The sequence below is a fragment of the Aedes aegypti genome, chromosome 3 (genome assembly GCF_002204515.2).
Source record: "Aedes aegypti strain LVP_AGWG chromosome 3, AaegL5.0 Primary Assembly, whole genome shotgun sequence".
Taxonomy (NCBI): Eukaryota; Metazoa; Arthropoda; class Insecta; order Diptera; family Culicidae; genus Aedes; species Aedes aegypti.
The window spans coordinates 103,587,744-103,648,691 of NC_035109.1; the positions used below are offsets into that span (position 1 = coordinate 103,587,744).

The 60,948-nt window shown below is 36.9% G+C and overlaps 1 protein-coding gene and 1 non-coding gene across 2 annotated transcripts; one reads left to right on the plus strand and one right to left on the minus strand.

Moving 5' to 3' along the window:
* The first annotated feature begins 33,486 nt into the window (after positions 1 to 33,486).
* On the plus strand, positions 33,487 to 41,299 carry LOC5563638 (DNA-directed RNA polymerase II subunit RPB1). Its single transcript, XM_001647854.2, has 2 exons — positions 33,487 to 33,799; positions 39,655 to 41,299. Exons 1-2 carry the CDS (start codon positions 33,794 to 33,796, stop codon positions 40,837 to 40,839), a joined length of 1,191 nt encoding a protein of 396 aa, XP_001647904.2. The 5' UTR covers positions 33,487 to 33,793; the 3' UTR covers positions 40,840 to 41,299.
* Trnas-aga lies at positions 37,259 to 37,331 on the minus strand. The gene has a single exon. It is a non-coding gene; the product is annotated as a tRNA-Ser (tRNA).
* Positions 41,300 to 60,948: the final 19,649 nt, after the last annotated feature.

Here is a 60,948-nt window from a genome sequence, read left to right on the forward strand (position 1 = left end):
TTGAGGGACTTGTTCATACTTTCAAAGCAATTTCCACCTGATGGACATTCGTTCTATGTCTACTATTTATTAGAAAACTGATTCCGGAATATAATCCCGGATTTACAAAAAAAAATGTTACCTAATCTCTTAAAAGTTCAGCATTCCTCTAAAAATAATTGATTCCGTCAAATCTTATACTGAGATATTTCGCTGAAAGTTGTATAAGAAATTCTTCTGTTCCTTCAAATAGTTTTCCCAAAAAAATGGTTACTAATTCTTTCACGAAGTTTATCAAAAGCCCTTGAGATATATATCTAAAATACATACAAAAATTGCGTCAAAAAATCTCTTATGTTTTCCTTTTCTAGAAATTTTGCTTCAAGTCCCCGGATTATTCAAGAATTGAAAAGAAAATTGTTTTTGGAATGTCTCTTGCCTGCAAATCTTCGGAGGAAATTAGTTGAACAACTCCAGGAAATTTTTGCTTCCAAAATAAGCATAGCGGTAAACAAATCTGTAGAGAACCATGTAGCGAAATAACAGGGAAGGGAGTGAGGATTTATTAAGATATTCATAAAGACATTTGTATTGATCTTCCTTTAAAAAACTTCTTCAGAAATAATTTTACTAGTTTTTGGCAGAATCCATATTTTTGGTTTGCATTTTTCAGCGAGGGCGGAATTTTAGGAGGCTTTTTGGCAGAATTCCAGAAGACAAGAAGTCAAGGAAGGATAGATTCCAAAGACAATTTCCAAAGAAGATTCTGATGGAACTTCTTGAGAAATTTGTTTTATTTGTAAATTCATTAGAGAGGTTGCAACTATCCTGTAATTTTTCAGGTTATAAATAATAAGGACTGTTCATTTTATAAAGAGGACACTTTGTTTATGCTATATCTTTTAGATTTATTGATAAAATTGAAATCGGTTTTCTGTGCATCGTTCAACTATTATTCTATAATGCTACGAAAATATGAAATCTTTGAAAATGCTTTTGGTTGATGAGCTAAATAGTTTTTTTTCCAAAAACTCATAAGAAAAGCGGTTCGTCAAAGTTTAACATTATTATTCGCAAAAAAAAACCTAATATTAATGAACAAATTGTATGTTTGTATTCTTTACTATCCCACTGAAGGTATAGCTTTAAAAAAATCAATTATATTCCACCATTCTCTGACATTAGGTAACTTAAGTGATTTACCCATTTATGGCCAAATTTGCTGATACACCATTCTTTCACTCCCAGCAAAAGAGAAAAGTAGAAAGCGTGTTCAAAACTAGTTTGGCTTACTAAAGAAACTATATTTGTACAAACGAGAGCTAAATCGTGCGTTAAACCATAGTCCTAAGTACAAATTTTACTGTTTATGGTAGTTTTACTAAAAAATCTTATACTTTTAAAATCGTGTACACATATTTATCGATTTTTTACAGTAGTATTGCCAATTTTGATGATTATCATTGTAATTTGAAAGGTCTTCTAAGAATAAAGCAATTGTGTTTCTAATGTTCTTTAAATGTGACGTGGTGACTAGATAAGTAACTTTATGAAGGCGTAAGTTGTTTTTCATATTAATACTATATCAGGACTTCCATCAGGACATACCTTTAACCAAAAATTTCTACTCATATCAGTTCCCTTCAAATTCTAAATTGTTTTCTCTGAAAAATGTAGGGGAAAAATGATTGTATTCTATCTGTAAAATTGTTGTTCCAAAAGTTGCTTAATTTTCTCCATCAGGCTTCTGATTGATAATGCTTTCGAAGAACAAGCCTTTTTTGAAAATAAAAAATATAAATTGTCGAATTTTCCAAACAATTATTAATTTTGATAACCTCCAAAAATCGACCGTTCTAATCGTTGTGCAATATTCGTGTGAAATTTAATTATTTTGAAGAATTTTCATTATCACAACATTATACAATTCTAGTCGAACGATGTGCAGAAAACCGCTTGAAATTTCATTGATGAATTAAAAAGATACAGCATGCACAAGATGTCCACTTTATAAAATGAACAGTCCTTAACTTAATTTTCATTGAACCATTGCCCATCTATTGTTCTACCTGCTTCAACAATTTGTTGTTTCTCCTTCCTTCCCATGACGCTTTAAGGAACTTCGTACAAAAATCTTTCCATACTACAAAAACCAACATTTCAAAGAATCTATAAAAAGGTAAATTATGATAGTTTAAAAAATGCAAAATTTTTATACGTATGGTTTTGGATTTCTCAAATTTTGATACTATATGTTCAACATAGTATCATGAAACTGTCGAGTTCATACAAAATGTATGTAAGATTTTAGTAACAAATACTTTCAGTTGAAATTCCATCCATTTTAACACCAATCATTTTCTGTTATAGGAACGAAGGAAAATTTTTGTAGTAAATCCTGCATGGTCATTTTTTCTCTGAAATACATTGTCAACAAAAATTAGTAATTTTTCGCGAATTATTTTTAAGCTGCAATTATATATAAAAAAAAAAACAAAAAAGTTCTTTCATATTTTTTTGTGTGTATATTTTTTATGGAGTGATTCGTAGGAGAAGTTTGTAAAGCAATCACTGAAAAAAATTAATATGGATAGCGGATTCATTTTTAAATGTTTTTTATGGAAGAATCCTGAAATTACCATTTAAAAAAAAATGGAGTTATTTCTAGAGCCCGAAGAAATACTTGATGGAACTGTAACTTTGATGAAAACTTTCTTTGAAAATTCCCATTTGGTAAAGAAAATGTAAAGAAAAAAATCTCTGGAAAATACTTGGAAGAATCTCTGATAAATTTTTCGGAAGAATCTTAGGGAAACAATAATATAATTCTTTAAGAAATTCTTGAACTAATTTGAGTATTTTCGCGGAAGAGTGAAAGAACAGTTGAAAATATTCCGCTAGGAACTTGTTAGAGTTGAAATTTTTGAAAAAATAAATAAAAATATTGAGGGGGATTACTAACTAAGTGATCTTGAAGACATTTTTGGTGAGACTCCTAGATTTTTTTGTACTATTTTTTGGAGCACTTATAAGTAATTTCTAACAATCCTAAACAAGTTATAAATGAACTGCTGGAGGATTCTTCGAACTTACAATTGGAATGTATATGTAATAATTACGTAGAGGACTTTCCAGGAGAAATCATTAAAAGAATTTCTAATGCATTCTCTGGTGGAATTCTTCAAGAGATTTTTTTTAATCCAATTTGCTCGAGAAATTTTCTGGTGAGATCAGAAAGCCTGAAAATGATTTTCCGTTGGAATCCCAGCACAAACTCAGTGAAAATGAATAAATAAGTTCTTAAGAAAGCACTGAAAACTACGAAAACAATTCATGAACAAATCTCCGTAGGAATTCTCAAAGAAATCTCTTCAAATCACATGTTTAAGTACATACGAAATTCGTTGAAGAATCACAAAGGACATTCCTTGTAAGTTTTTTTTCTAGAAATCTTGACTGGATTACAAAAAGAATGAAAATTTTCCGTTGTGAAAATTGAAAATAACAAATATCACTGATGTACCATGAAATGAAACAAAATAATAAATAAATAAAAATCCGTTGAAATTACGAAATTTGTGAAAATCCTACTTATTGCTGTTGACAGTACTTTTGAAAAACAAGTATTTGCTAGGCCCCCCCCCCTAGCCCCCCTCCAGAAAAAAATCCTAGCTACGCCAATGGGTGCGATTGGATGTTTTGCAAAACGATCCACAGATTGATTCCGGAAGGTCACCGAGCCCGAAACTGCCGGTAAGCTTGCGGAAGAACGACGTGCGTGGCACCATTTCAAATCGTTGCAATGTGATGCATAAGGGCAAATATTCTTGGGGTGTATTTCATATTGTAGCAGTTGTTTGACAGTTATCTTCCTGTGTATAGTACTCGTCAAAACCTATAGAAATCATTCCAAGAATTAACTATTGTGCCTATTTTGCACCGATTCTCAGGAAAAATTGATTTTTATGTTTTATATATTATTGCTTCATTGTAGTCGATGTTTTCCAAATCCTTATCCGTATATCAAAGTTTTATAGCGAAGTTTATTAAAATTTGGACATTAAGGGGATTTTGAAGCAAAAATTAACAATAGTATGCCTTAGAAGAGAAATTTGAATTTATAAATATTTTCATCGTGTTTTATATTTGAAATAAATTCTACACCGATTGGATATTGTGAATATACGATCAATAAACAAGCTCCAGTGAAATTTGCACAAAATATATGATTTATATTTATTAGACTGGCCCTTAAACAAAAAAGTTGTAAAATTCAACGGGGCACCCCCTAGATATGAGCCTTAGGGTAAGAAAAACACTCTCTCGAAATTTCAACTCAATTGGTTGCTTCACCAGCTGGCGCATTCGATTTGAAGTTTGTATGGGATATTCGTCTCAAATATACACTAGTTGATACCCTAATGAACATAATTGCAGAAGGTTGTATCTGGATTTAATCTCATTTTCATTACTCTTTCAGTTGTTGAAAGTTAGGCTTAGATCAGCACTCCCGTACAGTCTATTAGGGTAAGTGTTCCCTTAGTTGTGGGTGTTCCTATAGTTGCGGTAGTGCCGTTTTCACTGATTTAATTAAATTAGCCACAGAACCGACACTGCCAATCGACGTATTGGCTTGTTGATACACGAAATAGTTGAAAAGAGCGTTCAAATTGATTGAAACTGATGAAATATCACTAGAATTGCTAAAACTGTTATTGCTTGTACCAATAGTTGCGGTAAAGTGTTCCTATAGTGGAGGATCCCATAAGAAAACCACGGATGCCGCAACTATAGGAACACAAATTAAAAATATACCGCAACTAAAGGAACAGTGAACCAATAGTGGAGGTATTATTTTTCACTGACATGCCGTGGATTACTGCGATGAAATATTTTTTCTCATTAAGTCAATGGTTGTTACTTCCCGTTACAATACTAACATGTACATTATTTGCGCTTCTTAAATTTAGGCGGTTAAATGAAGTTCAATAGTACTTAGTACCTCCACTATTGGTACATCTACCCTATATGCATGCGACATGTGCCTCAGCTCGCCCAGCGTCATAGGTGGCTATGATGCGCTTAGTGGCTACCTCCAAGCTATGCTGAAGAAATACAAGCAGTATTGCGTGATATACTTCAGATGGTTAAAACACCAACTTTATTAATTTTGATCATGGTACAATCTTCTACAATATTCTTCGCTATAACATCAAGTAGTGTTTTTGACATTCTGGGTCCAATTGAACGCGATCATCATTTTTCTTGAACCAAACAGTAGATGATGTGCTGTTGCTCATATGTTTGGGCTGAAAATCCTATATTAACTTCAATTCAATTGCGCCAGCTCATGGAACGACCAAATGAGCTAAATTTTTCAGAAAAGATTCGTCTAACCCCAAGAAATAATCCTGGAGGGTGCCCCGTGGAATCATACAACTTTATTTTTCTCCCATACTGAGCTGGGCCAGTCTAATATTTATGCAAAGCATTATGAATAATTTACCTTCTTATATCATCGCTTTCAAACGTTTCCAAACGATATACGATAGTTCGGGTGTACGATATAAGTCTTAACAATCGACTTCGGTTAGCCTCATCAATAGGAGGAAATGCGAGCAAATTGTTATTAGCTATATTTGCCCCAATTCCATTGAAAAACGATTTTTCCTATAATTTATTGTATAGACAAATTAGAATTGAATTTCTTATATACTGAATTGTTGTTTAAGTAGATGGTACAATGTTTAAATTATCAAACTTAAGGAATTTAGGATTTTATGGTGTTCCTTGACACATGAATTAAAATATTTGTTATTTTTTACACTAGGAAACTTTATTAAAAAACAAGTATTGGAAGGGGCAGTAAAACGAACTACTCTTGGCAGTGGTAGAAGCAGAAGATATACATTTAATTCAAGTTTAAATCTAGGCTACTTCGATTGACGTTCGGTCTGAACGCCTACTATGATTATTTTATCTTCCAACACTCCTCCTCGGGCAGATCCGGACGTATTCCTACAGAAATCTCTCATGACGAACCCGTCGATTCCGTCGGACAGTACTCTTGCAGGTCTCGTACAAAGAAAAACTTTGTATCGATACGATCGCTTTCCACCAGTTTGCGCCACGAACTCCGCTTTGGTCGAACTCAAAGCAACGCATATTTGCTTTCGTGAGCACCACGAAATTGGACCTCCTCCGAACATCAAAATCATGCCGGTATTCGATTTCCGGTCGCGAGAGTCGCCGGCCCAGTCTACATCGACGATCATTTGCAACCCAGCACTGGAAGCACCAAGCTGCAGCTTATGATTTCTGGTGATGTATAAATACCGAAGAATTCGCTTCGCTTCTGCACAATCTTGCGAATTCGGGCAGCTGGATTTTTGTGCCAGAATCGACATGCTCACGGATACGTCTGGCCGCGAGGGTACAGGTACATACTGGAGGCTTCATATCAAGCTCATATAGTCGTGGTTGCTCGGCAGCTGATTCATCTTCTTCTTCTGCTGTAGGTAGGTCGGATCGAGTGGTATCTTCGACGGTTTCGCTTGCTGCATGTCGAACCGTTCGGCCAATTTGCAGATGTACATTTCCTGGTTGAGCATGTACCCTGTTGCGCTTCTCTAGACTTGCATGCCAAGAAAATGGCTTATGTCTGATCATAGAATACTGTTCCTGAAGCATCTTCAGAATGGATTGAAACTCCTTCGTCGTTTGAGTGACGATTACCATATCATCGAATTAGGGTTTCGTTCTACTTCGTCGTAAGAGCTGCTATTCGTCGTATCAAACTTAAAATGTTCCACGACGGCGGATATTCCAACTTACCTGCAACATAGATTAATTTTCCAAATGTAATTTTGTGAAAGTTTTTATGATTTGTCCACCTGTACACCAAAAATGCAATGAAATTACTATATTTCGATAAATAACTTCAATTCAATTATCCACTTTACACTTTTTCACCGAAATCGCATGGACGAACACGATTTGAGAGAAATGCTTAGCGATCGACATCAGTCACACAGTTCGAACGAAACGTGTAAATTTCTGAGACATATAATGCACATAATTGGAGCGTGGAATATCATGGATATTTACATGATATGTCATGTAAACTTCAATTATATGTCATGTAATCCAGCAGGATTCTAAGTGATTACATGACATATAACACATTTTTACATTATTTTGGACTTAAATTTACATGATTTCGTGTTTACATGGCATAAATGAAGTTTACATGACGTGTAATCTTCATTATTTTTAACTGTGCACACCACTTTCCAACACAAGTTTCTTCCCACCCCCCTGTGTGACTTACATCGCCGGGCACTTATTTTCACTATGGAAAACCTTCGTAATTCTTCACTGAAGGATTTCATTCCAATCACACGCCGTAAAACTTCAATAAATCCCCAAATTTTACGAAATTTCCTTAACCGCCGCGAGTAATTGAGAATGTAAACAAAGTTCAATCCGTCGTACTGAGGAAAAAAAGTTTGTGCGCATCAATGTGTGCGCGACACTCGACGTAAAAATACGGTTCCTTTGATTGTGTTGTTTTCGCTGTACTGTGAGCAAATGCCAGAATTGTACGGTCAAAAGTAATTGTGTTCATATGTTTGGGCTGAATTTTGATGAGAAACAATTAATTTTAAAAGAAATTAATATATTCCATCATTCTGAAGGAATGCAGGGAGATGCCCGTAGATCTATATTTTCTAGTAAAACATTTTATTATAGCGTTGACGTATTGTGTTTTAGCCACTCAATACATCAAAGTGAACCGTAAGTTGTGAGACGAATCTGGAAACTGATTGCGACGGAGTTGAAAACGATACGGATTGAGAATACGGTAAGATGCATTTTCTTTGCATTATTTCCAAAAAGAGATCAAGATTTGTCAAAATGTTATTGTACAAAGCTAAAGCCGTTTTGAGAAAGAATTGTTTGGCATCGGTTTGTATCAGCATCATTCACTGCAATACTGGGAAAATTGCAGTTCTCACTGATCAATGCTTAATACGATGGATACTAGCACATCACCCTATATCAGAATATACGCAACAAAACCATTCATACGCCGCACGTACAAATCAGGATCCTGTTCGATCGGCTTGAAACCCATGAATTTGAAAACCGCATCCACTTTGCGATTCCATACGAGCGCTTTCTGCTTCAGGCGGTACAGCATTCTTCTCAATCGGCAGACCATCCTTTCGTCCCCGACATGGTATCCCTCTGGTGGACGCATGTAGACGGTTTCTTCAAGTACGCCGTTTTTACGTTGTCGTGCCTTACGATGGAACCTCTCCGGTTGGCAACAGTCAGCAAAGTCCGGAATGTCGTTTGCTTTGCCACCGGCGCGAAGACCTCGTCATAGTCGGACCCGTACCGCTGCAAAAATTCTTGAGCGACGATTCTCGCTTAGTGACTTCTCGCCCTGCTTAGTTTTGAAGTGCCATTTGCAGCCGATGGCCTGCTTGTCGGCCGGAAACTGCACCACTCCCACGTGTAATTGGGTTATTTAGAGATGAAAAATTCACAGTTCTTTGAAGCTAGATCGAAAGAGCACATTTTTCTAAGTGTAACACGATTTTATTGCGCTTCTATTTCTTAATTGTGATATAGTAAATGATTAAAAAAGATTTCATTACGTCGACTCAATGACATTTCAATTTACATAATGACAGCTCGTCGCGAAGGGGCGATTTCTATACTAAATTCAAACGTGTTTTAAAAATAGTTCCAGGGCACGGAAAATTATGAAACTTTGGATTCTGGCTCAGTTTGAAACGTAGGATCAGAATATGTAAAAAACAGGATACTCCTAAACAAGCCAATTGTCGATCAGCGCTTGAAACTCTTCGGCCATGGCGTATTGCCATTACGGCGCGTCGTCGTTTCGCAACGCATCCGTTTGGGGATTACCCGACTTGCTCGCCGGACGTTTGCTTGCCTTCAATCCTTGTTGTCGATTGTTCTGACCGGCTTGGTCGGGTTGCTCTGGGGACAACGGAAAGCCTTTTTTTTTCAGAAATACAAAATCATTGTATTTTCTTGGATTCGCACGCTCCCGATTGGTACGTCTCAACACCTGTGACTCCGGTGGATTTGAAGATTTGCGTAATTGTCACGTCACCTTCAGCACCTTCTGAGTATTCGTTGCCGCTGATTGCAGCTTGCGAATGAAAATCTTCGTCGGATCCAGATGCACCTTCATCGGATGATGACACTCGCCAGATCTTGCAGCACCTGTTCAGCCCACCGTGTCCGCTGCGCTCCTCGCCGTAGTAGCTGGTTTAGCCTCCACCTCGGCCTGAGGCAGCTTGTTCAGGAAAACTACGTCACGACTCCTGATTACTTTTATTTTGTTTTACGGCTATAGCGGTCATGCGACTCAAAGCTAAAGGGAGTCTATAGAATACCTTCTCCTATGTATGAAAAATTTGGCTAATAAGAAATGCAGTTCTAATAGGATCATGTGGTGACTGGCGGGAAGAGCACACATGATAAAGACAAACCATCTTTGACTGCGTGTTAATTCCCAATATCAGTCATCGATCGATAGAACCGTTCGGTTGATTGCCGTCAGTATAAGAGCACATTGAAGCCTCCTGTATTTTGCCTGTGTTGGTAGCAAAGCTCAAAGCTTTGAGCCAACCCTTTTCCAGTAGAGAAGCTAGGCAAAATACAGGACGCTTCGATGCTTACTGACTTTAAAATGGCTTGCTCAATTTTCACCACCTAATTAAAAAATTTCAATCTTGTCGCTCCCTTGCGACGCCTATGCACCTATTCGTTTCCATCGTTTGCTTCTATAGACTCCCTTTAGCTTTGAGTCGCATGACCACTATAGCCGTAAAACAAAATAAAAATAAAACAATCACGGTCGATACCTTCTCCTATGACTCCTGATTACGTCCTTCTTAATCGGGTCATATAGCCGGTAAGCTTTTGTCAGCTCGTCAAACCCGACCAGGATGCACTCTGTCAATTTCGCATCCCACTTCTTCCGCTTTTGCTTGGGAATGTAGACCATTGTCCTCGCACCAAAAATTCGCACTTGGGAAAGATCGGGCTTCCGACTGGTCCATGGCTCCTCTGGTGTTAAATTCTGACCATTGGGGGACCGATTGATCACCTACGTTACAGCTGCTACCGTTTCCGTCCAGAAAGACTTGTATAGTTTCGCTTCGTTGAGCGTGTTCGATTGACACGCTCGGCCAACCCATTTGTGAGCCGATTGATTACAGCACTCCTTACCGTTATTGCTCCTGATGGCTTTCAGTTTGGCTTCTCCGCTAGAGTACGAAACTGATCGAATGTTTTGTGTACCTCATCTTCGGATTTCGTCTCCAGGGAGTAGACAAATATGCGCCGCGTCCAATCGTTCACAAATGACACATAGTACAGGCTTCCACCAAACGTGGTTTCTTCCATTGCTCAGCAAATGTTTAATCCGATGACGAGCTTACCCATGGCGCATACCGAACAGTTGTCGATCGCTGTTTCCTGGAATTCGACACCGGTAGCAAAGCCGTTCTTGAGAAGTTTCAGGCTGCGTAGATTGAGGTGAACCATTCTCCTATGCCAGACGTCCCGTCGGCGTATAGACCAATATGCTTGATTGACACGGTGGGGAAGGTGCTCGAGAAGATCATTCTCAACAGACTGTTGAGGTACACCGAGGGTGTAAATGGCCTCTCAAGCAACCAGTTCGGCTTCCGGAAAGGGAGGTCCACCGTAGACGCTATTCTGACGGTTAAGAAAAGCACTCCAGCGTAAGAGGAGGGGTATTCGCTACTGCGCAGTAGTGACTCTGGATGTAAGGAACGCATTTAATAGTGCCAGTTGGGCGGCTATTGCTGATGCGCTCCTGCGTCTGGGGATACCCGAGTACCTGTACAAGATTCTCGGAAGTTACTTCCAGAATCGGGTATTAGTCTATGACACAGAGGTGGGTCGGAAGTGCTTTCACATAACCTCAGGAGTCCCGCAAGGTTCCATCCTGAATCCGGTGTTATGGAATGTCATGTACGACGAGGTTTTGGGATTAAAATTCCCGGCGGGTGTGGTCATTGTTGGCTTTGCCGACGATATTACGCTGGAGGTCTACGGTGAATCGATCGAAGAAGTGGAATTGACTGCAGCCCACTCGATCGCAATTGTGGAGGAGTGGATGAGCTCCAGGAAACTGGAATTGGCTCACCACAAAACTGAGGCTGTTGTTGTCAACAACCGAAAGTCGGTGCAGCAAGCGGTGATCAGTGTAGGCGACTGCACGATCACTTCAAAGCGCTCCGTCAAACACTTGGGGGTGATGATCGACGATAAGCTTACCTTCGGTAGCCATGTCGATTATGCCTGCAAGAGAGCCTCCACAGCTATTGTGGCACTGTCTCGGATGATGTCCAATAGCTCTGCGATGTACGCCAGCAAGCGAAAGCTTCTGGCCAGTGTCGCCTCGTCCATACTGAGGTATGGTGGCCCGGCTTGGGGCACGGCTTTGAGTACCGATAGCTACCGTAGCAAGCTAGAGAGTACTTATAGGCTAATGTGCCTGAGGGTTGTGAGCGCGTACCGTACCGTGTCACACGATGCACTCTGCGTCATCACCGGTATGGTGCCTATTGGTATCCTTATCATGGAAGACATAGAGTGCTTCGAAAGGCGCGGCACAAGAGGCATACGCAGGACTGCCAGACTGGCCTCCATGGTCAAATGGCAGCGTGCGTGGGACAGTTCCACCAAGGGAGTGTGGACTCACAGGTTGATTCCGAGGTTAGATATCTGGGTCAATAGGCGCCATGGGGAACTAACATTCCACCTGACACAGGTCCTTTCGGGCCATGGTTGCTTTAGACAGTATCTACTCCTTTTCGGTCATGCGGGTTCTCCCGAATGTCCAGTTTTTGCAGGTTTAGAGGAAACAGCGGAACACGTTTTGTTCGTGAGCCCGCGTTTCCGCACAATGCGTGACCGCATGTTTGCCACATGCGGTCGGGACACGACTCCGGACAATTTGGTCCAGAGGATGTGTGAAGACGAGTTTGGCTGGAATGCCGTTTCATCGGCTATCACCCACATCGTCTCGGAACTCCAAAGGAGGTGGCGAGTGGACTCGAGGAGTGACTAGTGCAGACGCTAAACAACAGGTGGTCCAAGGGTTCGCAGTCGGCTACGTAGGTCATGCCGGTGCCCTACGGTCGAAATCGAGCGATTAAGTGGCCGCGGGGAGAACATCCTGGTAGCGTTGCTGTCGTGGCGCCGGCCTACTGGGTTGGATACGAGCCTCTGGTTGTTCGGGGCAGGTGGAGGCCCCTTCGTCAGCAATCCCAGCAGGTGCTAGCTGAGGGCCTGAGCCTTCAGTAGGTCAAATTGCGAAGCCCGCAGTATCAGTTCTTGATACCTGCGGTGCAGCTGGGCGCGGGCGTAGTGGTCGACCCTGCCCGCCTTCAGCGGACAATGGGAGGTGAGGACCACCTGGGAAGCTGGCAAAGCGTCAGCATGCTACCTTGGTGGACCCCCCTAAGCGTATCATCGAAGTTCGTTGCTGCAAGGCTACGCAGCTAACCTGGAGGATGCGATGTGCAATAGCCCCTCTCCGAAACAATGCCTTCTTGATGGTCCCGGAGAGACGAAGGGTTTGGCGGCAATGGAAATGGTTTAGTGGGTCGGGGGTGTAGTCCTGTTTACTGCTTGCATGTAGTAAATGGTCCCCAACCCCACACTCCCGGACCTCGGTCCGGAGTCTGTTGAGCAGATTATCTCTCCATTGCTTGAAAGGAAAAAAAAAAAAAAAGACGTCCAAGTTGACTGGTGATGCTGCGTGTGATAGAGCCTTCGGTTCTTCAGACTCGTCGAAACGGAATTGTCTATTCGACACATCGTTGGTACCGGTTGCAATGACGTCACCATCCGAATCGATTACCTTCACTCCATTATTGCAAAACCACACCTCATGGACTCTTCGCACGATTTAACTCACCGAGAGATAGGAACAATAGAAATATAAGTAGTAGAACGTTAGTGGCGCTGTTATCACAAATCAAAATAATTTTATCAAAACTTACTTTTCGAATTTTTGATTGTTTAGTGCCATGTTGTAGAAAATGCTTTATTTTGTTTATAAAAAATAATTTGACACTTATACACCCGGTACTCAATCTGTCAGAGCGTGGCAAACTAGATGTTGGTCACACGAACAGTCGCAACATTAGCATTCTAAGGCTAATGCTTCTACTGCTTGTACTCCTCCGGAAGACCAGCAAGCAAAAATGATCCGATCCACTCTTCGGAAATTTCGAATCTCACGTAGGGTGACCATCTTCTGAAGACTCAAAATCAGGACATTTTGAAATTTTCACAACCTTGGGTTTTTTGGCATTGGGCTTTTTTCTCGGCAGATTTGTCTGAAACTTTGCAATAAAAAGCTTTTTAATACGATGCATGTTGTGGCCAAATATGAGGTCAGTAGCTTTTGAAAACCCCACTGCCAAAGTGAATCAAAAGTGCCAAGAATAGGATCCGGCCCTACCTGTGCAAGTTCTGTTTTAGCCCAAATTTGAAATATGACTTATATTCGTAATTCTTAATTGCATTTTCAAAGATTTTTTCTCTCAGTATTTAATATTAAGTACTTGTAATGTAAAATCACAAATCAGAACCACTACGCCGCTGTTGTGAACGAAAAACAAGATTTTTTCATCAATGTTGTACAAAATACAACAGCGCGACGACTGAAGTGGTAAATGTAACTGGATAGTCTTTTGCTAAGACAATAAGAATCCTTTTGGAATCTGCCGAGGGTCTCAGAGTGTTAGTTTAGATATCCCACGAAATTCTGCAAATTATTGCAGCAATTTAACGATGATTTTCCAAAACAAAAAAATATTAGTGTCTGTTCAAGATTTTGCTAGGTGATAACTAAGAATGTCAAAAACAGCCAAGTATATTTCATAGAGTCTAATAAAAACTTAAATGAAGTCCACCTAGAACCTTTTGGGAGATTTATAAAACATTACCAGGAAATAACGGTAGCATTCCACGAATCGTGGTTATACAAAGAATATGCTAAGAACCTTTTAAAGAATTTCATAAAAAAGGCTTCCGTTAAGTTTCCATAAAGGTCTCGTAGGAATTCGCTAAGGATCTCGCAAGGGACCGTTCATAAATGACGTAGCATTTTTTCACTGATTTTTTACACCCCCCTCCCCCCTCGTAGCGTTTTGTCACAAATGCTGATACCCCCCCTTCGAAAATACGTAGCATATCAAGCAACCCCCCCTCCAATTATTTGTTTTTTTTAATTTGTTTTACTCAGCAATTTGGTTAAAACAAAAAATTAGAATTCAGAAGTTCAATACAAAGCTTGATATTAATTACTGACTGAAATGACAACAATATTAAAATGAAAATGAAAATGATCAACAATATCTTAATTTGAAATGGATATTCGTCATTATTATACAAATTGAAATCCATTTAACAATCAGGTACCAGATGTAGAAAGATTACACTTGTAATGTTTGGAATGTTCAGAAAATCTTAGCGATAATTAGACATATTATTCATCTTTATTAATATTTCAGCTTAACCTCATTATCGTTCGCCATACTGAATTAATCCTATACAACATATAACGAAACAATTAAATACTAAAAATAATCTTTATTCAAATTACCGTCAAACGGGGTATCTTGCAACAGGGGTGAAACTTGCAACACATCGACATGTAACCGTATTGTCGTTTTGTTTTGCATTGAGTTGAATTATTATAATTTATTTATCCGTTGATTGACCTTAAGTATACAAGAGAAGATTTTGGCGAGGGTTTGAGTATTGTTTGTTTTTTGGTTAGTTTGCTGGATGTGAAAATCATATTACACGTTGGATTGTATGAAATTATTGCTGAAAAACGTCCCTCGTTCCACATAAACGGTTAAATTATGTCATTCGAGGCATTTGCTATCAGTTACAGTACTTAGTAGTGTACAAATTGCTAATATAAGAGTTTTGATAATTTGATGCTTAAACACTATAAAAATTCAAAAACCTTCTTGACTACCCTTGTGGGGTAACTTGCAACAATCAATATGAACTCAATTGTTCAATATTTCTTGCCGTTTGTTACCGAAAATACATGGAAAGGCAAAATTGAACAAGTAACAATAACATTTATGGACCTCAATCAATTCAATACATGTTTGGTACCATATATTAGAAAATTTACATGAATCGCATTATTATTCGATTGAGTTTTATTTTCTTCATGAAAATAATCAAAAATTTAGAACATCTGAATAAAAATTAACTTGCGCATCTGGCATTGGGAGCTTCCTACATGAAATATGATAAAAGTTATGTAGGATCACCAACAGAGGCCATTTTAAGACATAGATATCAATATGCGATATGCCATTTTGATTTAAATATGTATGAAAAAATATGTTATGTGAGGTATAGCTTAAAATATTATTGTATTTGTAGAAAAGTTGAATTAAAACAATCCAATAATTTTCAACACTTTTGATATACCAGAATTTCCCCGTGTGGACACCTTATGCAATACCAATGGAGTTTTTAATCGAATTGATTTAATACTCATAATATAATCAATAATAATTAGTTTTGTAAAAGTGGAGTAGCCTGTTTCTAATTATTGTCATGCTTTTACTGCAGAAAAATATTAAATGATCATAAGAACACGATATAGGTTATGTCTAATTAGTGTACTTCAGGTAGCAGTCTGTGTTGCATGTTACCCCACATCAGGGATAGCCATAAAAATGGATATTTTTCGTCTCTCCTGATCCCAGAAAACCAAATACTGATAAAATAAATACCGTGTGGTATTCTTTAGGTGGCGATTAGGATGCCAGATGGTTTTTGTCTCATCTGAATCCTTAAATTTTTCTTCCATATAGCTTAGAAGTTGAAAAATGTTGCAAGTTACCCCGTTTGACGGTACCGAATTATTCATAAAATTGTGTGATAGAACAATTTCGATAACACTCGAATCTGTTGTCAATCAAGTTGTATTCAGGCTATTCCATCAAGAGCATTGATATATCAAAACAAATCGATGAGTTGATTGGGTGGAAATCTTCAGCAACATTGAGAGCGTAATTCACGGAATAAAATATCTTGTTTCAATAAAATGTTTGCCAAAACGAACATATGTTTTTGAGAAATAAGCTTTAACAGATAACATGAATAGAACTTAAACAATGTTTTCCTAACAATTTGGAAAACATTGTTTAACTTCTATAAGCATTGATTTTTAATTAATTTATTTATCTTTTAAGGTGTTTATTTAAAAATTTATTTATTAATACATGAATATAATATTCACATAATTATTAAAAGCATTAAAAAAATAAGTTTGATTGCACTACATATGAGTGTTTTGAAGCTGAATCTTTATTTTATAACCCTACTTTATAAGTCAAATAAAGAAAAAAGAAATTTTATAAAAAATAATTGTATGTCATTTTTTCAGCACCTCTCATTTTATCGACGTGTTTTGAAATGCTACGTCTACTAGTTAGGACCCCTCCCTCTCCCTCGTCACACATCGTCACAAATTCGTGAAGCCCCCTCTCCCCCCTAAAAAGCTACGTCATTTATGGACGACCCCCAAGGGATTCATGAAGAGTCCTACAAAAAATCAATCAAAGTTTTTGGGAGACATCTGTCAAAATTTTTCTTTGGTAATCGACAGTGTTTTCCACACAATTCTCTGGAACATTTGTAAATGATCTCTCCAGAAACATTCATTAGACATGGTGTGCAGCACGAGATGTTAGATGGAGGAAATCCCTCTTTGCGATGCATCAACATATTGAAAAGAAGATAGGAAATCCCGTGGTTGCTACTATCTATGCTGAAAAAGCAGGAAAAATCTTAAAATATGAAAAATAAATCAGGACGCCTCAAAAGAAATTTAAAATCAGGACATATCCTGCTAAATCAGGACATGTCCTGCTAAATCAGGACGGATGGTACCCCTAATCCCACGTCGCGCAGGTGATGAGTGGTGGAAATGATCACCGTTACGTACGTTTCCACGCTACCGTACGATGAAAGCGATGTAGTGATGAGCTTCCTGAGCAACGCCACCGACGCGTCAAGCCGGTGTCCTCAAATGCTGCTTCAAGCTTCGCCCAAACCTCACGGGCCGTTTTCACATCCTTCACGTGCATGGAGTTGATGGGTTCTGTAGTAGATAAATGTTTGGTGGTGAATTTTCTTATTACAGTTAACTCTCTCTTACTCGATATTGAAGGGACCATCGAGTAAGGGAGGTATCGAGTTAAGGAACATAAAATCAGTGCAATTGCTATCCAAGGGATCATCGAGTTAGCCATGAAAACCAACTTTTACTATGGTTCTCTAACTCGATATCGACATAGCGAACATCGAGTAAGGGAAACTTAACTATAGTTAACTTCTTCTTTCCTTTGCTTCTATCCATATGTATGAACTTTTACCTTTGAGTACCTCGGGTATTTTTCATCTTCAAGTTGTATGCAGTATGATAAAATTTTGATTTTACATATTTCGTAAATTTGGCAACACTGCAACTAAATACGTAGCATGGCACGCTCAAATATATTTTGAAGCTGAATTCGGGGTCGTCCATAATCAACGTAGTCATTTATGAGGGACGGAGAATGGTCTGGCTAAAGAACATTTTCCATGAAAATCTTAAAAGTTTTGTGTGGACAAAAAATCTCGAGTGGTGGTTTGAAAAAAAAAAATGATCATGTGATCAACCTAATGGCTTTTAATTTATTTTGTTGTAACTTAGTTAAAGAGAATCAATACTGTAGATTTAAGTATGAGTGGATCTAAGTAACTGACATTGAAGGAAACTACAAGTCTACATACGTGGGGGCGGAATTATTGAAATTTACCTCCTCATTAAGATATTACTCGGAGGGTGTGATTGCAATGCACACATTAACTGTGCATAAGCCATCAATTTCTTGTGAAAAAAAACTTATATCGTATTAATAACTAGAATTTTTTTTTATTTCAAAACGATATTTCTTGAGTTTGGTTCAACAGCTCGGACAGTCAAAGGTTTTCGACAAGAAAGGTGTCTGATAGACAGAATGGAATTGAAATTTTTGTAATCAAAATATAGGTACTCATCCGACGAAAAATCGATTTCAAGTTTTTGAATTACAAATATGTTAGTATACTTGGCAACACTGTATCCTTAAAGTTATTTTTTCTAAACTTTTTTAGTATTCCATAAACGGAATGTAATTTTTGACTATGGCTAGTTTCGAAGATATGAATTTATGAATCATGGGTTCTAGTCAAATTTGTAATCAGGAGGGAGGAGAGGTGGGAGCTGTGATCCGTTTGGCAGAAACCTAAAAATCAGGATCTACAAATTTTGTTAACAATAAAGTTGAATGTTTCAAAAACCTAATACCACATGAATACTCAATAATATTTTTAGAAAAATAAATAAATATTTTAAAATAATGTGCTCAAAATGTCAAAATTACACAATTTGCAAAAAATGACAAAAAATGGTTTTGTTTCAACAATCTATTTGCAATTTTGTTTCTGAAAGTTAATTTGTTCTTTGAAAATAATATAAATGAGCATATCTTTCAGTGTTTTATTTTCATTTATAAGCAAGTGTGACTTGCTTCGACCAAGTCGAGTCTAGTACACGACACTGAAAACGGTCTTACAGTTGGGGTCAAAATACGCGTATCTATCAAAGGATACAAACTCTAGTGGAATTAAATTATATAGTACTAAATTCGTTTTTTTCATTTACTTATAGGTATTCTACTAAACAGCTCGAAGATTTATTATCATGATAGTGTTGTCTAACACAGAACACCTAGATGTAAGAAATAAATGTAATTATCGAAATGATACTAATTAAGAAATTTTAGAAAGCATATCTTTCATTCTAGGATTCAGCCCCAAGTATTTCGTTTTTTTATTTTTATGGGACATTGATTCATTGATAGTGTTTGCCGACAAAGCTTATGGATATCGTATAATAACTCGTAACGATATACTCTTCTCGCCTGTCATAATATTACGTGATTTATCATAGGCTCATTTCACTCAGACAGTGGACCGAAATTAATCTTTGCTACAACATATCATCGCAAACTACTAAGAAAGATATTGCACCCTAATAATTTCAGCAAAAAAATACCCGCAAAGCTACCGGAGGATCGATAATGGCACTGCCATCAATATGGCAATTAAGCTATAATATACTCATTATACCTCTGGAGTACATCGGAAAGTGACGAAAAGTCGATCCAAACGCAAACAAACCGCCGTGGGGTCTACCTTTGAATGGCACAGACATGTGTAAAATGTCCTGAAGCGTGAACAAAACAGACCAACCATCGCAATAAATGATCGTTAAACTGGTGGTTTTTCAAACGGCACCGCCAGCCGTCGTAATTTGGGGAATTATTGGATCCGATGCTTGGATGAACCATAAAAAAACAGCTAGGAGAGGTGGTGATTAATGAACACATAGTTGAAAACGAAAGAAAAACTAACTTTAAATAAATACAGAGCTCAGGTAGTCAAATGAATTCAAAACATCAATCACAAAAAAATAAAAACAAAACAAAATTTTAGAAAATTACATATACAAATTAGATCTGGTGTAATTTTTAATTCGAAGGACTAAAGGTTTACCAATAAAGTAAATAATGTAAACATTAAAACGAAATTGTGTGTACTCCATCAGAACCCGTCAGAACTCCAAATATTATATATACATCTCTATTCATCGTTTTTCCATTAGATAAAATCTTTAAGGTGTTCGCTTTACCACCACTTCCCCTCTAAATAGACACGGTTTTGATTCGCGAGCTTTCGCTTCAAGTTGTCCGCTTTAATAAGAACTTGTTCTTTATCGTCTGGAGGTAAGGGCTTTTTAACAGGTAGGTTACATAACTCGTCATTGCTCGTGGTCAATTAGCGAACAGGCAACTCAGAGATTCATCTCTGAGTAACGCCCACGCTACTTGCTGGTGATCACATTAACAGGTGCAGGTCGTAGCACTGGAACGAAGGCACATTAAGACGTTAATCGAGTGCTCACAGCATTGCCATGCAGCTAATTAAAGCATTATACTGTGGTCAAATTGAGTCATTATATTGAGTAGAATGAGATTCATTCGGGGCCTTGCTTGTTTGAATTTTGTTCTGATATGTCAATTAGGCCGTTTTATATAACGACAAAGGACTAGTTGATTGCTGATATTGGTTTTGTCTTTTAGGCTATTTCGATCAGAATATTTAGCAATTTATTAATCCTCTGTGCATTTGTGCGTAAAATCGGATCAATGGCCAGAATTTGATTGCTAGTCATAAAAGAGCATCACAAGTAAATAATTTATAGCCCTATAATCTCATGCTACTCGCTTGTAACCTAGACCTTCAACGTAGGGCGTTATACCAGCGATAGCAACCAAGGAGAATAACATTTAGTTGCTATCTGTATTGTAACTCGTTCTTCCAGTCATCCTCTAATAATGGAAGCCAGCTAATATATTGGAATTATGATAAACTTTTATACTGTGCAATGCAGGAGACGACTATAGTCATTTCCATAACAGGTAGAATATCCCACTTTGCTCCATCCAGCAACACACAACTGAGTAACTTTTATTGATTATCATATTTGGAAAAGGTTTATCTCCGGAAATTGTTATAGAATCCAAAATTTGGGCAGCATGTGATATTCACATCAAGTTTTGGTAATAGAATTGAACCATTTTTTTTTTGTAAATAACTTCTAGATCTTTGAGCATCCTTTTCAACTTCTAGACTATAATAGACAGACACAACTTCGGTTCGAAAAAGTTATGCTTCTATTTTAGAAAATTAATCTAGTTTCAGAAACTTTTGCTGGGCCGATAACTGCAATTCCATTGTTTCGAAACAATCCCAGCAAGGCATGCAACGATCCCTATTGATTTCCACTAAACATTTTATTCTATCATCGCAGCATAATATTTCAGTGAAGAAACCATCCACCTGAGCAGCAACGTCTCTAGATAGTGAGTTAATTGAACCGTGTTCATTTAATACGACTTGACCAGAGAGCACTTGCAAGTACCCCCTATCATCCCACGAAAGTAATTTCCCACTCCGGCACACGACACTTGTCTGTCTGGCGAACGATTGTCGTTTGATCTCGCAGAAGAATGGGATAGAGTGAGCGATCCGTAGCACAGTGGTAGCGTCCATAGGCCAAAAAAAGCAAAAAAAAAGTTGTAATAATATTTCATCCCTTATCTTTTCATGAATCGATTATGATCTCAAGAATGTAGTAAAATATTGACTCCTTTATTTATAGCTAGGCCATGAATGTTTTTGTTTTTGAAATGGGCGAAGAAAAATCAAGTGATATCCTGTTCACTGTCTTCGTAAACCATATTCAATCGAATTTTTAAATCATTTGAAGAATAGAGCCATAAAACTAAAGACCTGGTTCCCACAGAGATGTCTGTCTATCATGTCCAGTACATATTAAAGTATTATTTGAAATCTAGAAATTAGAATTAATGTATAAATCATCGAAAAATCATTGAAAAAGGCTCACTTAGTAACTTTATTACTTGAACTCAAGTATTTATTGGAATATGATCTTAAACACATTCAATCAAACGTCAGCCACTAAAAGATCATGTTTGAGTATAAGAATGAACCTATAAAAAGTTTCAACTGTAAATATTTGAATATAACTTTGCATCATGTCTTTTTTACTGTCTAAAATAAAGTTACACATAAATCAGGACTCTTCTGGAACAACACCAATATGTGTTATTTTAACACATCTTATATAATTGATTTTAAAGCTGATTTATTTTTCAATGTTCCAATATTGAAATTGCGAAGAATCTTCACAAAGACAAATAAATTACCTACATGTTCATAGCAGTGGTCAAAAATTTTATGGCACATAAGGTAATAGAGCAAAATCTAGAGTGCCGTGAAAAGTGTACTGCGATCTGTCAAACTTGGGTACCTTTTGCAGTACCAAGGGACCAAATGCAGTACTAGAAGTGGTACCCAATCTAAACCCGAGTGGGACGGATCTGATCTTCAGGTGTCATAAACTTTGTAAAAAACTAAAAGAAATCAACAAAGAGTAGGTTTTTCAGAAGGTTTTGTAATTACGCACATGATTCTGATGTCCAGAAGAGTCCAATTTTGTGCGAATAGTACTCAATTTTTTGTAACTGAGTTTGAGCTTGTAGCTTAAAAATACATACAATACATGCTCCCTGAAAATTTCTTGTCAGTAATTGCGATAATAAATAAGTGTGTTTTTTTATTGTAGGTTCCAACTTCAATTATGTTTTTCGATTCGAACATATTTTGAAATATAATTATGATTCTTCTACCTGTAAAATTTTAGTTCGACTGAATAATATCTGCTTTGATTAATAAATCAATTATCTAGACTTTTAAAGGCCACCATCGAAGAATGCAGAGAAGAATGATTGGTCTTAAGTCATGCAACTTTGCTGCAAAAGATATTTGAAAGGTAACAACATTAAAAGTTTGTATAATTTGTTCTGTACCTTCCTATTGTGAGTGATGAATACCGGTAAGCTTTACATTTCACTCTGAAATAAAGTTATTTGTCCTGATATTCGAGATAATCGACAATGCTGATGTACCCGCGGATACTATCCGGTAAGGAACAATTAGTATAAACGAGATGTGCTTCACTTCACGATTTATTTCTGTCTATTTGATACATTGTAATGCGCCCTACATATTCCTTTATTGACTATTGCATGGAGCATTCTAGTAGCTTATTGTTTCATACAATATTGTGTGAACTGTTATACACGCTTAGAAAATATTACACTAGATGGCTTAAATACCATTCTAAATTGATATTCGGTCTATCCACTCATTGTGATGCATTAAGCTATGGCTATGGCTATGTAATGTATTAAGCTTGGCTGGTATAAATGAATTTTATATTGCTAAATGATTATTTAGGAATTATGAGTTTGATAGTTGATGTCCTGAAATCCTGTGATATTAGTAAAAACAGCCATTTTTTTTATTTTAGTGAACAAAGCCAGAAAAATGCAACAATTTGGATTTTTGCTTTTAACTCATTCATTTTAATATTAATCTTATCATATTCTGTCTGTTTCTGCTGTCTATTCGATCCGATTGAAATCCATTTTTCGCATATTTACTGCAGTTGCTTTCATCTTACTCACGACGAGGATGAGGTTTCCGATCCATAAACATACTTCCCTTCATTCTCGATACCGATTCCATATTTTCTTTCAAGTGCTGAGTTCTTGACCTCCTCCTGTGGCAGCTTTCCTGATGAAAAAGCCCTTTAAAAAAATGCTGTTTCCGTTGCGAGCCGAACACGGCACAATCGCGACAAGACCGGCATCGTGACGGCGGGGGATGATTCACTACAGCCATTTTTTAAATAATATTTCTGTTTTATTTATCAACGACACAGACCATGAAAGTCGAAATGATACAACACTTTGATTAACAAGAGAAATATGCTATAATGTGTTTTATTTACGGAAAATACTAAATAACAAGATGTGACGAAGAGACTGAACTGAATAAAATGGCATTTTTTTTAATAAGTCCAAGTGTAGCGTGATTTGCTACATAAGCACAGCAAAAACTAAATCAAGGATAAGCAAGGTTAAGTTTAAAATATAATAAACCGGCTATTTCAAGAACTCTTCAAACGATTCCTTTGACAAATTCTCAAATGTTTCTAGCGCAGTTTTATTACAATTCTTCATGAATAACATCATGATTTTGAATAGTTTTCTTAGAGTTCAATCCGTTCTGATATTTCTTTTGGATGTTTGTTTTTACTTTCCTTTGATATTTATTCCTAAAGTTTTCTATCCAGCCCTGTATTTATTGTAGGAAATCTAATCTGATGATACTTTTATTTTTTTATGAATTGCAAATTGAAAATCCTTTGGAAGATTTTTAACGGATTTCCTAAAGAGTTTGCTACGAAAAGTATATCATGATTTTTTCCTTAGGGATTTACCAAGAAAATTTCTCTAAATACTCAAAAAAAAAGACATTCTCCAGATTTTTTGTAAGCATTAATTAAAGAATTCCACAGCAGAAATCCTTGAGTAACTCCTAGATAATTCAAAAAAGGACTTCTAGGAAAAAAATGTAGTCTTATTTACAGAGTTTTCTAATATTTCAGGAATCCTTGCAAATCTTCTGGGAACTTTCCAAAAACTTTTAGAGTAATATCTGAGGGAACATTACGTTAACTCTTGGAAGAATCCTTGGAGGAATTGGCTTGTTGGGGTACCCTGTTTTTTAAACATTCTGATTCTACGTTAAAAACTATCAGAATCCAAAGTTTCATAATTTTCCGTGCCCTGGAACTATTTATAAAACACGTTTTAAGTTAGTATGGAAATTGCGTTTGAATCACCCCTCGGATAATAATACTTCGTGACAAACTGTCATAACGTAAATTAAAATGTCATTGAGTCGATGGATTGTAATCTTTTTTAACCCGTATAGGCCTGAGTGAAAGCAAACATTCTAAAACTCTCACCGCTCAGCGAATTCTTAATGGATTCAAATGATTTTTTGTCAGTATACTGGTACACATATCTAGTTTCTAGAAGTGGACAGAAGAACACGGAAATATTCCTGTGGTCGGAGTTATACCGGTGGATCACTGGGTCAGGTCGGGTGAGAAGGGTACTGTGCGTTTGTGCCCCTGGAGGTAGGCAAAATTCAAGCCACAGATTTTTTTCCGGAATCGGCCATAATGTGGTCATTACATGACGGAATTTAAAGAAAATTGCATCAGTGTAAACCTTTTGAGAAACGATTGAATTGGATAAATATGAGTATTGCATTCGATTTATCCTAAAAATGACGATTTTCGGGTCCCGGGACGCCTCAAACTTACGATCAAGTGGCCAATTTGTATCTGAACATCTATGTGAAGCTTATGGGAATGCATTTTAGTACACTATTATGTTTGATCTCTACTTTTCGAGAATTGAAACGAATTAGTATCCAACAAATCTATAGCCGGTTCTTCCAGGCATTACGTCCGAATGGCCACATCTGATATATTTTAAACGGTGCAAAACTCTTCATTTATAAATTTGAATGTCAGATCTTACTGATTTATGCAAATTAAAATGATTGTCATTGCCAGCCCTGTCGTCCTGCTTAGTCACGCTTAGTCGACGACTAAGAAGCTTTTCTCAGACATTTTTAGAATTTTTCATTCAAAGTCATAAAAAATGTGATAGAGCATTGCAAAATCAACAACAATCTAATGCCCCATAAGACAACAATCGAAATTTCTAACATGTATCAACGCTCTGGAGTAATTTTACCTTATTTCATCTACAACTTTTCGAGATCAGGAGCATATTACCGCCCTGTAGAAATCAAAATTCACGTGCTGTATCAACGCTCTAGAGTAATTTCACCTTATCTAACGCCCTGTAGAACGTCGATTAAAAATTCCAGGTTTAATCAACGCCCTGGAGTAAATTGTCCTTGCCGCATGTGGATCAGCTACATCTTAACGCCCTGTGGAACAAATGTCAAGAGGTATAAACGCCCTTGGCTAATTTGAACTTTTCTCTCGTAGATCAGCTGCATCTTAACGCCCTCTAGACAATGTAAAAAATTTCAAGCTGTATAAACGCACTGGATTTATTTGACCTCATCCCATGTAAACCAAATGCATCTTACCGCCCTGTATGACATCAATAGAAACTCCAAGCTCTATCAACGTCCTGGAGTATTTTAACTTAATCCTATATCGATAGAGTACACCTCTACGACCTGTAGGACATCAATGGAAAATTCAAGCTTTATCAACGCCTGCAGTAATTTGACCTTATTTTACGTAGACCAAGTGCATCTTTACGTCATGTAGGACATCAATTGAATATTCCAAGTGTTTTGACCTAATTCCATGTAAATCAGCTACATCTTAAAGGCCTGTGGGACAAATGTCAAGATGTATGAACACCCTTCACTAATTTGAGCATGTTTTACGTAGATCAGGTGCATCTTAACGCCCTGTAGGACATCAATTGAAAATTCCATATATCAACGTCCTGGAATAATTTGGCCTCGTGCCATGTAAATCAGCGTCACATAAACGCCCTGTTCGATATCGATTCAAATTCCAATCTGTATTTACGTTGATCTTTGCAATCGAAATTTCTTAGCAGTACCAACGCTCTGGGGAATAATTTGACTTTATACTATGAATATCAAGTGCATCTTAACTGTTTGACATCAATCCAAATAGTCAAGATGTATCAACGCCTTGGAATAATTTGACCTTGTCGTACGTAGAGCAAGCGCAACAGGGCGTTGAATCTATGACAAAAGGTCGAAAGACAAAAGGTCGAAGGGACAGAAGGTCGAAAGACAAAAGGTCGAAAGGACAAAAGGTCGATGAACAAAAAAAAAAAGGGACAAAAGGTCGAAAATCCTTTTTTAAAGAAGGAAAAATTTCCCACCATCCAAAACGTATTCGACCTTTTGTCCTTTCGACCTTTTGTCTTTCGACCTTCTGTCCCTTCGACCTTTTGTCTTTCGACCTTTTGTCCATAAACCATAAAAGATACATCTTAACGTCCGCAAGGACATCAATTGAAAAAAAAATCATCTTTATCATCGCCCTGGAATAATTTAAGGTTATTTTATGTAGATTCGGTGCATCTTAACGCCCTGTAGGACATCAATATAAAACTCCAAACTGTATCAACGCCCTGGAATTATTTTGACCTCATCCTATGAAGATCAGGTGCAACTTCTACTCAGTAGCGTAGCTAGGGGGGTGCGGTGGGTGCGGTCCGCACCGGGCCCCAAGCTCGTAGGGGCCCTAAATTCACAGTGCGGATTTCCCTTAGCATTAAACGTTCAAGCTTATTAGCTCACAACTATAAATTTGTGAGATTCTAAAAAGAAAATAGTTTTGGAGATACTTTACAGGGGCCCCTTCATTATGCCTTTTTTTAATAATTTACAAAACAAATATTTGTGGAGGCCCCTGAAATTAGAGAGTCCAATACCACCCCTCGGGGCCCCTCGGCCGTCTCTAAACCTAGGGCTAGGTTTAGAGAGGGGCCTCCATGAATATTTGTTTTGTAATTTTTTTTTCCTTGTTGAACTGAGTTGTTGAACTGAGCTAATGGTGGCCCTCATTTAGGTAATTAAGTAGGCTCAGATACCTATTTTAGAGATGTTGAGTTTAATTATTACTTTAAACACATAAATATTGATAATAAATTGTCGAGCTGTTTAGTGGAATACCTATAAGAAAATGCAAAACCGAATTCAATACTATACCAGTTATTTCCATTAGAGTTTGTTTCGTATGTCGTGTAAGTCGAGTCTAGTACACGACACTGAATTTGAGGTCGAAATACGCGTATCTGTCAGAAGATACACACTCTAGTGGAATTAAAAGGTATAGCACTAAATTCGGTTTTTCATCTACACATATATATTTACTTCATGCATTCTGATTTCCAATCAAATCTACCCAAGTTAAAAAGTCTGTAGCACTGGTGTGCTTTGGACTTCTTCTTATTTACTTACGATCTGAATCATAATCATTCTCATTCATTTTAAATGATACAGAGACCTTCTCAATAGAATAAGTTTACGACTAAAGGATTCTTTAGGAGTTTGAGATATTTTCAAAGCAATGAATTTTGTAGAACGAATAAGTCAAAGATTTCGATATTACTATTTAGGCTAATGAATTACTATTAAGGCTAATGAATTTTCTGTTATGTTCGAGACCACTTGGGAGGCCCATGAGGGGAAAATATTTAAAGCACAAACACAACAAATAAAAAACAAAAAAGTTAATATTACAATTTTATTTTTTATTATTCTCTTTTGAACAGTGATATAAAAGTAGTGTTACGCTCTTCATGTTCAAGGTTGTCCTCGGGGTCGTTTTTCCATGGGTTTCATTGGCATTGAAAACGTTCATATCCTGATAGGGTTAACCAAAACCATTTATTGTTTCCCTTTTTTATTTTTTTTATTTTTCAAAGGTGTGGCGATTTTTAATTTTGCAAAGATGTAACGATTATTTGAAACTATGTTGTGAAGTGTTTCGATGATTTCTCGACGGGTTATACTGAACAATCCCCAATGACTTCTCCATGAAACCTATTAAAAAGTTTCGAAATTCCTTCAGCCATTAAATATTTTTAAAACATCTAAATATACTTACCAAAAATTATTCGAACTTATTCTTGGGTGAACTTAACTTATTCATTAGGATATTTATTTTAACATTTTACTGGTAATCTATATGAAATTATACCATGGACTTCACCAACATTTTTATTAAACATATCCAGAGATTCCTTCAATATTTTGTTAAAAAAAAAAAACAAAAAAATACTTCCAAGGAATTCTTCCAGATTTTTTGCAGAATTTCTAGCTGGATTTCTTCAGAATCAATATAAGCAATAAATCCAAGAAAATTTATCCAGCACTTTCATTTAGAAGCTCTACAGAATCTTCTCATTATTGACACCTGAAATTAATTTTAATTTTTGAAATTGCTTCGGAAATAGAACCACTATAATATAGCTAGCAATAATCCATGTTGACGTTGAACAGGGATTGAATCCTGAGAAAATTGAGAGAATCTCTCGCGTATCACTCTCTGTAACTATCATAACATGCTGCACATTATGAGAGACTGTTTATCGTATACTGCTACAAGTTTGATCAGATTGGGGGGATAGTAGTGCATGATAAAACCCCTCTAAACATGCTCCAAGCCTGGGGGACACTGTTGTTATTGGAAGTTCGTGGATTGTTTATTGTGCCAGTAAAGAAAAACACCTATCCCCAATGGTAAACAAGCGAGAGAAATAGATTTTATCATCGCTCTCTCGTTGGGGCTCTCGCTCGCTGCTTCCATTTATCAGACTTGTTACACCTTGCGATACAATGACGATCGTGGACCGCAACAGATGGGATGTTTTTCTTTGCTTGCTTTGATCGTGCTTCATTCTCAAATGAGAGCGAATTCTGCAACGCCTGCGTTGAAACAATTGTCACGGAGATTCCTAAAAAATTCTACCCGGTTTTTTCCAGGATTTTCAAGAATTTCTTCAGGAATCTTTCTAGGAATTTATCAAGGCTTCAACCGATAATTCCACTGAGGAGACCTCTGAGTACTTCCCCATGAAAACCACTGAAAGACGTACCCTTGGCCAATGAACTTCGTGATTTTCCAAGTATGTATTCCTTCAACAATAACCTCAAGGAATCTTTCACAAATTATTTGACTAATTTCAAGCATACACCTTGAAATTTATCTGAGGTATTTTTATCTTAGAAATTTGTTAGAATTCCTCAGATAGTTGGAAATCCTATTGGATTCAAACTTCTTGGATTCATTCATTACTAAAATGAGCTCTTCAAGTGATAAATGCATTTTATCCCCAGAAACTCCTAAGGTGTTCTAGAAGTTTTTTACGAATTCTCCTAAATATTCTTGCAAGATTTCCTCTGAAATTTCTTTTACAAGGAGGTTTAAAAAAATACAAAAGTTTAAAGAACTTCGCCAGAGTTCCAGAAAAAATATTTCTACTAGTTTTTTCTTAGGTATATTCCAAAATGTTCTCTATAGATATCTCTATGAGTTTCACTGAAAATTTCTCATGCAAACATTTTATCTTGATCTGCATTAAAATCATAACAAATAATTTTTCAGTGATTTGCGCAATACTAGAATCTCAGTAAGTATACTATTAAATACCGTACAATATACAGAAAGTTCTTCAAGAATACCTTCAAAGATCCTGTTAAACAGATACGTATAGAAATTTCTGTAGCAATTGCTTCATATATATTTTTTGATTCCTAATGACGTAGTTACTCAAAAATTACTTCCTGGGTGTATTTTTACCGGCATAATATTTTCTGACCTTTTAATCACGAAAGTTTCGTCCAAATGGTATGTTTTCAAAAAATGTTTAAGGTACGTGTGAGTTCGTTAATAAAAGGCATAATTTGCAAACCTCTATTTGAGGGGCCCCCAAACCTACCTCCGCACCGGGCTCACAAAACTCTAGCTACGCCACTGCTTCTACTTAGATCAGGTGCATCTTAAGGCCCTGTATGACATCAATCGAAATTTACGAAACGCCCTATAATAATTAATCTTGTCTCATGTAGATCATCTTGATGCCCCGTATGACATCAATTACACATTCTTAGCAATATCAACGCCCTGAAATAATTTGACTTTATCCTACGTATATCAGGTACATTTCAAACCTCTGTAGGACATTAATTGAAAATTCCAAACTTTATCAACATCCTGCAGTAGTTTAACATTAGTCCACATAGATGAATTGTCTCTTAACGCCCTGTAAAAAAAAATCAATCAAATTTTATAATCTGCATCAACGCCCTGGAGTGATTATACCTTGTTTCACGTAGATCAGCTGCGTCTTAACGCCCTGAAGAAAACCAATCAAATTGTGTTTACTTTATGACTTTAACTAATGTATATCAAGTGAAGAAGAGTGTTTGATCCTTTAATTGCGACGTATGCTCTTGCGGGAACGAGTGATGCAATCAGGATCAATGGTGATTAGCGTATTGTATATTCTGATCAATTTATTTAATATTTTGATTACTTCTTTCTGTTTGAAATGTGTGTTATATATTGTTTTATAATATCTTTATTTTATTCTATTTTTTGCAGTTTCCCGAATGCCATTTTTCCATTTTTCCGAGAAGTAATGCAGTTCATAAAGGTGCGAGAATAGTCCTCAGTTACAGGATGGTGGACTAGAAAGAACGATTAGCAATCATTGTTGGTCATTTTTGACCTTTTTCCAAATATGATGAGGACGGCGAAACTCGAAAGAACCTCCAACCAAGTAAAGAAGGGTGTATACTAGGGTTCACTACTCTGAAATGTATGAAGTTCTGATAATTTTGAATACCAAAAACTTTTTGGGAAAACGAGGTATTCGGAGAATAGACTTTCAGCGGACTGGCGTTCGAGTAAACGACATTTGGGGAACCAATATTCAGGGCAAAGTAGCACAATCCCTTAAGGGGGCAGGATCCGTCATTGATTTCGGAATTTTCAAAAGCAATTTTTTTCGTTCAAAATCAAGAAAATTTACAGGAAAATGTGTTCACTGTATTCTATTCTCCAACCGAAACACACTGAACACATTTTCATCGAAGAATTTTATTTTTTGATCAGAAAAACTGCTTTTGAAGTACCTATTGATTGATGACGATGATTACGATGACGGAGCGTTGAACGTTAAGTAAATGATTATTTCAATATTATTGAAGAAATTTCTGGTTAAATTATTTCGATAGATCTCTCGATAAAAGCAAGCGATCATTAAGGGGCCCAAAACCACGGTTCATATAAATTGAAAAAAAAAAATGTATGGACAAAAAACATGATGATTGGGATGCGAATGGGTTCGTAAAGCTCTAAAATTAAACAATGTGGTTTATTCATAGCCCTGAATTGTTTTGTAGAAACTCAGGGGATCTTTATGATCCACTTGAAAGTCAATGAACGAATTGTTGAAAAAAAAAGTAGTATTTATCCATTTTTTTCCGGACTATCGCCCCATCGTCACAAATAAATGTTTAATTCGCTCCCTGGTATATAAATTACATTTTTCGTACGGAAAGCAAAATTATGTTGAAATTTTGACGTTCACTTCAGCATGCGTGAAACAATATCGATCGAAATATCTCAAGCAAATCTAGAGCTTCGATGAAATATGTTAAAGTTTGAAGCTGAAAAAATCTTCATTTCATATGTACAGTAGATAGTGAACTTCCAAGACGTTCAGTTCACAAAGCGTTGGAGTTTCATATTATTTATTGAACCTCTTACCTGAGGAATAATTTGATAATTTATAATAAATTCAAATGATCCATAAACTTGAACCCTTTTTTTTGAGTTTGAGTACCTTTTATAAAATAGACACATGTAAAGAAGTCGTTGTACGAAATTTTTCAGCTGAATAATGTTTAAGTCCATGTACATTATCTCTTTGTCCCTTATTGAAATGGAACACAAACAAACAGAAACAAAAATGCATATTGATTTTCGTTTGTTAGGATTGTATATTGAAGTATTTGTGATATTCGTAATTTTTATATATTAAAATGTTGCAACTGATTCAGCTTCCGTTTCAGGATTTCAGTTGATGATCTGTATAGACTAAAAGTCGAAAATAGCAACACAATCTCCATCACATTCGATCCCTATAAATTCGAATTGTTGTCATATTTCTAATAAGACGACATCATAACGCCTGGGAGTAGAAGCGCCCTCTTGGCTACAGCAACGCCCTTTCAAAAAGGGACGACTAAGAAGCTCAAATTTTACGACGACAGGGCTGGTCATTGCAAATAAATAAAGGTAACTTGGCATGTCCCAAAAAAATTACTTTTTTACCCGACTTGACCCAGTGAGCCACCGGTAAATTTACGAATTCCTCTGACCACTTCCAGAAACTAGATATGTGGGCCAGTGAACTGACAAAAAATCATTTGAATCCGTTAAGAATTCGCTGTGTGGTGAGGGTTTTAGTATTTTTGCTTTCACTCAGGCCTATACGGATTAATCCAAGAAATGTAAAATTGTCTTCCAAATGTCTGAGAAGCAGGCTCTGTCCCAGTGAGGACGTTAATACCAAGAAGAGGAAGGCATGATTTAATCCTTGAAACATATGGAGTTTTTTGTTTCATGTTTATGATAGTTACTTCAATGAAATATTGTATATGATGATTTATGACCGCCCCGCAGAACAAATGAAACCAGGGTTGGGAAAAAATCTTAAATTCACTCTACAGTAGCCAAGCAAAGCCAACCACAGTCAGCGAAGCCAGTGAAATTCACTCCCATCGCTGCTGTAGTTAATGGACCAATGCACGGGTTCACTATTTGACGTTTGAGCGGTGCCGTGTTATTTATGTGACCATGGAAACCAGTGAATTCGGCACCGCTCAAACGTCAAATTAGTGAACTCGTGCATCGGGCAACCCAAAACTACTGTAGAAAAATGTTCTATTTCTAGCTGTATTTCTCGCATTTAGAGCCTTCAATGACACTGACGTTTTAGAAAATTAATGCACCCAACTTAGGCTACTTGATGAGATTCATGGTTTTGAACTACTGCACTGGGAATAGCCACGTGATTTTCGCGAAATTCAAGCCTACTACTATTACCATTCCCAGCACTGAATGAAACCACTGTGCATAGCTAACTGACCCGCGCGTTTGGGCTTCGTAGGCGCACTGCCGCCCGCGAAATTAACCGACAATGAAATGCTTCCAATCCGGAGGAGGACCGGACAAGAGCAGAAGCTGATGACTGAGGAGAGCCCGCGCAACGCAATGAAGTGGATTGTTGTATATAAACAAGTGATTTTTGGCAGCGCGGTTGCATTCCATTATTGTCGTTCGCGCGTGGAAAAACGGTGCTTTGGTGGAAACCGAAAAAAAGCAAAAGTGGAAGAGATTTGGTTTTGGCTGTTTGATTTTGGATACAGTGTACCGATAATTACGGAAAACGATAGCATCCAAAGCGGTGCATGGTGTGCTGAAGGACTCAGAACATAACTGCGCAGGCCTAGAAGGCTGACTGATTGGTGGCTGGTTGCGGAATTAGAAGATTATTTGACGAGTGTGCTCTTTCGATTGGTGCACGATTCTCGAAGACGGGGAAATACAATGATGGTTAGTGTTGGAAAATAATTGGACTCAGATAATCTTCAGTGAAAAGTTATAGTTTTACGAACTAGAACATTGAATTTATAAGTGGTGGTGTGCTTCTTAATTGTTATTGAGCTATAATGAACAGAAGAGATTTAAATAGTGAAACCATGAAAAGTGCATTCAAAAAGCGTAGCCATTGATGTTTGATTTTGTTATTCATCTTTTTTATCAGTATTGGCAAAATAGATTCAGGGAACAAGTGACGAAAAACAAAAAGATTTGGCGATCTTTCAAAATTTTATCACTCAACCGGCAAAACAATAAACATTATTCGATCATTCATCTCCCGCATTACAATATTATTACTATAAATATGTGGTTGTCCAAATAAACGATAATTATATTTTTGATATTTAATAATCGATGATAATATTTTTAAATGAAAAAAAGTGTTCATCTATCGTTGAAGTACAGTGAAATACCTTATTTTCGGCGTTGGCACTGAATTCCGATCATAGTACATTTTAAATTTCCCATGAAATTATGCGCAATCATATCAGTTCTACTTTCAATGATTTAACCATCTGATATCGACTTTTACAAAAATAACAATTATTGTAAAAACAATGTGGGTTTTTAATCCTTTTCCTAAAACATGTTTAGTTTTCCATGTAACTAAGGGAAAATAAAACAAATTCAATACCACTGGACTCATTTAATTCAATTTTTTAAACATTTTTTAAGCACACAAAAAGCGCCCGACACGAATGCCCTGACGAGGGTAAAGTGTCGTTAATAAATAATGATGATAAAAAAGTTTTTGAAAGTGATTTAGAAAACTTTTTTGATATGCATGTTATGATCCAACCAATTAGCATGAAAAATAATCATTTTTATTTCGATGCTATGAAAACATACCAAAAATCCCGGGGGTATCCGTCTAATGGCGCTGTTGGGTATTAGATATCGAAAGTTAATTGAAATACACATTAAACATACTTCGATAGTTATTTTGACATTAACAGTTCTTGAAAACGAAGTCTTGACAATGCTCTCGATACTTCAACAAACTCAATAGTTGAAGAAAGGGGCATTGCTTTACTTAAAAGTCAAATTTGAATTGCTGCAGTACTTCTTTCAGTGATTTTCATAGTAAGAGATCCTTAAAATCTTTATCATATTTTGTAGGTTAGTCCTCTGATGATACTGTCAGATAGATCCTCCAGAAGTTTACAATACATATTTCTCATTAACATATTTAAAATAAAATTTGATATTTCTTTAGAAAGTTCTTCTAGGATTCCAATCGTCCAGGGTTCGTCCTATCATCTCTTGAGAAAATTCACAAAAAAATCTCCAACAATTCCTACAGGAATCAATTAAGGAAGTGGAGTATTGTTCACACTGACGACGATCTTACAGTTGAGGTCGAAATTCGCGTATGTGTCAAACGATACAAACTGTAGTGGTATTTTTTGAAAGATATTTCACTATACAACTCAAAGATTTGTTAATAATTAAGAAGTTCATTCAGATGCTGTTTCTTGAATCTCTATAGGGTTTGTCTACAAATAATTGTCCTAAGATTTCTTCAAGAGTAACCAAGAGCTCCTTGAGGCACTCCTAAAGAAATTCTTAGAGATGCTTATCTACGAATTGCTCCAGAAACTACTCATACTGTTTCATTGGAAATCCTACGAATTTCTCTCCAGAAGTTGAAGTTTGAAGTTTGACAAACTCCAAGAACTATATAAGGGATTCTACAAAAAAAAAAATAATAAAAATAAAATACAGAAGATCCCCAAGAAACTTTTCTTGGAATTCATTTAGAGCTCATTTCAAGTATATGTCCAGGAGACTCTTAAGAAAATATTCGAAAGATTACTTCAGTAATTTTTCAAAAGGTTTGCAAAAGAGGTTCTCTAGAAATTCCTACTCAAACTCAAATTAAAAAAATCCTTCAGAAGTTGTAATTGGTGTTTCATATGAAGTTCCTCTCGGAATTTATTCCAAAATAGTTTCTCTTTAGAACATCAATTTCGCATTGACATGAATGCGACAATAATGGTCAAGTGTCGTAAATAAATATATTAACAAATAGTTAATTTTGCATAGCTCAAACAAGTCCTTCATTAGTTCTTTTTGGAATTTCAGGGAACACTCCAAAAACTTCACAAGAAGTACAATAAGGAGTTTTTCCAGACAATTCCCTAGCTATTTATTCAGCAGCAATGGCCACTAAGAGAAGGCGATAAAATCAAATGTGCAATACATGGAATCCCCTTAAGAAAAACGCTTAGGTCTTAGACAGATCTGCGTTTGATCGTTAAGAATTTTCCAAAGATCTCAGATGCGACCAATAGAACCATGTATCCAACATAATTTTACTAGAAATGCCCCATGTTCCTTCACAGATGGGGCACACTAAGAAGTGAAAGCGAGTTGAAAACTTGTACCCACTTCCAGCTGCTGGCAAGTGGTATATCTAGTATAGAAGACATCGAACCGTCATTGTCAATGGTAAACAAAAACCATATGATTCGAGCAGTAGACCAGTTGATGCAAGGATTGCAGACATTATGATCGGGATGTGTTCGATAAAACACATTTTTATTTTTTCATAAAATGTAAATGTTTTCTGTTATCCTCTCCAATATTCATCTTTCAAAACCACAGAATGTGATCTTTATAAAATATATTTGCTATCAAAAGAACGTCTATTTCAGGGGACGGACCTGGTGTAGTGGTTAGAACACTCGCCTCTCACGCCGAGGACCTGGGATCGAATCCCATCCCCGACATAGTCACTTATGACGTAAAAAGTTATAGTGACGACTTCCTTCGGAAGGGAAGTAAAGCCGTTGGTCCCGAGATGAACTAGCCCAGGGCTAAAAATCTCGTTAATAAAGTAAAACCAACCAACCAACTTCTATTTCATCACGTGATTAAAGCTTTTGTTTACTGATCTCTTCATTCATCTAAAAATACTTTATGTTAGAAAAAAAAATATATATTGACTCAATAACCTCGGATATGAGTGGCGTAGGTCAAATTATAAAGTTATATCAAAAGAAGTTTTTTTTTCTTTTACTTCATTGCCATCTGGATATATTTTATTTTTGGTTCATGTCAATACAATGTCGATGCATGTACTGGTGGTATAATTCTTTTGACATTTCAATGTCCATATACCAGCATGTGAAGAATAAAGTAGGTGCCATTTTTTGAGCTCGAGTTCCGCTTATGTTATGTGGATGGGGTCGCTTAAGTATTTCAGAATTAAATATTGTGAACAATCCGCTTTATACCTTTGAACATTTTATTTCAAGGATTATCTACAGTCACCCCACACCGTTGAATCACACACAGCTGTTTGAAAAGACAAAATTATAACAACTACCGAAAAGCTTAACATTACCTATAATTTGCTATTGGATTAGATGGACAAATTGATGTAAAGATTTGCGAAAAAGTTACACGTCTTCTCAGTGAGAATCGAACTCACGACTCCCCGATCTCTAGTTGGGGCGCGTTACCACTACGCTATGAGAAGACTCATGAACGCAGAAGTAGCGGTAACGCGCCCCAACTAGAGATCGGGGAGTACCTGACGAAACTTTCGTAGAGTTCCTGGAAAAATAAAAAAAAATATAATAAAATATACCACCGTCCATTAATACTGACTGCTGAAAAGCTTGTATTGTATTTTAACAACAATATCTTACAATACCTTTGAAAAGTATTTCTGGTGAAATCCTTGAGGATACTTTGAACACATCTTTAATAATTTCCTGAGAATATGTTTGAAGAATTGTTGGCGGGATTTCCCCAAGTAGGAAGACAAATCTTATTGCCGGTGCATTTCATTTCCTTCTGCAGAAGTTTTTGTAAACCCTACTGGAGACACATTTTGCAACGATATATTCTTTAAATAAATGCATCTTATTGTCGACTTTCATACTATTTGGTCAAGAAAAGCAATAGGTTTTTCTTCGGTCAGAGTGAATCAGGGGGCGCCGAAGTGGTTCTTAATCCTTCTCACTCTGCATTGTTTTGGTTGGATTTAGTCTAGATCCTTTACATAAGTTCCTTATCAGACACTTGAAAGATACTTGGTATATTTCTGGCTTAACACTTCAGTCGTCGCGCTGTGGTATTTTGTACAACACCTCTGAAAAAAACCTCGCTTTTTGTTCACAACAGCAGCGCGGTCCTTCTGTAGGTGGCAAACCGCGCGACAACTTGAAGGTTAATGCTTAGTAGACTTCTTCGAAGGATCATAACTTTGGCATTATCTATGATGGATTACAGACGTAATTTTAAGGTGTCTACTATTTAAGTTTCTCGGTTAACCCATTTTGGGATCTTCGATAGGTTTCCATAAACATCGATTTCAATAACATCCATTTTATGGGTTCGCGAGATGCTGGTAGAACTGCAAAAGGGGCCGCAGCTTAAAAAAGGTTGGGAATCACTACTTTGGGCCATTTGTCATAGATTATTATGTAGAGTCATATACACGGGAAAAAATTCTGTGGTAAAAATAACTATTTTAGCTGACTACGCCCATTCTTAAAACTACCATGGAAATTCAGACCAATTTACTATGTTTACGGTACATCCCAATGCATTACTGGTACATTTGACAGAAATAAATTACAACAATCTGATTCCAACTACAGACATGGTAAAATCAAGCGCATTTCTGGTCTGCTGAAAATTGCCGGTGCGAGCGCTTAAGTTAACCCCCTAAAATGGTAGTTTTTACCGCACATTTTTTTTGCGTGTACAGTCAGTTCAAACTATGCTTCAGCTACAAACACTTTAAAGCAGGTGAGAAATTGCGGTGGAAGGAAAAAGGGTGGCAGTGTCTTAAAGGAGACCTGACTCTAGATGTAAATCAAGCATTAATTGTAGGACATTTTCAAATTTCAAATAGCTATAGGCGGTCTAGACCTCTACACACTCAGAAATTTTTACCGAAATTCCAATACCGAACATTTGGTAAAAAAAATCCCATTGAGTGGAATCAAACAACTCCATCACATGAGCAGTAGTCTATATGCTACTTTCATAGACAACCTAACAAATATCAACATATTTTTCTTAAAAAATAACGTTGACACTAGGCCTCAAAGTTTTACCAAACTTATCAGGTGTTGAAAGTTCTGTTGAAAACTAAACTTTATTGCAAACAAATTGAGTGTGTAAGCCTTGATTAATTCAAAGTAAAATAGCTCCGAGAGCATCTTTGAGTTCTGTAATCCATATCCTGAGATGTATGGTATCAAAAATTTGCATGCTTCTAGCCTCTCCTACTGATGAATAATTGTCTCACATTTGCATAGTTCTCCAAATAATGAGGAGCGCCAAATTCTAAAAATTCACAAATTGTATTATATTTAAGAACGCTGGTGGGGCCTTCATAAGCCGAGTGGCTAAAGCCCGCGGCTACAAAGCAAAGTCATGCTAAAGGTGTCTGGGTTCGATTCCCGGTCGGTCCAGGATCGTAATGAAAATTTTCTTGACTTCCCTGGGCACAGAGTTTCATCATACCTGCCACACGATATACGAATGCGAAAATAGCAACTTTGGCAAAGAAAGCTCTCAGTTATTAACTATGGAAGTGCTCATCGAATACTTGAGAAGCAGGCTTTAGCCCAATGAGGACGTAATGCCAAGAAGAAGAAGAAGGGACGCTCAGTTGCAGAACTTAAATCAAACAATCTTTTGCAAATTCATAAAAGACTGGCCGAAGACAAAAGAATCAGAAATCTAGGCTAAAAATGTTTGAAACAGTCTTGAGAATAAATTTTGAAAACTTGTTTCTATCTATGTCTTGATTTTATAATAAAATATGTATTTTTTATTCTCAGTATTTCAAGTTAACAGCCATTGTGCTGTTTTCAGCCGGTGTTCTAGCCGGCAAAGAAGCGCAGCCTAAATCAGCTGCTGCTCCAGCTTCATCGCCTTCGAAGCCCCAACCAAAAATTCCTCATGGAAAACGTGAAGCACCCGTTGGATACGGACCCATGGACTACCTCAATCCCGGTCATACAGGATACAACTATGGAGTAGCGCAACCATCATTCAACCTTCCACAGTACTCTGGCCAAAAGTACTTCATGGGACCATTTAAATACCCAACAACACAACCGGCTTACTTCGCTCCGGCAAGTCATGGATACAACACCTTCGCGGATAATTCGGTGAAATACAGCATTGGATCGAAGGAACTATCAGATTTACTCAAAGCTCTGCATTCTCCAAGCCCTGCGATATCGATCAAAGCTGTCCCCACTGGCCAGGGTTGGGATACACCTTACAGTTACGAGTCACTCAATCAATTCAAACCGACAATGATCAAGATCCATGAAGTGCCGTCTCATAGCTATGGAGCCCCTCTAGCTCCGGCAACGAACTCTTACTATTCTCATGGCTATAGTGCTCCTCATCCAGCAGAACCCACGTATGCTTCTGGAGTCAAAGGATTACGTCATTATGCCTCATCATACAACGCAGCGATCCCTGATCTATACTCTGGAAACAAATACATCTCATCCATCAAACCACTAGCCGTTCAGACTCCCGTTCAAGTGTTGTCTCCTCTACATACCTCTATCCACACGCAGAAACCATTTAAGCCTTCAACATACCTAGGAACCACCAACGACTCACCAGACTACTCCCACACACAATCCCCCACCTCAACCTCGGTTCACAACAGCTATCTAGCACCCAGTCTCCAATATCTACCACCAAAGGCTCAGAACAAGATAACATTTGAACAACCCTCCAAAACCTATCTTCCAGCGCTCCCATCCAGCCCCAGTAACACTTACCTCCCACCGAAGCCTTCCAATACGTACCTTCCGGCCAAACCCAGCAGTGGAAACTACATCCCGGTGACCTCCCATGGGGACGACTCGAAGCATCTGCAGCACTTGCATCATCACCACAGTTCGGATGAGTCTAACGATTCGTACGAGTACAGCGGAACGGCGGGATCAGCTCCCAGCGGAAGCACCGTCAAGCCCCATCACCATCCGTGGCAACCATGAAACGCTTCCTAACCGGGTTCGCTGAGGATCATCCAAAGACTTTCGATTCCTTATTATTACATTTATTTTCTTCTTTCAACCGAATGCCGAGTGAAAGAGCAGCATTTATAGTAAGGTTCCATAACAGTACTGGATAAGCTATTTATAAATGTAAGACGAATGGGTCCCGTATGCTGGTGCAAAGAACCACGGCCATGCAAACAGATGTTGGACTATTGCCATTTATACTTTTTTTTTTGTAATCGACCTTAAATAAGAATAACATTCGAATGAAAACTTCAAAGAGAGCTCTAGGCGTCTAACAGAATTATGTACGTATGAATAATTCTAGTGATAGGTCTAGTGGACTTGAATCGAAAACTCTCTTCTGCTGTACGGAACGACTAATTACACTAATGGTGATTTATAATATTTATGTACATTAAACCAACTCGAATCATAAAATAAAGATTTGATATGAAAACATGAACAATGATTTTATCTAATATCACTACATGAAAAACGGAAGACCAAACCTGCGGGAGAGAGCGATGAAGCAGGAGTTTGATTCCGATGCTCGGAATAACATAAGGTGATCGTTTAACAGGACGTTGAGCTAATTTCTTGTTATATTAAGCTTCGATTAGTGAGAACTTGAGAGAAACTCGCGAAGAGGAAAAATATCAACGTAATATGCAGCCCAGATTCCGCTGTCACGAAACGTCAAATGCAGCCCGTCGTTTTTATGGCTGAACAAGTGAAAATCAAGGGTTCCGACGTGTTTGTGTGTAAAAAAAATCCCAGGTTAAGGCGAAGTAGGCCGTCATTGAAATTTGTACGCGTTGTTGATGATTGTTGCTATTTCATATCACGATTTCGAATCAAAGAAAATCAGTTGGTTTTGCACTGACACAGCTGAAAAAGTATCAGCATATCTTATGCATGCTAGCGCGTACAGTGATACATTTTCAAGTCAATATAAACTATCAAGACTAAGTTTTATCAGTTTGAAATGCAAGCTGAAAAATCATCATTGTTGCCAAAACGAATGACGGGCTACTTGGCCTTAATCACCGGGAAAGTCGGAAAAAACGAGAGTAAACGGAACTGTCGTTTTGTATGGGGCGATCCTCAGCAGTTTTCAACAGCCTACTTGATGGCAAGATGAAGTTTGCCGGGTCCACTAGTTAAAAATAAACTATTATACAATAACCTAAGTCAGCGGAGCAGTTTTTCAAAGGATGCGGATAAATCTAAACACAAGACTAGTTATTTTTAATGTCTGCTACGTCTGCTGGCATGGAATTTCACTAAAAATGCCGTTTATGCTTCGGTGTGATGCAAACGCAAAAGTGTTTTGCTGAGATGACCATGTGAGAGCTTGAACGGCTTGCGCAAGATTGATGTAAATACTGAGTGGAATAAGAGAAAAAACTCAGCAATCGCAGAAAAAGAACACCGTCTCCGCGAGTATCGTCTCAGGTGAGAACCTGGGAGGATGGCACAGATACTGCACACAAATTTTTCCAAACTGCAAGATAACTCCGGTTTGCCAACGACAATCAAGGCAGGCTTGGTGAAAATCGCTAGTTTCCATTTGTTGTGTACCGTCGATCTTTCTGGACAAATATTGAAAAAGTGCCACAGTTTTCTGTACGTTTAATTTTCATTCTTATTGAAAACAGTTAAAATATGCGTATTTCAATACATTATATTCAATTAGAATAAATAGGGTTACCTTATTTGCTCTTACTGAAAAGAGTACACTTTTCCAACTCTGTAAAAGAGTACTTAAGAGTACACTAAGCCTATCTTGAAACATTTCAAATGCGCTACTAATTAATAATTTCGAAATTGTCTTGCAAAAAAATGTCTGATTCTTAATCACAGCCACTTTTCCTGCATTTCAATTAAAATTAAGTTTTTTAGGGAGACACTATTCTCAACTTTTCATCAAAGATTTTACGAAATTTAACTTTTACTTTTCTCACCAATTCTGTAATATGCTTTCTTACAATATTGAACAAGGACTCCGAGTGAATCGATTGTTTCAATCATTTTTATTTTTAATTACTAGTAAATGTAAGAAAATGTCGTTCGACTTTTTGTAATCAGTCTTGGGAACTGTGACCACAATTCACCACAGTTCATCGATTCTGCCATTCAACCAAAACACAAAGCAGCAGCAGCATCAATACCATCAGGCGTTGCGCTGCCAACGGTTCACACACTGCTTGACTGTTTTTGTCTCTCCACTATGACCGTTTTCGGGCAGCCATTCCAAGGTGAATGATTGAAAAAAGTGTTAAATCATTCAATCGCTAATATTTCGCTAGTGTTTTCAACTAATTGAAATCTATTAGCTCTAACAGAAAGAGCACAATCATTCCGTTGCGATACATATAAACAAGTTCAATTTCATGCTGCCTTTATCGAGCAAAAATGCAAAACCCCGAAAGCCGCAAAAATCGTGTCACCACTGTGCTCGAGTCATTTCGCATTCGGGGTTGAAAAACGTTAAGAAGAAGAAGATTACAGTTTTGAAGAGCCGTGACATTTTTTGGTTTTGAACGGTCATGGTTTGCTTTGGATTTTGATGGTCGGGTAGAAAGATGTAAATGTAGAGGCGGTAAATGTTTGCTCCAGTACTTTTCTCATCACTGTTTGTAATAATAGTGTCTTTCAAATAAGGTTTGTTGAAAGAATTCTTTCCTTAGTACTTAGCAAGAATATTCTTAAGAAAGTGTAGAACAATATGAGTTTGTTAATAAACCAGAAGAACTGAGAAGAGTGAAATGTGGATCTGAAAAGAACCTCAAGCATTGTCTTCGGTTTAAATTTTATTAGTTTATTTTTTGATTTCCATACTACGCTTCAAAGTGAAACCTTTTCATTCCCACAGCTTTGATCATACAAAATTGCATCGCCAAAACGTCATTTCTAGAAAAAGTGCTTTAGAAAAAAGTTGTTTCAATAAGATTAAATTGTTCAAAACAAAGTGATTTTGAATTGTAACCGACTTTTTTTAATTGAAAATGAATAGTACACAACCAGTAGATTTACATAGCGTATAAGCATATTAGGTTTACGTAGCGTATATTTTTTTCTAATCGTTTTAGCTGATCGTGCCAATTCGATTCAGCTAGTTTTTGTCAAAAATCGGTGAACTCTCTGTGTTTTTTTTTTGTCTACTTATCTCGTTTATTTGGCAGGCTCGTGCGCCGAAGGGCATAACAGAGCCGAAATCTTTTCTTTTTTACATTATTTACATTTTAAAAACTATGTTAGTTTGGGGAAGTTTTACGGTTGGGGAATACATTTGTACAATAGGAAAGGAAAGGATTTTTTGGGATTTCTTAAGCTACTTAGACTACTAAGCTGATGAAGCTTGAAGAGACAGGATGTCCAGATCTGTAACGAATCTAAACAAAAACGGTTTGTGGGAGACACGACGAGAAGAGGACAATTTGAAGGGGAAAAAGAAAGACGGGGAACGAACGACAATCAAACTCGGATATTGATAAGCTTCAAAAACAGATAGATAAAATTCATATTTTCTAAATCAAGGCTCGCCAACACTTCCCTGACAGGCTTCTGCTGTTTTCCTCGGATCCGGTGAGTTTCAGTCAGCTCAGATCTGATGCCACGATGCTCACCGCATCTCCACACAACATGTTCGATATCCTGAGAAGCCACGCCGCAAACACAAAGATTGCTTTCTGAGATCCCAATACGGTGGGTATGTGCGTTCAACGAATAGTGATTGGATAAGCCGACACATGATACGAATGAAATCACAGCTCATACCCAACCCCTTAAACACCTGAAATATGGAATGCAGCCATCTACCCATTTCTCCATCTCTTCATTTCATGCAAAACAATCATCGAAGGCGATTTGATGCCACGTAAACATCGCCTTCTTTAGCGCCTAGCTTAGCCATATAGTAAGCTTTCTCATTGCCCGGAATGGAGCAATGGGATGGGACCCAAGCTAGGGTAATAGTTTAAGAGCGATTTGACAAAGCACTCAATGCTTGGCGTATTCCATTCAGGAAGTACGCTGAGTGCTTCACCGGCTTCATTGACCGAACAGCCTCCAGAGAGCTGAGACTGTCGGAAAAACTGAAGAATTGCTCGGGTGGGAGAGTACTGATGTACTCTAAGGCAACTATCTGTGTTATCCTGGGAAAAATGTTGATCTGGATTCTTCTAAACGTTATTTTATTTGTCTATTATCGTCAGTAATAACAGAAAAAGAGTACACTTGAGCCCGTTTAGTAAAAAAGAATAGTACACAATTTTTTAAAGCAAAAAAGAGTACTTGTACTCTAAAAAGAGTACGTCTGGTAACCCTAAGAATAAAGGGTGCTTACGTGACTTTACTTTTGAATGTGCACGAGTTGATTCTCATTCGATTTTTGTTACCTTTGATGAAATGCAGAAATATGCATTGATTAATTAAGCGTTTTTATCATGCTTGTGCATTATTTAAGATCTGGGCTCACACACGGTAGACACAACAAGGTAGGCTGCTCCCACGTGTAAACAACGGATTTCAATCAAAACATGTGTCGTCAATCCTATCGTCAAGCATGAGGCTTACAGGATAGTAAAAGAGAGCAAGCCTTGCTTTCTTTTGCACTCGTTCGAGTTTGCGATAGGAATGAAGTCACTGCCAAATGTCATTTTTCGGAGTATTTTTTTTTTTTGTTGGGAAGGTTAAGCCACTGCGTCCATTGGATTGAACTTTTCGGAGTATAATACCTTGCTTCTTTTTACCGTGGGCTCACAGTGACAGTCCATGACAGCAAAATCTCGGTTCACTTTGACGTAGAGAAATTTTGTGTCGCTTTTGACGTAGAGAAATTTTGTACCCCTCCCAGGTGAGTACCTGCTATTTTCTATGTTTTGCAATGAATGACGTTGATGACACAAATGTCAATCAATTCTTTCACAAGTTCGGTCTTATTCGTTTGCAAATAATAAAAATTAAAACATCACTTATCGTCACTTATTCTCTTTGTATTGTTTTTGTTACGGTCACAATGATTTTTAATTCTCGTCTCATGCACGCTTGAACAAAGCTACACAAAAATGAGTACATTGAGGAAAATTAACAACGTAGAGCATAGGAATACGTTTTTCTCACGCCATGGATCTGGAAAAGAATCCTATTCCCAAAATAGTCACTAATGATCTTATGGTTATATTGACGACTTCTTCCTGAAGGGACGCTTAGGGAAGTAAAGCCATTGATCGCGAGATGAACTAGCTAATAATTAAAAACTCGTTAATGAAGACAAAGAATGAGTACGATTCATAAAAAATCAAGCTGTTCTGGACCAACTAGCGCTGAGGTGTCCATAGTATTGATGTTACTGAATCGATACGAATTGAAACTATAGAATCGATCCACCGATTTAATCGAATCTTTTGTAAGGTGTACAGTAGACTGATGCAAATTTTGAAGTTTTTGCTCCCCTACGCTTAAACGATGTCAATTATGATGAAAATGATCCTCCCAAAATTTGAAGTGATTTGGAAGAAATTTGACTGTGCACACGCCATTTGAAGTTTATATGGAGATTACTATGGAAAACGCCAATCGTTTGTGTTCAGCTCTCTATCTTTCCGTCATAATATTTTATGGAAAAGTGAACAAATTCTTCTAACGTGAAATCCTTCCAGCTACAACTTTGCAGAAGACCACATTTTGATGGGACGTAAGGATAATTTGTTATCATTGATAACAATGTCTAAATCATGCTGAGATGATCATTCAATTACATTCAGAGCAACACTGCTTTTTTGCTGTAGAACATAGTAGCCTGGATTACTTTGATCTATTCTTCCCGCCAGGAGCACCACTGTTGCCTGCCGAACAGTTGGTGCAGCATGTTACATGCAAACCAACTTTATGATGATGAATAGCAATTTATCCTGACATCCAATCAAAAAGTGGTCTTCGGCAAAGTTGTAGCTGGGAAGTTTTCACATGAGATGAGTGTGTTAACTTTTCCATAAAATATTATGACGAAGAGATAGAGGGCTGAACACAAAAGATTGGCGTTTTCCATAGTAATCTCCATATAAACTTTAAATGGCGTGTGCACAGTCAAATTTCTTCTGAATCACTTCAAACTTTGGGAGCATGCTATTTACCATAATTAAAATCGTTTAAGAATAGGGGAGCAAACATTTCAAAATTTGCATCACTCTAGTGTACAGTGTCTGCGTTATAAAATAAATGAAGAAATTCTTCTTTCCGTACATATTTGTTAAGCAAAAAGAGGAATGTTTCAGTGTTGTAGACTTGTAGAGTGTACACGCTCGTTCAGATCTACTCAAAAGTGAGTAGATTTCGACTCACTTCGGAACAAAGTGGAACTGCTCAAAAGTGAGTAACACCATCGTTACTCACTTTAGAGTAACATTGTCAAATGTCAATATGGGAGTAACACTTACTCACTTCGTTTAATCTTAAATTTGCGAAAGTGAGCAGATGTCACTCACTTCAGGAAATAATATTTTTGGAAATCAATTTATTATGTTATTCATAAAATAAGAAAAAATATACAAAGAGCATACATTTTTTTTTTAATATTATTAAGGCACTCGTGGCCACTACTGTGCCGGAATCAGTTTTATCTGTCTCTTCCTTACCGATACAGTTCTATTTTTAACTAATCTATATTTACATCTGCTTTCACTCTCTTCTGCTCTTTTGCTCTCACACCGAGCAGGTAGGAGAGTGCTCTGCTGTAGGTCCAATCGATTTCCATAAGCCATAGTCCGTTGCTCTTGCGGTGGTTCGTTTTGCCGTGCTCCTGAGTCGTTTGAGGCTTAGCTGCCTGCGAAGTGGGTCAATTTGTCTCAGCCACCATCTGATACTGACGGAGGATGGATGTACTCCCCTATGCACGGTCCTCCGTGCGGCGTCTTCTGGTGGCTGGACGGGTTATTTTTTGGAGGGGCTGGGAATTGAATCCATTACCTTCCGCTTATGAAGCGAAAGCGTAACCTCAAGGCTACGGACCCCCCTAAGAGCATAACATATATTCTTTATCTCTTAGGCAGCATCCATTTATTACGTAACGCTAAAATTGGAAATTTTTGACCCCCTCCCCCCCTCCGTAACGCTTTTTGTATGAAAATTTCCAAATTTTTGTATGAGCCGTAACGCTTGAGCCTACTCCCCCCCTCCCCCTAGAGCGTTACGTAATTTGTGGATGCCGCCTTATACAACTATATGAATAATACATGATAACAAATAAAAAAAAAGATATTTGTGTTGAAATTTTCGCTGCTCTGGAATGGATCCCCGGATGTTAAAATCTCTGGAGGATTGATGAAAGTCATGGAGGATCGAGTGGAGGATGTAGTTTGACCAAGCCAGTAGCTTTCCCAGTTAGACTGTAAAGAATTGATAATTAGTCCAATAAAAAGTACGACGGTAAATCTTACTGTTTATATTTTTTTTCTTGCGGTTGTTCGATCGAAACCAAAACTTGGTCATTTTGACTCCGACCTCGCTTCACTTGATATCAGGATTATTGACTTCACAGCACTAATCTGGAATTCGCCGGTTCAAGCAAACTAACTGTCATTGCTCTGCCGGCTCGGCTTTTGTCTCGACTGTTTTTGAAAATAGTCGACATCACGTCGACGGAAGAAATTCCACCACAACGGAAGCCTGACAAGACTTACAAAATTTTCGTACGACTCATACAAAAAAACGTGACAAAGGGGAGGGGGGGGAGTTGGTCAAAAAAATTGAAATTTTGCGTGACATAATGTGTGTACAATCCCTATAATGAGAGTAACTTTGACTCACTTTTGAACTTTCATTTTAGCTGCCAAAAGTGAGTAGCTTTCTTTTATCAAAATGAGTAACCTATTACTAAATCATGAAAAAAAACGAACTTACTAACTTTTGAGTAAACACTAACATATTTAACTCACTTTGTAACTGTTAAATACTTGTGAAAATTTCGGCTTCCTAAATTAGGAGTCCAAAAATTGTCCGTGGGCTTCGTAGCCGTGCGGTTAGCGGCGTCAGTCTTTTAGGCGTATTGTGCTATGGAGTGTGGGTTCGATTCCCGCCCCAGTCGAAGAAAACTTTTCGTCAAACGAAAAATTCTTCACTGGTCCACTGGTCGTTCCATGTGTCCGTTGTCTAATGTTAGTTATGTTCAGTCTGTGCAGCCAAAGGCTGAAGACGGTGTTCATGGTCTTTCTTTTAAAATTGTGACATTTGAGCAAGGCCAGATCACAGAAGCGTGTCCTGCTCAAATGTCAAAATTCTTGGATCGAGTGAATTTAGTATACCGGTGGAAAAGATAATGGTGCGAGAAATGAACACAAGTTGTCACGGTTTACAATATAAATAAAATCATATATGGACCGATGCACACGTTCACTATCTGACGTTTGAGCGGTGCCGTGTTATTTACGTGACCATGGCAACGAGTGAATTCGGCACCGCTCAAACGTCAAACTAGTGAACTCGTGCATTGATCCATTCCGTAAACTGGCAGCTACTAGACGACGTCATTCCTATCCACCTTGAACAAATTTGTTAAAAAATAATCTAGTGATCCTAATCGTATACGCTACGATAGGAATGACATCACATTTTTACAATGAAATTTGATGATAACACAAGTAAAGAGACTCACAAGTTTTGTATCTGCCGTGAGTAAATATCGTTGTAAGAAAATTTATAAGTAGTAAACAAGTGCTTAAAATCTGAAGAATTACCTAAAACTAATCATGCAAGTTGTGCAATAGATGATTAATTGTTACACCCAAAAGTTGAAACCGTCATTATAGGCGTTTTCTGCGTCTATTGATGGCGGAAAAGTGTTCTTCTGAGCGACATGACGTTTTTGAGCGTCTATTGATAGGCAGATAATCCGGTCATTGAGTCGAGCAGTTTTTACGGTACAAATGGGGAAGTACAAGTTCATATGCTTTTTGTACCACTTATACCAACAAGCGGGTTTAGTGCTGTGGTAGAATATTCGGTTCTCACGCTCATGACCATGGATCGATCCTGGTTGATGTCGCATGTGTATTTTTTTTCATGTGCGTGCATCACCAACACATGTATTAAAAAATAAAACTTCCACACATATGCCTTTTAAGTGCATGTATTGGAAGTATGGAAATACGCAAAAAACTAAAAGGGTGCAAACCAGATTCGAACCATAATCATCGGATCAACTAGCACACTACATATCCACTGCTCCAAACTTACTACTGAAGTATTGAGTAACCAAAGTCGATGTGGTTTTACGTTTCATATGCATGATTGCTCATGCTATTGATAAACATGTGAACATGTGTTATCCCCATCAAAATAAAGATATACAGTCAAGTCTCCTGTAAAGCGTTAATCATCGTATGTTGAACAAGTTTAATGTATATTCATAATAATTTATCACCTACCAGAGTAGCCACATTCTCTATTGTAGAACTTACTTAAGGACTGTTCATTTTATAAAGTGGACACCTTGTGCATGCTATATCTTTATAATATATTAACACAATCGTAATCGGTTTTCTGTATACAGTATCGTTTGACTATTATATTATTGCACGATGGTGTTATAACAAAAAAGCCATCAAAATAATTATAATTCACACGAATAAGGAACAATGTTTAAAAATGGTCAAAGATTTTTGGTATGCGAAAAATATTGTTTAAGTTTGAAGAACATCTTTTCTAGGAAGTTTTTGTTGAAACTTCTTTGTTCTTCTTTGTAAGATCTTATATTTCCATATAAGAGGAAAATAATAGTATTACGATGCACAGAAAACCGATTATGATTTCATTGATAAACTAGCTAACCCAGCGTGGCTAGTCACGTTCCATAAGAATTTTCAAGCAAAAACCTCTTTCAAGGATTAATAATGTTTATGTTCAATTGCAAAATGATAACATGGACAGAGAAATTTCTCTGTTGATTAATATGCTATTGGTGTATGAATAATAAACTGAGACACGCATGATATTTATGAACGCAAAATCGCCCAAATTTATGCTCTAACCATACTCCATTGTTATAGTGCCGTTATTCTGATCTGAAATAATTACAGCCTTAAATGCTGTTGTGAAATATTTCAAAAGTTCCAGAAGCTTCTATAAATTAGAGAGAAGAATCTGACTGAAAATTCTAGAATATTCTATTGAATCCCGATTAACCAGTGCTACAATTTCTGTATAGATCTTTGTGCTGCGATGGCGATCGTCAACGATATACAACGAATCGAATTGTAATTAGGGGACTATCGACTAATGAATATATCGAGTCATCGAACAGGAATGCTTTGGAAAGCTCTTTTAGGGGACCATTATAGTTACCATAAAAAATATTTTTATTTTGCCTTCATAAGTCGATATCGAACCATGGAACATCGACTCAAGAAGGTTGTGTAAATAAAAAAAAACTAGAATATTCGGCCCACAATCATGTTTATCTTTCCTTTGCAAATATCTTATTTGTTTTTGAACCTTATATTGAAATGACGAAACCCGTAATGAATCACATTTTCAACTTGCATCGGAATTTAAGTGCGGTCGAACAGCATAAAGTTGGTTTGTTTACATTTTGATTACCGTCCAAGTTCATAAAACCGGAAAACTACAATGATAAAAAGATCGTGACTTTTATACGAATTAGGAAGGACAAAGCTCCGGAAAACTCTAGAACACCCTGTGCAATAGCTGTTATAGTGCTCCACAATTTGCAATAGGGTCCTAAAATGGTTAATTAAATCTTGTTTTCATTTAATAACACGAAAGATCATATTACTGCAACTACTTTAGCAAGTTTTCTCGCTCAAATAACGGATATATCATATTTAAACTTTAATTTCAAATTTGGATCCATAAATGAACCTTGACACTTGAGATCATGTTTGACGTTCGCTTAGTCGACAAAAATATCACAGGGGTTTTAGTTTTAACACTGGGGTTGTTGCTATTTGACATTTCGGAAGGGACACGGTAAACAAAATACACCCGAAATTTGAGTTCAAATCAAGGAGTGTGACAAAATCTATAAAAACATAAAAAAATGTTTTTTGTACTTAAACAAATGAAAAACATTAAAAAATTGAGTAAACATGTGTTTTTGACCTGAACGTAAGCGTTTGGCACTAAAATTGGGACAGGGCTTTAGGATCCTATTGTAATGTTGTTACATTCAAATGGACTTTTGCAGTGCTCTTAATTTGACTGTTGTTGTGCTCTTAAATTGCTGTTGTATGCTGCTCAATGAAACCTTTCAAAGCGTTACTGACAGACAGAAAACTCTGGGATTTTATATACATGACAAAAAAGATATAGCATAAACAAGGTGTCCTCTTTATAAAATGAATAGTCTTTAAAACATGAAAACTCTGTGGAATCTTTTGCTGGTGCTATTCAAAGAAAACAAGATCACGGTTCTACTTTCACATTGATAAATAAATATCAATCCAATGCTGATGAATGCTACCCAGAATGAGCCGATTATAAGAAACCGTGCCCCATATATGGGATTAAATTTTAACCATGGTTTTAGTATAATAGTAAAAGAGTTTTCTATAGATGAATCGATCATTTTGACTCAAGAACAACTTCTGCAAATTGGCTATTAGTTTTTGCAAGCAATTTATTTTAAGAATTATGGCACCGATATGTTGATTTTAGAACAGAACGTTCAGTGGGGAGATTGTAGTAAACCGTTTGGAGAAGTCAAGAGAACATATATACTGATTTTTTTTATCATGAAAAATATGAAAACAAAATTTCATTTTTATATAACGCAATAATCTTTTTTTTATCATTTTTAATTTTGACTATCTATGAATTGTGATAAGAATTAGTTGTTCAGGACAAAATTTCAGAGACATTTTCGATAAGAAAGTTTTTCTAAGAACTACTGTCCATAAAGGCCCATATTGAAAAAAGTAGGCACTGAGAAAATAGCGCTCAAACTTTGAAGTTTTTCTTTCATACAAATGTTTATAATTTTCTATTAGGGGCCGTCCATAAATAACGTAGCATTTTTCACTGATTTTTTACACCCCCCTTCCCTCTCGTACCTTTTCGTCACAAATGCTGATACTTCCCCTTGGAAAATACGTAGCATATCAAGCACCCCCCCTTCTTCTTCTTCTTCTTCTTCTTCTTCTTGGCATTGACGTCCTCACTGGGACAGAGCCTGCATCTCAGTGTTCTTATGAGCACTTCCACAGTTATTAACTGAAAGCTTACTGTGCCAATGACCATTTTTGCTTGCGTATATCGTGTGGCAGGAACGAAGATACTCTATGCTCTGGGAAGTCGAGAAAATTTCCAACCCGAAAAGATCCTCGACCAGTGGGATTCGAACCCACGACCCTTAGCTTGATCATGCTGAATAGCTCCGCGTTTACCACTACGGCTCTATGAGCCCCGTAAAGATCCCCCTCCCCCCTAAATAGCTACGTCATTTATGGATGACCCCTTAAATTTCTTCCTGACATATTTAACATAACCGCATAGCTTACTAATTTTGCTTCTAATGATCAGCAAAAAATAATAAACTTGAACACAATTCACGTTTGCAGCTGAAATTTAAATTAAAAGTTCATATGGAGACTGGTATGCCTTTATATTTCAATATGGGACTGCACCAACTTCATATTTTCCAATACATTTTCAAACAATGTGTGTTTATTTTTATATGCATAATAAAATGCAGATTAAAATAAGTTTTATTGCACTCATTCGATAACTGTCAAGCAATGATACATAGTTTTGACATCATGAATGCTCTAAAGCATGACTTTAAATCGACAATATGTTGAGCATTATTATTATAAGTAAATTTTCTGGGATGTAGAAAAAATATTGTTCGGAAAAGATCTTCACGAGTTTTATATAGTTATGCGGCTTGGCAAACCTCTGAACGAACACCAACACCAAAAAATCTACTTAAGGGTTGAAGAAATCATTTCGTGACGCGTTCACCATTATTTTGCGATTATGTTGTGCACATAAGTTTTTTGAGAATTATTATTTATGTATATCAATTCCAAAAATATGGAAAATCTGGCTTTGGTGTAAAATGTTGGGTGCGATAATTAAACCTTATTGTAATTTCTGTAAATTCCAGTTAGGTACTATTGCATCTTCTTTACAAAAAAAATATAACGGTAAATGTAAATGACTGGTAATAAGAGCGGTTTTAAATTTAAAAAAAGTTTGAAATTCCAATCCCCATATCTTTCTTAGGGGTCGTCCATAAACCACGTGAACATTTTTCCTGACTTTTCAGTCACCTCCTCCCCCCTCGTGCTTTTGTGTGGTTTTGACGAATAACCCCCCGCTCGCCCAATGATCATGTGTTTCATTTGTTCATGAATGAAACAGAAATTTGAAAAATGGGAGAAGAGATATTTATGAATTGGTTTGCTATTATTAAGCGAAGTGTGAGATTATAGTGTGACAAACTTCTGCAAAAATCCCTAACAAAATTAGCTTCAAAAAGATTTGTTTCTACTGCAGTGTTCCTTATTATTGTTTGAGGAATTAGTTTTCACTTAGAGATAATTTTGTATTAACATTACAGTACTAACATGTGGGGAACATTTTTTTTTCATATTTTGTCATAGTAATTTCCATAGAAATCTTAATCGTCTTCTAATCGTTGTTGGTAAAGAAGATATGAAATATTGAATTTTAAAACTTTTTTTTTTAATTTGAACCATCCGACTGCTAATGAAACCTTTCAGGTTTAGTTGATGGTGGAATTTTCTTTGAAACACAAATGGGTGGACCGTGGTCTTTGGCTAGATACCCTCTCCCCGCTAAATGATAACATAGTTTATCAACGGCCTCTATTTTGATAAGTAATTGTTAAAAGAATTACGGTAATCCAGTTTGCTGTATGCACACTTAGATGTTTGATTACAATATTACATCGTCAAATGAATCGAATCCCACAAACCCTGGGTCTCCTACTTCGAAGAGTCTCATACCGTCCCCAACCATGCGAGTAATAGGAGACCGAAATGTAAATAAATGAAAAGTAAATTAATCAGCAAACGTCAACGATAAAATTCTGCTTATAAAGCGCCCGACTGTTATAGTCAAGTGTGTTTATTTGTTTCTCCCTAATATATTACCCAATCCAACACGCACGGCATGAAATTCTATTTCCACTGCAAATGTATAAGTCATTGCCGATAATAAAGATATACAAACATATAGATTTTGACTCTGGTATAAGTAAGAAATTCCCGCAGGACCGCGTTGGTACTTTAAATATATTTATAGAACATATCATCTCACCCCTTCTCGCACTTGGCTGTCCAACGGGTGTTGTATTTTGCTCCTCTTGCAGGTTGTCCTCCGTGACAAGATGGTTCCATGTTGTGTGATGTAGAGAACTCTATACATGAGAAACTGTGATAGGCGAGTAGTGTAGGTTTATGTTAAAGGATCCGAAGGTTGCGGTTTCGAATCCAATTACAGTTATTATTTTTTTGTTTTTCATATTTTGGTGTCTAGGCAAATTTCTTGTGGCGGAGCCTTGGGGCAATCGGGTATATGGGATAGCTAACAAGTGAAGGTCACGATGTGTTACACGGGGTTTTCAACCGGACTATTTTTGTTGGATTCAACATGTCGAAATATGTGAAACCCCAAAGCCTTTCGGGTGAAGAGCCAGGGAGATGTAGTATGTTGTTAACAAAATGTTAATAAAATCTTAAATTTGTTTTACCAAATTAGGATGATAGAAGAAATGAATGTAATGTTTGGAATGATACTAATAAAGAAATTTAAAAAAAAAACATGTACATCGTAATGTTCTGAATGGCTTCAACGGATGACGCATGAATTTGGATACTAGGTTCAAATAATGACTTATTCAGTAGGTACAAGAATGTTGACACTTTTGACCGGGTTAAATCCGCTCGATAAAGGCAATAAATACATTACTTAGAAAAGAGATAACTTAACTTTATATAAAATGAGTAGTAGAAAATCGGTAAAATAGAATGGTGTTTGATTTTCGATGATGTTATTACTTTTAATAAAAGTAACATTGTTGCTAAATAAATAACTTTACTCAAGAAAATTGTTTTAAAAAGAACAAAATGTTTATTATTTATGTGTGATTTTTTGTGTATTCATACACTAACAAAAGAGGCCATTTGAAATCACAGATCTGACTGTTATTTTTTTAGTTTCAGTTCAGTCATTTAAAACGACAATATTTTCACTTGTCTCACTAATTTCCAAAATTTTCAATATTTACCTTGAACTTTGGCACAAACATTAAATTTAAATATAGCATAGATTTAGTAGGAAACAATCTGAAAAATATAGTAGATCTTATTCATTTTATTTTTTTAAGAACCCTCTCTATACGATTTCCTTTACCCATTTGTCACACGGTACCTTATTTCGATAGTCACTCAAGCAAAATGATTATCTAAATACAGGGACCGGAATCTATTATGATAATTCGCCACAAGAAATCGGGTTGAATTTCATAAATTTGCCTGAAGAACCAAAAAATAAAAACAAAATATATACTCGCGCCTATTCAGAATCGAACTAAGGACCTCCCGATTCATAAACCAGTACTAACTCCACGAAACTATCAACGACTTGATGTGAAAAGTGACAAAGGCAATATATAAAGCGTTTTATATTGCAACATTCATTCCATTCCTCTGACATGTCCACCATCCATTTGCCGCGTGACCATTTGCCTAAGTGTGCGTTTCCGATGCCATCATTCGGCTTCGGATTGGTTGTGCAATTGTGTGGCTCGAATTTTCAAGTCCAATGTGCTCGATTTCAATTGACGGGTTTGCCCGTCTACGCTTAGGAGGCGAATCTTACCATCAATAGGTGGATTTAGCACCTAATACGCTAGGAGAGAAATCCGCCATCCGAATTATTTTGGGTGTACTGTTTTTATTAATCCTGATATCAAGTGAAGCAAGATCGGAGTTTATGAAAGTAACCAAGTCCTGGTTTTGATCGAACCACCGCAAGAAAAAAGTTTATATACAGTAAGTTTTACCGTCATGCTTGTTTATCACGCTTATCATCAATTCTTTACAGTCTTTCCGGAAATGCTACTGGCTCGGTCAAACATATTATCAAACTTAATCTTCCATGACTTATCCACGGTTTTTTTCTTGTCGACTTTCTTTTTCTTATCCGCTCTACATTCGGGCCGTGTTGACAAAAAAGGACAACCGGATCAACATCCAGGGAATGAATGTTCACAGGATGAACATTGCGTGGATGAATGCACAGCAAAATCGCTCATTTTTGGTAAATACGGGCCGCAGTATTTTCTTCCCGCTGGAAATTGCCGCGTGACGTCATCGTTAATTGATCCCCCAAAGATTTATATCCTCCAGGGATCCATTCCAAAGAAGTGAAAATTTGGACACAAATTTCACAATTTTATTACTTTTAATATCTACTATTCATATATTTATGTGTGAGATAATAAAATAAATTTTATGCTTCAAAAGTTTTAAAATTCTCAGATACATGTTTTGTAAATCCAAAATATGTTGTGTTTTAAATGTTATCTATGACTAATTATCCGTCCTTGTGAAAATCTCAAATGCCGATTATTCTTAAAACTCACATGATATTAAAAAATCTGAATGCATTTGTTTGACAATTATCAAGTATAGTCTATCATAATTTTAAAATGACTCTGATTGGAAATATATCGAATAAAATAATAAAAATATTAAAAAATATTCCTCGAATTAGTTAAGTTTGTAATTGATTAACCTTCAGATGTGTGTCCTGAAAAAAAAAATATATATGAGTAGTTATTTTCAAATGCTCCGGTGTTAGCCTTTTCGCCCCCCAAATTCTATTTTTACAAATTTTCGCCCCCTTGAGCCTGAAAATCGCCCCCAGGGGGGCGAATTCGCCCACTTTGGGAATTACTGCTCTAATCTATAATTGTGAAAAAACGGACGTAATGGTGAACGCGTAGCTATTCAGCTAGCTTATATTGAGGTTGATAGGTTTAATCCTTTAGGGAAGAAAATTGTGTTAACTTCCCTGGACATAGTTTCCCTTTGTGCTGTATGCACGATATGCACATTAGAAATAGGTCATCTATACTAAACTCAAGACATGTTAATGTAACTCATCTAGAGCAATACTGTTTGTTGTAAATGCTTATTCGTTTCAATAACCGTACCAACTGCTTTCCAGTTATGACGAAGCAGCTAAAGTTAACTATCACTATCATTTGGCTACGTAGCTATGTAAAAACAAAACCAAACACAAGAGGCTACTACACTAAAACCTCAGTTTACGAAGTTTTTTTTTTACGCTACCTCAATTTAAGTCACTTATTTTACGAACTGAACCCTATTTAAGTTTACGCAGTGCGTAAATTGAGTTTAGATAATTATGTGGGAAAGTATTGACCTCCGGTTGGAGAAAATCGTTAGAAAATTCATGTAGTATAGGTATTTTCGGAACAGGCACGAAGAGGCGATGACGAAAATCGATGTTGGACGCCATTTTGGAATCCAAAATGGTGACCTCTGGTTTGAAAAAATCGTTGGAAACTCATGAAATTTGGGTATCCCTAGGCCTATATTCAATGGAGTCCTTGGAGGACCTAGGACATCTGCACAAATTATTACAATACACCGTTAACTCACATGGATGGTTAAGGGCCTGTGGAGTATTTGAAAACTAACCTCTAATCTCTTATTACGGTCGTAGATCCTAAGGCCTATATTCAATGGAGTCCTTGGAGGACCTAGTACATCCGCAGAAATTTTTACAATACACCGTTTACTCACATGGATGGTTAGAGGCCTGTGGAGTATGTGAAATCTAACCTCTATACTCTTATTACGGTCGTAGATCCCAAGGCCTGTATTCAATGGAGTCCTTGGAGGACCTAGGACATCGGCACCAATTATAAACATACTCATTTTACTACTATGAATAGATGCGGGCCTGTGTCATATAAAAAAAAACATCAAATGATCGCTAAATATGCCAGTACATTGCAGGCATATATTTCAGGAAGTTTTTGGATGAACTAGGACACCTGTTGTCTCACTTAGTTACCAAATCTTGGATCTGACAATACAAACGCTTCTTTAAAATATATCAATCTTCTAGGGTTCAGCATTATGAGACGTTCTTCTACATAGATATGATAAATTGATCTCCGTTAACTCATGTAGATTCTACATTGTAGAATCATTTGCCCAAACTCCAAAGAGTTCTTGGAAGACCTTAACTTGTACACATTCTAGCCTGATCAAGAACCCAATGTATTAATAATATGTCAATAATACTAAAAGAGCATATTTTTCTAAATGATATAAATTAATTTCATACAAGTAGACTCCAAGCGGCCAAACCTCGTTTTACGAACTGAGCTCCCTCGTTTTACGCACTGATTCAATTTACGCACCAACTCAATTTACGCACCCCCAATCTAGTTCGTAAATTGAGGTTACAGTGTACTACAAGAGCGCTGTGGAGTGTGGATAGAGACGGGGGTTCGTCACTTGACTTGTTTCCAAGTTACCGATGAGTGCCACGGATTGTAGCAATCCTTTCTAACGTAAACAACAATATTCGGGTTTCACGAGTTTTGGCCGGGTTTTGCGACTGAATCATTTTTTACGGTTTGAGTTGATTGAGTTGATTTTGCATCAGAATCTCAAGCGTGAAATTTGCGAAGCAGATCTCTAAACAGTTTGCTCTCTCGGGAGAGCGTATTGATTGACATTTGAGTGCGAGTCTATCAACACTGCTGAGCAGTACTACTTTATTGCTTTTTGTCGTCTCAAATACCGCAAGTAAAAAGAAGTACGAAGTACGATGTTAACTGATTTCCTTGTAGGGTCAGCGTTCCCTTAGTGGACAGTCCCCTATAGTCGCACTAGTGGCTTTTTACAGCCGTTTTGCTATAAATCTTCTCAAAATATTTTTTGACATGAAGGTCAGGAGCTATTTATCTAAGTACTATTGATACACAGCTCGATTTTGTTCAAAAAATGATCGAAATAATTAGTTTTGCTTAAAATTTGAGCGCCCTTGCGCCTATAGTAAACCTATCGTTCCTATAGTAGCACTACTGAGAGAAACTATTTTTTTATTATACGAAATAATTAATGAATTAGGAACTTTTCTTACTTCAAACGAAAGCTTTTGATCCAATTTTTGAAGGAAAAATATAAAAGCTTTGTAAAAATACGGTTTTGATTAGTATTTTGCCAACGCCGTGATGCTAGTGCTACTATAGGAACAGAAATTAGAAATAGTGCTACTATAGGCACATGTATTCCTATAGTGGCACAAGCGATAATAAAAACAAACATATGAGTTTTCGTAGTTTTCATATTTTTTCTGCATAACCAAGATTAAAAGCTTTCAGATGATATAAAAATAATGGCGCTAGCGTTAATTTTCGATTTTATACGAATATTTGTTCTTAGCTATCCGGCTATTGGTACATCGACCCTAGTTATTTCACATTTGCGGCCAACACATTTGTCTTGTTCGAAGCAAGTGTCACTTATCCGAGGAAAGCTGTTCAAGTAACATCACTCTATTTTGTCATGATTCCATTCTTGACAGTGCTATACACCATTATAGATCACCTTCTCAAATGATTTCCTCGTTTTGCGTCACAACGCTGCGTGCTCTTTGGTAGAGACATGACTCGTGACAGCCAACTGGTCACTGACCAACATGAAGACCTAACCACTTCCGGGCTTTGTCCAAAACTAGGTAAACCATGGTGTTGCGTTTCGTCTCTCACAACTTGGTGCCAACTGGCGTAATTTTCCACTTCTAACGAGCGCGGGGGACGATGAAGCACAGTGAGGTGCACTGTACCTAACCCAATCATTTCACGCAGAGAGATATCCAAGCAATTGATAACTGAGTCCCTTGCTGCGGAGGGCGCTAGATACTGCTTACACGGTGCTCCTTAGACCAGTATGTTATAAAAGTTTTGCAAAATAACTAATTTTTCATAGGCTCAAACACCGTGAGACATTACGGAGCCAATTTCACCATGTAAATAATTTATTTTTGTAGCGACTTTCTTAGCCGAGTGGT